The sequence below is a fragment of the Cetorhinus maximus genome, unplaced genomic scaffold, assembly GCF_964194155.1.
Source record: "Cetorhinus maximus unplaced genomic scaffold, sCetMax3.hap1.1 HAP1_SCAFFOLD_2043, whole genome shotgun sequence".
Classification (NCBI taxonomy): domain Eukaryota; kingdom Metazoa; phylum Chordata; class Chondrichthyes; order Lamniformes; family Cetorhinidae; genus Cetorhinus; species Cetorhinus maximus.
The window spans coordinates 1-58,284 of record NW_027597983.1 but is presented as its reverse complement, the minus strand read 5'-3'; the positions used below and the strand labels follow the sequence as shown (position 1 = coordinate 58,284).

At 44.2% G+C, this 58,284-nt stretch overlaps 3 protein-coding genes and 2 pseudogenes across 3 annotated transcripts; 3 read left to right on the top strand and 2 right to left on the bottom strand.

The window, feature by feature from the left end:
* The first annotated feature begins 279 nt into the window (after positions 1–279).
* On the top strand, positions 280–4,380 carry LOC144676879 (uncharacterized). Its single transcript, XM_078537195.1, has 2 exons — positions 280–337; positions 3,061–4,380. Exon 2 carries the CDS (start codon positions 3,170–3,172, stop codon positions 4,040–4,042), a length of 873 nt encoding a protein of 290 aa, XP_078393321.1. The 5' UTR covers positions 280–337; positions 3,061–3,169; the 3' UTR covers positions 4,043–4,380.
* Positions 4,381–7,768: 3,388 nt separating this feature from the next.
* Positions 7,769–9,004, bottom strand: LOC144676880 (uncharacterized; annotated as a pseudogene).
* A 12,149-nt stretch (positions 9,005–21,153) lies between these two features.
* LOC144676877 (uncharacterized) lies at positions 21,154–47,762 on the bottom strand. The gene is made up of 5 exons (XM_078537193.1): positions 46,846–47,762; positions 35,108–35,113; positions 31,124–31,801; positions 23,398–23,401; positions 21,154–21,839 (listed from the first exon to the last, which is right to left on the bottom strand). Exons 1-5 carry the CDS (start codon positions 47,670–47,672, stop codon positions 21,336–21,338), a joined length of 2,019 nt encoding a protein of 672 aa, XP_078393319.1. The 5' UTR covers positions 47,673–47,762; the 3' UTR covers positions 21,154–21,335.
* Positions 25,228–36,031, top strand: LOC144676878 (uncharacterized). Its single transcript, XM_078537194.1, has 2 exons — positions 25,228–26,083; positions 35,342–36,031. Exons 1-2 carry the CDS (start codon positions 25,330–25,332, stop codon positions 35,959–35,961), a joined length of 1,374 nt encoding a protein of 457 aa, XP_078393320.1. The 5' UTR covers positions 25,228–25,329; the 3' UTR covers positions 35,962–36,031.
* Positions 47,763–51,046: 3,284 nt separating the features above from the next.
* On the top strand, positions 51,047–58,179 carry LOC144676881 (uncharacterized; annotated as a pseudogene).
* The last annotated feature ends 105 nt before the right edge of the window (positions 58,180–58,284 follow it).

The following is a 58,284-nucleotide window of genomic DNA, read 5'->3' as shown; positions in this document are numbered from 1 at the left end:
AATCTGTCCCTGCTTAACTAATCCTGGACCAGGCAGCAGGAGGAGAGAATGTTGTGAACTTGTGTCCTGGACTGACAGGGATGGATTTTGGAAACTCCTTTTACAGGGGGTTAGAAGGACAGGATTTACACACAGCAAACTCAAACCAACAGAAAAGCTGTCTCCACTGAAATTCAAACCTTGACTGAATATTATGACATTTATAATCTCCTGTGCAGCAAGTTAGAAAATGTGAAGATTACCAGATTTTTCTCTGACTCCAGTGTTTCTGATATCTTTCCAGCTGCAGACTCCAGCAGGAGATTTTAAATTTGGAAACAGTGAAATTGTTTCAGAGGTGAGTATTATTGAGCATTCATCTACCATTTAGATCTCTTAGTGCTGTGTTCTGATTCCATAGCTTTGGGGCTGGTGTGGATCCTTTACTGTGGATCTGAATTGCTGTTTCACCCCTGCCCTCGCCAATCACCTCTCTGTCACTCTGCCATTGTCTAACTTCCCCTGCCTCTAATAATGGGTATATTTTAACCATATTTGGTATTTTACTGTTATTTCTGCCAACCGTGTCTACATGAGGTTTTCACTGCTGCCCAACTCTTGTCTATACACCGCTGATCTACCAGCTTTATCTTCCCTTGGTCAGGAATTGTCTTTCCTGCATTTCTCTCCCACTTCTGAGCTTATATTAACTGTCAAATTCTGCTTCATTTGTATTCACTGTAATTCATTCTTTACACCCTGAAACATTGACTGCTTTCCCCTCTCCACAGTTACTGCCTGATCTGCTGAATATTTTGAGCATTTGTTCTTGATATTTCATATTTCTAGTAGCTGCAGTATTTTGTTATTATGTTATTTCAGACATCGCTCACAGAACTGAGTCTAGAAATGCAGACGGACCGATTAAGAGCTGGTTTCTATCTCTCAGGGTGTGTGTTGGTTGCAGCAGTTGGTCTCTAGCCTCAGTGTTGGTCCTTTTTCATCAAGTCATAGAATCATTGAATGATGACAATACAGATGGAGGCTATTTAACCTGTCATGCCCATGCAAGAGCAAATCAACTAGTCGCAGTCTGCTGCATTTTCCTCATAGCTGAGGAATTTTTTTTCTCTTCATGGCCTTATCCAATTGAAAGCCTTTGTTGCATCAGTTTGAGCTGGAGTGGAGATGGAGGAGAAGCTGCTGGGTTTAACCCCAAGGACTTTGGAACCCAGTCGGACCCAGCAATTTCCATTGTGAAATTGTCGAGAGAGGTAGATTCCAGGAGAGATCAGGTTGCTAAACAGACACTGTCCATACAATGTAAAGGGATATTGTTTTAGGAGAAAATATTTATGTAGATGCTTTTAATCTATTTTACAAAAACATATTTAAAAATTTATTCTTGGGATTTGGGTGTCATTAACAAGACCTGTAGTATATATTGCCAAACCCCAGTTACCTGTGGGGAAGATGATGTTTGAGCTTCTTGAACCGCTGCAGTCTGTGTGGTGAAGATGCTCCCACAATGATGCTAGGTAAGAAGTTACAGATTATTCACCCAGCAATGGTGAAGGAATGGTGATATATGTCCAAATCAGCAACAATAATTTGTATTTATATAGCACCTTTAATGTATTAAATGTTCCAAGGCATTTCACAGAAATGTTATGAAGCAACATTTGACACCAAGCCTCACAAGGAGATATGAGGGCAGGTGAACAAAAGCTTGGTCAGAGAGGTAGGTTTTAAGGATTATCCTAAAATAGGAAAGCGAAGTAGTGAGCAGGAGAGATTTAATGAGGAATATCCAGAAGGAACTGCAAGAACAGCCACTGATGGTAGAATGATCCATATTGACCGGAATTAGAAGAGAGCAGATATCTTGGAGGGTTGTGTGTTTGGAGGAGATTACAGAGATAGGGAGGGGCACGACCAGGGAGGATAACAAGGATGAGAATTTTCAAATTTAGCTGCTTCTTAAACGGGAGCCTTTGTAGATCAGTGAGCACAGGGAGGATGGGCGTCTTGGTGTGATTAGGCACACGGGCAGCAGAGTCTGGAACAACCTCAATATCACTGGGAAGTTGAATGTGAGAGGCCGGCAACAGTGCAGTAAGTCCAGAAATAACAGAAATAGGGATGATCACAGCCACAGAAGGATTTGAAAACAAGGACGACAGTTTTAAAATTTCAGTGCTTCTTAAGCAGGAGCCTTTATAGGTCAGTGAGCACAGGGTGGTGGGTGAAAAAAACTTACTGCAAGTAAACACACGGGCAGCAGAGTGTTGTATCACCTCAAGATTACAAAGAGGGTGAATGTGGGGGGCCAGCCTGGGGTGTGTTAGGATTGTTAAGTCTTGAGGAAATAAAACAATGGATGAGTGTTTCAGAAGCAAATGATCTGAGACGAGGGTGGAGTCGGGCAATGTTACTGAGGTGGAAATTGGTGGTCTTGATGATGATGTGGATATGTGGTCAGAAGCTCATCTCAGGGTCAAATACTGCACCAAAGTTGTGAACAGTCTGGTTCTGTCTCAGACAGTTGCTGGGGAGAGGGATGGAGTTGGTGGTTAGGGAGTGGAGTTTGTAGCAGGGACTGAGGACAATGGCTTTGGTCTTCCCGATATTTAAATGGGAGAAAATTTCTGCTCATTCGATCAGGGTGATGTGTGACTTGGAGGGGATCTTGAAGTTGATGGTGTTCACATACACCTGCCACCCTGGTCTTTCTGGTTGATGCAGGTTTAGGTTTTTGGAATTTTTGTCAAAGTTCTGGCCAAGTTGTAGACATATAAAATCCCTCTCCTTCACCCCCTGCATCTCTTGCCCCTCTCACGTTCTGTCCTCCTGTGGACACTAGAGTCTTGTGAGAGCCAGACCGGGTGGCAGGTTCACTTTCCTGAAGGACATTAGTGAATCAGTTGCTTTTACAACATTCCAGCAGTTTTCATGGCCACTTTTCCCTGGTGTCAGCCGCACAAATTACCGGATTCATTCAGCTCAATTTCACCATCTGCCTTTGTGTTTTACTGGTTTCACTCTCACTCCCTTTTTATCTGTTTTAAATCAATTTCACAGGATATTAGAAGTGGAGGATTTGCAGTTGGGAAACTCAAACCAAACATCACATCAGGATCTGACGGAGTCGTCCAATTTATTGTAACCTGAATATCATCGGATTTTAAACATGGAAGGAAAAAGTACCATCCACAATAGAGAGAAACCATGGAAATGTGAGGACTGTGGGAAGGGATTCAGTTACCAGTCTAAGCTGGAAACTCATCGACGCACTCACACTGGGGAGCGGCCGTTCACCTGCTCTGAATGTGGGAAGGGATTCACTCAGTCGTCCACGCTGCTGACACACCAGCGAGTTCACACTGGGGAAAGGCCGTTCACCTGCTCCAAGTGTGGGAAGGGATTCATTAATTTAACCAACTTGCTGACACACCAGCGAGTTCACACTGGGGAGAGGTTGTTCAGCTGCTCTGAATGTAAGAAGCGATTCACTCGGTCAGCTGACCTGCTGACACACCAGCAAGTTCACACTGGGGAGAGGCCATTCACCTGTTCTGAATGTGGGAAGAGATTCACTCTGTCATCTGACCTGCTGACACACCAACGAATTCACACTGGGGAGAGGCCATTCACCTGCTGCATGTGTGGGAAGGGATTCACAAGATCATCCCACCTACTGAGACACCAGCAAGTTCACACTGATGAGAGACCTTTTAAATGCTCGGACTGTGACAAGTGCTATAAAAGTTCTGGGGACCTGATGTCCCATCGACGTGCTCACACTGATGAAAGACCATTCAGGTGTTCTCACTGTGGGACTGGGTTCAGGCGATCATCTGACCTCATTGCACACCAGCGCATTCATACTGGGGAGAGGCCTTTCATCTGCTCAAAGTGTGGGAAGGGATTCACTCAGTCATCCAACCTGCTGAGACACCAGCAAGTTCACAATGGGAAGAGACCATTCACCTTGTCCCTGTATGGAAAGGGATTCACTCAGACAGCCACCTTTCTAACACCCCATCGAGTTCTCACTGAGTGACAGAAGGGATTCACTCAGCCATCCTATTCGCTGAAACAACAGCAAGTTCACAGTGTGGAGGGACATTTAAATGCCCATATCATGGGAAATCCTACAAAGGTTCCTGGGAAGTGATATCCAATCAAAATGTTCACATCGCCAGGAACTGTTCAGGTGCTCTCACTTTAGAACTGGGTTTAGGATTTCATCTCAACTCATTGTACAGCATAAACTAGTGAGTTCATAGTGGGGAAAGGCCGTTCACCTGCTGTGGGAAGGGATTTTCTCACTTATCCCACCTGCTAGTCACTAGTGACTTCACAAGTAACCACACTAATTGAATTTTGCTGTTAATCACATCCAGGACTGAACCATGTTCATTGAGATCTGATGTTCATCAACACCAGCCCTGTTATGGGTGTTAATATTGAGGATAAATGTCAAATAAATCAGCACTGCATTACATAGAGTATCAATTCTTTTTAATATCTCTAACTCACGTTAGTTCCTTTTGAAGGTTTGTCCCTCTCCCCTGTCTCCTCCATCCTCAGCACCAACAAGTATGAGGAGCTCATTGAGCTTCTTTGTCACTAAGATTGAGACAGACTGATCAATTGTCTCTGCTGCTTCTCTCCCTCCCACTATCCTACTGGGCCATACTGCCTCTAAAGTTCTCCCTTTTCCGATCCCTGAACCTTCATCTTTCTCTAGTTTCCCTCCCATTTCCTCTCATGCCCCCCAGGGATCATCTTGTCCATGAGACCTACTCCTGCTCCATCAACCCTATTCCCTCAAAACTCCTGACCACCCAACTTCCCCTTGTATACTGACTTTGTTAATGGTTCTCTCTTTAAATACTGCCCCTCTTTCCTTCATATCTGCCATCATCACCCCCTCCTCAATAAAAACAATCCTTCACCTCAGTCATTGCAAACTACTGCCCCTTCGCACCACCCTTTCCTCTTCAAGGTCTTTCTTACTTCCCAAATCCATGCCCCTCTTTCCTAGAACTCAATCTTTGAATCCCTCCAATAAGATTTCTGTCTCTGCCATAGTATCCAAACAACCCTAATTAAAGTCACAAATTACATCTTATTTGAGTGTGACAAAGGTAAACTACCCATCATTGTCCTTCCTGCAGTCTCTAACATCATTGATCAAACCATCCTCCTGCAATGTCTCTGCACTGTTATTCAGCTGGAAGGGACTGTACACTCCTGATTCCTGTCTTATCTATCTAATTGTCATCAGAGGATAACCTGTAGAAACTGTGATTGAGTCATATTTTTACACACTCGCTCACTTAGTAAGTGATCAGGTGTCACTGAACTTTGACAAAATGTTCTGTTATCACACTTACAGTGACCGCATCTTGCAGACCAAGTCTCTCTAATTACACAAGCCCTTCTGGATAAAATCCAAAGAGAAGAGTAAAAATTTACAGTCCACTGCGCAAGCTCTTAGTGGGAAAAAAAAATCTGATACTTGCCATTAAAATGCAAAGCATTACTGACCAGCTGTGGATTGCTCTGTTTCAAATTTCTTGAAACAGACGCATTGCCAAGATTGGCTAACAGATCCATTGTTGGAAGATGCGGATTGGGAGATGGATTTTGGCCTTTCTTATTTTGCAATCCTTGTGTGATCAGAATCTCCTCCTCACTTCCCCAGATGCAGACAAAGAAAAGCTAAGACTGGGTCTCCAATGGAGGCCTGGTCACCCACAATCCTGTGCGTCTCAGAAACCGCTCTATCTGCCGCGGGTTGGCCGGGTGGACCGCGCATGCTCGGAGGGTCCTGGTCTCTTTGTTTGAGGTTGTTCCCGGAGAGAAACCGGAAGCGGCGGATAGTGAGAGTGGAGAATGTTCATTGTTTAATATTCGGCTCTGGGGCCGCACTTGGGATTTGGAAACCCCGCCCGGGGTTTATTAACCCGCTCCCGACAGTGACCTCTCACCTGGCATCTCACAATGCCCGGCTGATTGAAGGCAGCTCCGGCCCAATAGGAGAGGAGGCAGGAGCGGAAGACCAAACAAAGGAGCGGCTGATCCTCTAACCAATCGGAGTGAATGAGGGGGCGGGGCTGAGCCTGGACCTCCCTGATTGGCTGAAATTCTGCATCATTTTGAAAACTGATTTGTCTAAAATTCCAGTGCCCCGTGTAAAACATTAAAGATGATTTGTTGTTGTGAGCTGCATTATTTGGTGGAATTAGATTGAAGGAGTGGGATTGATCCACAGCCTGAGTCACCAGTTTGAGGACAAGAGGAGAGAGAATCTGGAGAGGAGAAAAGAATAAGTTGGAGACTGGACACTGAATCTGGAACAATGAGCAGAGAGGGAGAGGAGTGTGTGGGACAGAGATTTATAGAATTGTGGGAATGAAAGGGGAGGGGGAGAAATGTTCCATAGAAACTAGAATTGTCTGTTCTGAATTTCTATACTGTATTTACAGTGATAACTTCTGTAAACTCCATTTACATGGGGTAGAAGGGGAGGATTTGCAGGCAGGAAACTCAAACCAAAAATCTCAACAAGATCTTATGCAATCACTTCATTCATATACGGTCAGCTTCCAATTAGGGAAGGAAAAATAATTAGATAAAAGCAAAATACTGCAGTTGCTGGAAATCTGAAACAAAAACAAAAATAGCTGGAAAAACTCAGCAGGTCTGACAGAATCTGTGGAGAGGAATACAGTTAATGTTTTGAGTCCGTTTGACTTTTCTGATGAAGAGTCATACGGACTCGAAATGTTAACTGTATTCCTCTCCGCAGATGGTGTCAGACCTGCTGAGTTTTCCAGATGTTTTTGTTTTTGAAGGAGAAATAATTGTTTGTTTTGCCTGTGCATTTAAATTATCATTGAAATTGGAAAAGTACCGAGACACGCGAATCAAAGTGAGAGTCTTTCAGTGAACTGTGTGGAAAGAGCTTTAACCAGTTTCACAGCCTGAAAAAACCACAACAATCAAAGTGTGGAGAAACCACACATAAGTTGTGTGTGGACAAGGCTCCGATCATCCAACCTGGAGAGACACAAAGAAACTTGCACCATGGAGAAATCAGGTATGATAGAACAGAAAGAAACAAGAGAAAGTTGCAAGTCAGGGCTAGGACAATGGAAATCTTCAGAGACAGCTGGGCCAGGTGGGCTAGTGGAAGGGAGGGAATCAGCAGAGGCAACTGATCGGATTATCTCAATCTTAGTGACAAAGAAGCTCCATGAGCTCCTCACATTTGTTGTTGGAGGGGAGGATGGGGGAGACAGGGGAGAGTGAAAACCCTTCAAAAGGATCTAACTTGTGTTAGAGATATTAAAAAGAGACTCAATACACTGTGTACTTAACACAACATGATTTATTTGACTTATATCAGCAATTTAACTGCCATAATGAAAACTGGAAATGCTGGAAATGGTCAGCAGGTCTGACAGCGTCTGTGTAGAGAGAAACAGACTTAATGTTTCAAGTCCACATGACTTCTTTAGAGCTAAAGAGAAGTTGAAATGTGATGGAATTTATACTGTTTAAGGGGGCTGGATCAAGTAAAGCAAGATAGGTCAGCGACAGGTGGAGACTAAGGAGAGATAGACAAATATGTCATGGACAAAAGACAAAGGGAGTGTTAATTGCAGTGGTAAAGACTAAAGAACGTGTTGATAGTGGCACAAAGGTAAGAAAGCAGAATGTGTGAAGAGCAGGACAAGAGTCAGCATTCTGTGAAAGAACAACATGGAAACAAGTAATAGATGGCCCTGTTGGGGGAGGGGGAGGTGCCATAACTGGGCTGGAGTTTATTAACATCAGCAGAAACAGACCCCAATGAACAGAGTTTATTGTCACATAGTCTTGTATGTGGTTAACATCAAAATTCAATCACTGTTGTTACTCATGAACTCGCTGGTGTTTTATCAGGCCAGGTGACCGAGTGAATCCCTTCCCACACTTGGAGCAGATGAAAGGTCTCCCTCCACTGTGCACTCGCTGGTGTGACAGCAGGCTGGATGACTGAGTGAATCCCTTCCCACAGTCAGAGTAGGTGAACGGCCTCTCTGCAGTGTGAAGTTGCTGGTGTATCAGCAGGACGGATGAGCGAGTGAATCCCTTCCCACAACCCATGCAGGTAAACGGTCTCTCCCCAGTGTGAGTGCGCTGGTGTACAGTGAGTTCATCTGATCGCCTGAATCTAGTGCCGCAGTGAGAGCAGCTGAACGGTCTCTCCCCAGTGTGAATTCGCCGGTGCGTCAGCAGGCTAGATGACTGAGTAAATCCCTTCCCACACTCAAAGCAGGTGAATGGCCTCTCCCCAGTGTGAGTACGTCGGTGTGTCAGCAGGTGAGATTTAACAGAGAAACCCTTCCCACACTCAGAGCAGGTAAATGGCCTCTCCCCAGTGTGAACCCGCTGGTGTGTCAGCAGGTTGGATGACTGAGTAAATCCCTTCCCACACTCGGAGCAGGTGAACGGCCTCTGCCCAGTGTGAATGCGTCAATGAATTTCCAGCAAAGACGGGGTTATGAATCCCTTTCCACAGTCCCCACATTTCCACTGTCTCTCCCCACTGTGAACGGTGTTTTTTCCTACCATTTCAAAGTCTGATAATATTCAGGTTACGATAAATTGGGTGACTCTGTCAGATCCTGATATGATGTTTGATTTGAGTTCCCTGACTGAAAATCCTTCCCTTCTAATACCCTGTGAAATGGATTTAAAATAGAAAAAAGTGTGAGAGAGAACCCACAAAAACAGGTTGTGAAATTGAGCTGAATGAATCTGGCAATTTGTGGCACTAGCAAAAAGTGGCCATAAAAGCTGCTGGATTGTAATAAAAACCCAACCAGATCAGTAATGCCCTTCAGGAGGGAACCTGCCATGCCTGGTCTGGGCCCACACAAGACTCTGGTCTCCATAAGAGGAGACTGATAGAGAGAGAGAAAGTCAGAGAGAGAGAGAATCACAGAATTGTTACAGTGCAGAAGGATTCCATTTGGCCCATCATGTCTGCACTGGCTCTCCGAATGAGCATTTCATCTAGTGCCTTTCTCCAATTTCTCCCGTAACCCTGCAGATAGTTTATTTTCAAATAATCATCTAATTCCTTCTTGGATACTTTTATGGATACTCCAACACAATCTCAGGCAGTGCATTCCAGACCCTAACCACTTGCTGTGTGAAAAAGTTTTTTCTCATATAGTTTTTGCTTCTTTTACCAATCAGCTTAAATCTGTGTCCTCTGGTTCTCGATCCTTCTGCCAATGGGAACAGTTGCTTTCTATCTATTCATGCTTTTCAATACGTCTATCAAATTTCCTCTTAGCCTTCTTTCCTCCAAGGAGAACCATCCCAACTTCTCCAATCTATCTTCATAACCGAAATCTCTCATCCCTGGATCCATTCTTGTAAACCTCCTCTGCACTCCCTCCAGTGCCTTCACATCCTTCCTGAAATGCAGTGCCCAGAATACTCCAGCTGATGTCTAACTAGTGTAGTACACAAGCTCAGCGTAACCTCCTTGCTCAAGTATTCTGAGCCCCTATTAATAAAGTCCAGGATACCATCTGTGCTATTAACTAATCTCTTAAACCGTCCTGCCACCTCTAATGATTTATGCACATAGACACCCAGGTCCCTTATGCTCCTGCACCCCCTTTGGTGTTGTACCCTTTATTTTATATTGTCTCTCCAAGATTTTCCAAATGAAATGCATCACCTCAGACTTCGCTGCATTAAATTTCATCTGCCATTGTTCCGCCCTTTCCATCAACTTGTCTATGTCGTTTTGAAGTTCTACGCTATCCTCCTCACAGTTTACAATGCTTCCAAGTTTTGTATCGTATGCAAATTCATAATATTGCTGACTATACACCAAGGTTTAAATCATTTATCTGTCAGGAAAAGCAAGGGTTCCAATACCGACCCCTCGGAAACTCCACTACAAATCTTCCTCCAGCCCGGAAAACATCCATTAACCATTACTCTTTATTTCCTGTCATTCCGCCAATTCTGTATCCATGTTGTTGCTGTCCGTTTTATTCCATGAGTTATATCTTTTCTCACATGTCTGTTGTGTGACACTGTCTCAAATGCCTGGAGAGAGGTGGAGAAGCAGCAGGCGAAGTTGTTTCTAAGAGGCGGGACTGGAGGACTGATGAAGTCATCTAGTTCTCCCACCAATCAGAGTGCCTGTTAAGGGCGGGGTTTGCAGAACTAAGTGGGCGGGGCTGAGCGGTGAACCCCCTCTGGCTGCCTGGCCCAGTATTGCCCCTTATAAATATGGCGGCTGCACATTGCCCCCTATGAAGATGGCGACCGTGAACCCGGGGCCACCAACCGGAAATGCCGCCCCGAAGTGTGGCCAACGCGGGACAAGTAGGTTCCTTTTCTGGTACTTGAGGCCTCCACTGGGTGTTTATCAAGCCTTTCCATCCATTCCGCCGCCTCCATTATCCTCCTACAATCGACTGTTACTCACCTGTTGCAGAGGCGAGATGACTCCCTCCCGGCGCCTTCAGCACCCACAATACGCATGCTCTAGCCACAACCCGGTAATGAGCCTGCGCAATGGCCTCCTGCAGTGAGTATAGGGCATATTCTCTTTCGACGCGAATGCTGGGTAAGAACCCCGCCATTTAAACGTGATATTGTTGAAATGAAAATTCCGTTTAGTGATCCAATTACGACTGGGGCCATAGGGCCAAGATATAAAATTATTAAAATAATTAGTATAGAATACTAAACTTAAAAGAAGTGGCTGCAGAGAGTCGATCCATCATTTATAATCCTCCAAAATTCCTCAAATTCTGGAAAGGTCCTAATGGTTTGGAAACTAGCTAATGTAATATCGTTATTCAAGAAAATATGGAGACAGAAGCAGGAATTTTCAGGGCCATTAGCCTAACATGCGTCATAGGGAAATTGCTAGAATCCATCATTAAGGAGTTTATAGCACGATACTTAGAAAATCATAACGTGATCAGGCAGAGTCAATATGGCTTTGTGACGGGAAATCATACTTAACTAATTTATTAGAGTTTTTTGAGTGAGTAACAAGCAACGTGGAAAAAAGGGGAGCCTGTAGATGCGGTGTACTTGGATTTCCAAAAGCCATTCAATAAGGTGCCACATCAAAGCTTCCTACACAAGATTAGAGAACATGGTGTAGAAGATAAAATATTAGCATTGGCGAAGGCTGGTTAGCTAACAGGAAGCAGAGAGTAGGGATAAATGGCTCTCTTTCAGGATGGCAAGATGTGACTACTGGAGTGCCACAGGGTTCAGTGCTGGGGCCTCAACTTTTATAATCTGCATCAATGATTTGGATAAAGGGACTGAATTTATGGTTTCTATATTTGCCAATGACACCAAGATAGGTAGATCTTAAAAGAAGTGGCAGCACAGATTGCAGATACATTGGTTATAGTCTTCCAAATTTCCTTAGATTCTGGAAAGGTTCCCACGGATTGGAAAATAGCAAAAGCAACATTGTTATTCAAGAAAGGAAGGAGGCAGAAAGCAGGAAACGAAAGGCCAGTTAGCATAACATCTATCATAGGGAAAATGATAGAATCCATTATTGAGGAGGTTAAAGCAGGATACTTAGATAATCAAGATTTGATCAGGTAGAACCAACATGGCTTTGTGAAAGGGAAATTGTGTTTAACTAATCTGTTAGAGTTTTTGATGAAGTAACATTCAAGGTGGATACAGGGAAACCAACAGATATGGTGTACTTGGATTTGCAGAAGGCATTTGATAAGGTGCCACATAAAAGATTGTTGCACAGTATAAAGGCACATGGTGTAGGAGGTAACATATTAGCATAGATAAATGATTGGTTGGCTAACAGTAAGCAGGGATAAATATGTCTTTTTTGGATTGGCAAGCTGTAACTAGCGGAGTGCCACAGGGATCATTGCTGGGTCCTCAACAATTTACAATCTACATCAATGATTTGGATGAAGGGTCCGAATGTATGGTAGCTAAATTTGCTGATGACATGAATAGAGATAGGAAAAGAAGTTGTCAAGAGGAAGTCGAGAGTCTGCAAAGTGATATGGACAGGTTAAGTGCGTGGGCAAAAATTTGACAGATGGAGGATAACGTGGGAAAATGTGAACTTGTCCACTCTGGCAGGAAGAATAGAAAAACAGTCTTCAATACAAGTGGAGAGCAGAACTCAGTAGTACAGAGGGCTCTGGTCCTCGAACCCATTCTGCCATTTAATAAGATCATGGCTGATCTGATTTTGGCCTCAACTTCACGTTCCAGCTACCCCCGATAACCTTTGGCTCCCTTGTTAGTCAAGATTAGCCAAGTTCCTCAGGGTAGTGTCCTAGGCCCAATCATCTTCAGCTGCTTCATCAATGACAGACCTTCCATCATAAGGTCAGAAGTGTGGATGTTCGCTGATGATTGTACACTGTTCAGAACCATTTGTGACTCCTCAAATACTGAAATATCCATGTCCAAATGCAGCAAGACCTGCACAATATCCAGGCATGGGCTGACAAGAGGCAAGTAACACACCATACATCTGCCAGGCAATGACCATCTCCAACAAGAAAGAATCTAACCTCTACATTCAAGGGCATTACCATCAGTGAATCCCCCACTGTCAACATCCTGGGGATTACCATTGACCACATCATTGAAGATATAAATACTGTGGTCACAAGAGCAGGTCAGAGGCTTGGAATCGTGTGGCAAGTAACTCAACTCCTGACTTCCCAAAGTCTGCCCACCACCGACAAGACACAAGTCTGGAGTGTAATGAAATACTCCCCACTTGCCTGGATGAGTGCACCTCCAACAACACTCAAGAAGCTCGAAACCATCCAGGACAAAGCAGCCCACTTGATTGGCACCCCATCCACATACATTGACTCCCTCCATCACCTAAGTACAGTGGCAGCAGTGTGTACCATCTACAAGATTCACTGCAGAAACTTACCAAGGGCTCCTTAGGCAGCACCTTCCATACCCTATAAGTGATCTAGAAGGACAAGGGCAGCAGATAGATGGGAACACCACCACCTGGAAGTTCCCCTCCAAACCACTCACCATCCTGACTTAGAAATATATCGCCTTTATTTCACTGTCGCTGGGTCAAAATCCTGGAACTCCCTCCCTAACAGCACTGTGGGTATACCTATGCCACATGGACTGCAGTGGTTCAAGAAGGCAACTCACCACCACCTTCTCAAGGGCAATTAGGGATGGGCAACAAATGCTGGTCCAGCCAGTAGCACTCACATCTCATGAATGAATAAGAAAAAATCTACTTCTGCCTTTAAAATATTCATTGACTCTGCCTCCACTGTTCTCTGGGGAAGAGAGTTCCAAAGATTCACAACTGGCTGAGAGAAAAAAATTCTTCTCATCTCCATCTTAATTGGGAGATTATTTATTTTAAAATGTGCCCCCTCGCTCTAGTTTCTCCCACGAGGGGAAAGATCCTTTCAGCATCTATCCTGTCAAGTCCTATCAGGATCTTATATGTTTCAGGAAGATCACCTCTCCATTTTCTAAATGCGAATGGATACAGGCCCAGTCTGTCCAACCTTTCTTCATAAGATAACCCCCTTCATCCCAGGAATCAACCAAGTTTACCTTCTCTGAACCGCTTCTAATGCATTTATATCCTTTCTTAAATAAGGAGACCAATACTGTACACAGTACTCCATATGTGGTCTCACCAATGGCCTGTAGAACTGTAGTGAAACATCCCTACTTTTATATTCCATTCCCCTTGTAATAGACAACAACATTCCATTTGCCTTCCTAATTGCTTGCTCTACCTGCAGACTAACCTTTTCTGATTCATTTACCAGGGCAGCCAGATCTCTCTCTCTCTCTCTGCCTCAAAGCTATGCGGTCTCTCTCCATTTAAATAATATTCTACTTTTCTATTCTTCCTGCCAAAGTGGCAAGTTCACTTTTCCTACATTATACTCCGTTTGCTTGTCCACTCTCTCTAAATAGAAGAGGTTCTATACAAATAGTATATTTTTATCCTGATATATAAATATACTTACATATAAATAGTTGAATTATATAAATATGTGAGGCTCCAGAACTGATGCCTGAGGCACTCCACTCATCACAGCTTGCCAGCCTGAAAAAGACCCACTTATTGCTACTCTCTGCTTCCAGTTAGCTAACCAATCTGCTATCCATGCTAATATGTTACCCCCGACACCATGAGTTCTTATTTTGTGTCGTAACCTTATTGGCATGTCACCAAATAATGCTCTGGGTATTGGTGAATGGAGCTGTAGAGAGCAATTGAAGCAGGAAGTGAGGAGAGGAAACCATATAAAAGTTCACTCATGACCTTTAGGGAAGGAAATCTGCCATCCTTACCTGGCCTGGCCTACACGAGACTCCAGACCACAGCAATGTGGTTGACTCTTAACTACCCTCAAATGGCAATTAGGGATGGGAAACAAATGTTGGCACTGCCTGCAATACCCATCCCAGGAAATAAATTTAAAAAAGGAGTGACAAATGGATATTCTTCAGACTATCCAGTTCTCTCCCAGGGTTGGTGTTTTGACCATTGCTCTTCTCAATATAAAGGAATGATTGGGTTTCGCTTTATGGGTTTAAAATCAAAATCTCCAGATGATTTTACAATAGGAAATGGGCAGAACAGTGAAGAGGAATATAAGTGACTCACTGTGAATACATAAGTTAGTAACTGGTGCAGGTAACATGTCAGATTAAATTTAACACAGAAAATATGAGGTGATAAATTTCCTGAATTAAAAAGCTAAAATATTCACTAAATGCCTATGGTTTAGAAGGACTGGAGAAATAGAACAGTAAAGACAGGGAAGATTCTAGTTTACATTTTCTTATTAATAAACACACTGATGAGGTTTCATGTCAGCAACTTTAATACCTTCTTAAGAAATACAGAAATAAAGAAATGAGCAGATTCACGTCCTCTGCTTTATCTTATATTGTTCCGTCAATTTGAGTAAACATCCAAGTCCCAAGTGTCATAGAGTCATAGAGGTCTACAGCACAGAAGAAGACCCTTCGGCCTATCACATCTGCGCCAGTCAAGCAAGTATTGAACTATTCTAATCCCATTTTCCAGCACTAGGCCCATAGCCTTGTATGTCATGGCATCGCAAGTGCACGTCTAAATACTTTTATTTTCATGCCATCCGTGAACTTACTGATCAACCCTCCTACATTCAAGTCTAAATAGTTTATATATACCACAAACAGCAAGGGACCCAACACAAATCCCTGTGGAACCCCACTGGACATGGGCATCCAGTCACAAAAACACCCCTCGACCATCACCCTCTGGTTCCTGCCACTCCGCCAATTCTGGATCCAATTTGCCAAATTGCCTGGGATCCCATGGGCTCTTATCTTCGTTATCAGTCTCCCATGCGGGACCTTATCAAAAGCCTTGCTGAGGTCCAGGTGGACTACGTTAAATGCACTGCCCTCATCTACACACCTGGTCACCTCTTTGAAAAATTCAATCACATCGGTCAGACATGACCTCCCCTTAAAAAAACCATGCTGGCTGTCCTTGATTAATCTCTGCCTCTCCAAGTGTAGATTAATTCTGTCCCTCAGAATTGCTTCCAATAGTTTCCTCACCACTGAGGTTAGACTGACTGGCCTGTAGTTCCCTGATTTATTCCTTCCTCCCTTCTTGAATAATGGTACCACACTGGCTGTCTTCTGGCACTTCTCCTGTGGCCAGAGAGGTATTGAAAATTATTGCCAGCACCTCCACTATCTCCTCCCTTGCCTCACTCAACAGCCTGGGATACATTTCATCCTGGCCTGGAGATATATCTCATTTTAAGCCTGCCAGACCATTTAGAACCTCCTCCCTTTCAATGCTAATTTCTTTAATTATATCACAGTCCTTCTGCCTGATTTCCATACCCACGTCGTCCCTCTCACTTGTGAACACCGACACAAAGCATTCATTTAGAACTCTACCTGCATCTTCCGGCTCCACACACAAGTTACCACTGTGGTCCTTAATGGGCCTGACTCTTTCCCTAGTTATCCTCTTACTCTTAAGGTACTTGTAAAATAACTTTGGATTTTCCTTTATTTTACCTGCCAATGTTTCTTCATGCCGCCTTTTTGCTCTCCTAATCTCCTTTTTAAGTTCCCCCCTACACATTCTATATTCCTCTCGGGCTTCCGCTGTTTTGAGCCCAGCGAATCTGCCATAAGCCTCCCTTTTTCTCTTTATCCAATCCACAGTCACTTACATGGTCAGCCAGCTGGATGGAACCTCGGGCACCCTGAGCTTGATCTCCGGTATCTTCAGTCCTGATTGCCCCCTTACATCAGAGCCCTTCATTTTTATACTCTGTAGTGATCCAGCTCTGGCCCCTGACTCTTTGTCTCCTCTGTTGGGTTTTAGCAGGAAGTGAGGAAAAGACAGCTGGAATTTCTCTAATCCGTGACTTACAGGGACACCTTCCCTCGTTCCCAGCAGTTACTTTTCTTCAGTAATTTTCTCATTCTCCCTAAACTCCCCTGCCTACTCTTAATTCTGTTATTTATTTTAGTTTTACATTACAGATATAAACATCACAGATGATAATCTAATCTATTCCATTCCTCACTTTGTTTACATTTCTATTGTGGTTAATAACAGACAAACTCTGTCCTTTCCCCTGATCTGATTAGAGTTTCCAATGAGTCGATTCTGTGGAATGGAATGTCTTATCAGTGTTGCCATGGTGACCTGTCTGCAGTGAAGAGTCTGTTTGAGTTTCTAACTCTGACTAAACTTCTCTATCCCATAATACACGTTAGATCAGACATTGGATGTCAATGTATTTTAGTCATGTTGTGTTAATATCTCTAAAACGTACAAGGTATTCAGAGACACAAACCTTTAATGGTGGGAGGACAAGTTGGTAAAATCCAGGGTTTTATAATTCGGGGTGTAGAGTTCAAAAGGACAGAGGTCATGTAAACCTGTGCAAATCATTGTTTAGGCTGCGGTTAGAATATTGAGTCAAGTTTTGGGGATCTTACACCAGGAAGGATGTCAAGGCCATGGAGAGGGTGCAGAAGAGATTCACTGAGATGATCCCAGGGAAGAGAGGCTTTAGTTATCAGCAGAGATTAGAGAAACTGGGGCTCTTTTCATTAGAACAAAGGCTGATTGGAGATCTGAGGGAGAGGTTCAACATTTCATCAGGTAAATGAGAAAAAACTGTTTCCACCAGTCGGTGAGTCAGTAACTAGAGGACATCAAATTCAAATCATCACCAAAAGACTCAGAGCCAGGAATGGGATATGGAGCAGACCGTACAATAATGTCCAGGACACTCACTGTCCCTCCGGCTCTCTGTCCACACTTTCCCATTAAACACTCTGAGGGCAGGTACACGGGTGTGTTACTGATACCTCCCCAGGGTATCCGGGCGAGGAGAGGCACTCTAGAAGATAAGGGGAGCTGGAACCTGTCCATGAGATTGGCCAAGGTTCTGAGAACTGGAAAAATCCAAAGTAATGATGAGGTGTTAGCCATGGCTCAGAGGTTGCATTCTCATGTCTGAGTCAGGAGGTTGTGGGTTCAAATCCACCTCTAGAATTTGAACATAAAATCTAGGCTGACATTCCACTGCAGTACTGAGAGAGCCCTGCAATGTATGAGGTCCTGTCTTTCAGATGAGACTGAACGGGCAGGTGTAAGAGATCCATTGGGGCTATTTCAAAGAGCAGGAGATTTCTCCCCATATTCTTGGTCAATATTTGTCCCTCAATCAACATCACTAAAGCAGACTATCTGGGTATTATCAACTTCTTGTCTGTGGGATCTTGCTGTGTACAAATGAGCTGCTGTATTTCCTACATTCCAACATCGACTGCACTTCAAAGGAATTTCATTGCCTGTAAAATACTTTGGGACATCCTGGTGTCATGAAAGGCTCTGCAGAAATACAAATCCTATTTTAACAGAGGAGAAAAGGCCAAAAAATGGAACTGTCAAGAACAAGATTTCAATTAATCTTCTCTTGTCCTGGAGAAAACAAATATTCCACACACTGTGTTTGACACCAAGCTGGTTTATTTAACGTTTATCCAGAATATTAATCTCCAGCCAGTTATTGGGGTCATTAACATCAGCAGAAACAAACACCAAGTTTCAAAATGAACATGGTTCAGTTCTGGATGTGACTAACAGAAGCAATAATATCAGGATCGAAACCCTGCATTTACTTTTGAACTCGCTAGTGTCTCTGTAGGTGGAATTAATTAATGAATCTCTTCCCACATATGGAGCAGTTGAATGGCCTCTCCCCAGTGTGAACTTGTTGGTGTGTCAGAAGGCTGGATAACTGAGTGAATCCTTTTCCACGCACAGAGCAGGTGAACGGTCTCTCCCCAGTGTGAATACATTGGTGTGTCAGCAAATCTGGTTTTCTTTTCAAGCTCTTCTCACAGTCAGAACATGTAAACGGTTTATCAGAATGAACAAGTTTGTGTGTCTGAAGGCAGGACAACCGAGTGAATCCCTTCCCACACATGGGGCAGGTGAACGGCCTCTCCCCAGTGTGAGTGCATCGATGAGCTTCCAGGTGGGATGGGGAACTGAATCTCTTCTCACAGTCCCCACATTTCCACGGTTTCTCCATGGTGTTGATGCCCTTGTGCCTCTCCAGGTTGGATGATCAGTTCACGCTTCGACCAGACACAGAACACGTGTACAGTCTCTCCCCACTGTGAATGGTGTGATGTTTCCTCAGGCTCTGTGACTGGTTAAAGCTCTTGCCACAGTCAGTGCACTGGAACACTCTCACTCGAGTGTGTGCGTGTGTGTGTGTCTCGGTGATTTTCCAATTACACTGATGTTTGAAATCTTTTCCTGCAGCCAGAACAGACAAACATTTCTCCTTCCAGATTCAAAGGCCGTGATATTCAGGTCCTTATGAATCGAGTGACTCTGTCAGATCTTGATATGATGCTTGGTTTGAGTTTCCTGTCTGTAAATCCCCCTGTTTAAGGTTTTTACAAAAACAATCACCAAGGACAGAACAAACATTTCTCTTGCTTTGAGTTTTCTGTGTGTAAATCCTCTCCTTCTAATCCCTGATTTTGAGTTTCCAAAATCAACCACTGTCAGCCCAGGATACAAACTCTGAATTATTATTTGAAGGGGAAGGGTGAACAGGGTTACAGGGAGAAGGCAGGGGAATGGCACGAGGTGAATTGCTTGTTCGGAGAGCTAGCACAGACATGATGGGCTGACTGGCCTCCTTCTGTGCTGTAACCATTCTGTGATTCTGTGAAATTCACAAATTCTCTCCTGTTTCCTGGCCCAGGATGATCGTGCGTGCGCCCTGCTCCACACTGTTCCCCTAACCCGGGCCTGTCACTGGGGAATGCCGGACCAGTGCAAACATGGATTTGGGGTTTGTGGCCTACAGAAGGTGTTTGTGAAGCATCCTCACCCTCCCGCCGGCTCCATCACTCCCTCTGTCTCCCCTCGACTGCTAACCGACTGCAGATACGAAAAACAAGTGCCATCCATGGCCATTACTCACACTGCACATGCTCCAAACCCTGTTTGAAACTGTGCCTGTGCACTGGTCTCCTGTGGTGTAGATAGGGGACATTCCCCACCGTGGGGAACGCTGGGCAAATGTCCCGTCACTGGAGGTCCCAGTTTGTGAATAGTCATTTTGTTCTGTGATGGGTGGAGGTTCGGGCTGGAGGGCCAATCAATATAATGAGGAGCAAAATTATACAGAAGCCCAAGTGCACAGACCCTCCATTATCCACCAGAAGGAATGGGGGTTAGTGAAGAATCGAGGGTCCCCCAAACAGCAGAAATAACAGCAAAATCTAACCCCGACAGTCAGATGTGAACTCACTGTTGTCTCAGCAGGTCGGATGAACGAGTGAATCTCTGCTCACACACACAACATTTAAACAGCTTCTCTCCAGTAACAATGCACTGAACCATTTGATCTTTTTAAACTGGGATGTTAACAGGTGGGAAAACTGGATGAAATCCCTTCACCTCTGTGAAGTTTCTGAACCATTTCTCAGTGTGTCTGTCCTGCCGTGTCAGTAAATGGAGTGAGCAAGTTTATCCTTTTCCTCATGCAGTTGGTGAACACCCTCTCCCTGGCAGGACTGGACCAAGTTTCCAGCTCAGATGGGCAACTGAATCCGCCCGCAGTCAATATCAACAACAGCTTGCATTTGTATAGCGCCTGCACCATCCTGTTCCGATGACAATCTGCTCAATGGTTGTAAGATGGCTACATGTTGGTAACAGTTATTCAGGTGAAACTGAATACACTGTGTTTGAGCAGCAGTTTACAAAGTACAAAGAAGAATTTGATTCTGCACTATTGTCCATTGGGATGTAGGAGGGGCCTCATTTCTCTGATTCACATTCGTGTTTAAGCCAATTTGGAGCAGTGACCTTCCTGACCTTTCCAAACTGAGAATGACTCAAACCCACTGGGATAAATCCCCAAACCTGGAATCACAGAAAAATCCATCCAATCATCGATCTCCTATAGTCCCATTCTAGCCAATCATTAGCCTAGTAGGTTCTGTCTCTGGGAAGTGTTCCTGAGCCTCCCCCTATCGGCTTTTCACCCTGGGCTTGAGCACAAACGCAAACTGGGTGTCTGTTTCCATGGTGCTGAGGTAACCCAGGACCTTCATGGTGACGAGTGTTCTAACTGTGTCAAAGCTCAATGCTGGAAATTAGCAACAAGGATTTCTAATTGATAATATTCCCCAGGTTTACAAGAGCTCGCTGTATTTCCACAATCAAAGAAGAACTTCCGCTTGTTCTTTCCTTGGGATAATAAGGGAGTTTATACAACACCAAATCCACTTCTCACACATTCAAAACCTTGAGGCAGTAGAAAGTCCAAGGCAGTGCATCTCATTGCAGAGAGAATCTATTCAGAGAAATGTTTCTGACCATTTAACGCTTGCAATCCTAATTTCTCAAAATACCCTCAACAGCCCCATATTCTTACACAGCTCTCACTGTTCATTAATGTTTAACATGATCAGTCTCTCCTCAATCTTCCTATCGAAGTGTATCACCTCACGTTTTTCTGTGTTGAATTTTGTGAGGCTTTGTGCCTGCAATCCACCAGCCTGTTGATGTCCTCTTGAAGTTTCAGCAGGTAATTTGTAATTGTAAAGCTCTTCTCAGTCAGAGCATTTGAAACGTCTTTTATCAGAGTGAAGATGTTGATGTGTCAAGAGGTGGCTGAACAAGTAGATCCCTTCCCACACACGGAGCAGATTAACAGCAGCAGTAAGAGCCTCCTCTAAATGTGCACATGCTGGTGTCTCAGCAGATGTGATGAATGAGTGAAACCCTTTCCACAGATGGAACAGGTGAATGGTGTCTCTCCATTGTGAATGCCCTGGTGTGTTAGCAGCCTGGACGAAACAGTGAATCCCTTCCCACACACCAAGCAGGTGAACGGCCTCTCCACAGTGTGAACTCGCTGATGTGCCAGAAGGAGGGATGAGGAAATGAATCCTTTCCCACACTCGGAGCAGGTGAATGGCTTCTCTCCGGTGTGAACTCGCTCGTGCGTCAGAAGACGGGATGAAACAGTGAATCGCTTCCCACAGACAGAGCAGGTGAATGGCCTCTCCCCAGTGTGAATTCGCTCGTGTGTCACAAGATGGGATGCACAACTAAACCCCTTTCCACATACAGAACAAATGAATGGTCTCTCCCCAGTGTGAACTCGCTGATGTGTCAGCAGGATAGATGACTGAGTGAATCCCTTCCCACACACAGAGCAGGTGAATGGCTTCTCCTCAGTGTGAGTGCGTCGATGAGTTTCCAGCTTGGATGGGTAATTGAATCCCTTCCCACAGTCCCCACATTTCCATGGTTTCTCCATGGCGTGGATGTCCTTGAGTTTCTCCAGGTTGCATGACCAGCTGAAGCCTTGTCCACACACACAACACGTACACGATTTCTCCCCGCTGTGAATAGTGAGATATTTTTTCAGGCTGTGTAACTGGTTAAAGCTCTTTCCACAGTTAGTTCACTGCAACACTCCCACTCAGATATTTGTGTCTTGGTGCTTTTCCAATCACATTGATGCTTGAAATCTTTTCCCTCAGACAGAACGGACAAACATTTCCCTTTCCATATGCAAAGGCCAATGATTTTCAGGTCCTGATGAATCCAGTGACTATGTCAGATCCTGATGTGATGCTTGGTTTGAATTTTCCATTTGTGCATCCTCCCCTTCTAATGCCCTGTAAAAAGAGTTTGGCAAAGTCAACAATAAGTACAGGGTGAAAATTCAGAACAGACAATTCAAGTCACTATCGAACATTTTCCCCTCTCTTGTTCCTCCAAAATTGTAAATCCCCATCCTACACACTCTCCCTCCTCCCTGGGCTGATATTCAAAACCATCTCACCATCTCTGCCATTTCCCAGTTATCTCCCTCCCTCCCTCTACTCTGGCTAGGTTCAGTTCTCTGGTGCCTGTGTGGAAAGTTGGAATAAAATCAATGAATCAATGATTTTCTCTCCTGGTCACTGGGATCCTGAAGCTCTGCCCACTTTATTCTAGCCCCCAAATTACCAGATTCATTCAGCTCAGTATCACAACCTGCCTTTCTGTTTTTGTGATTCCCTCACACTCCCTTGTCCTGTTTTAAATTCATTTTTCAACGTGTTGGAAGAGGTGGATTTACAGACGGGAAACACAAACCGAACATCACATCAAGATCTGACAGAATCATGAGGACCTGAATATCATCGGCCTTTGAACATGGAAGCAAAGGGACCCGTTTCCAGCCTAGATAAACCGTATGCGTGTTTTGTGTGTGTGGCCGAGGCTTCAGCTCTTCTGCCCGAAGACAAAACCAGCGCAGTCACACTGGAGAGAAACTGGAAATGTGGGGACTGTGGAAAGGTTTTCAGTTACCCATCAGAGCTGGAAACTCATCGGTGCAGTCACACCAGGGTCACACTTACCACAAACAGAGCAGGCAGCCCTGTTTGTCCTTCCACAATCAGATGCAGATGATACCCAGGTCCTGGTGAATTGAGGGACTTACGTCCTTGGCTTGCTGCATTGTTCCAGTGAAGCTCAACACAAACTGTAGGAACAGCACCTCATCTTCCGACTAGGTACTTTACAGCCTTCCGGACTGAATATTGAGTTCAACAATTTTAGATCTTGAACTCCCTCCTCCATCCCCACCCCCTTTCCGTTTCTTCCCCCTCCTTTTTGTTTTTTCCAATAATTTATATAGATTTTTCTTTTCTCACCTATTTCCATTACTTTTAAATGTATTTCCACCCATTGTTTATCTATACCTTTTATGCCCTTTTAGTCTTATTTCACCCCACCCCACTAGAGCTATCTGTACCTTGCTTGTCCTACTCTCCACTCTTAATGAGCATATTCTTTTAGATAATATCACCACCTTCAACACCTCTTTGTTCTTTTGTCTGTGACATCTTTTGGTTATCTCCTCCTATCACTGCTTGCTTGTCCCAACAACCCCCCCTTCTCCCCACCACCCTTAAACCAGCTTATATTTCACCCCTTTCCTATTTTTACTTAGTTCTGTTGAAGGGTCATGAGGACTCGAAACGTCAACTGTGCTCTTCTCCGTCGATGCTGCCAGACCTGCTGAGTTTTGCCAGGTATTTCTGTTTCTGACTTGCTCAGATCCTGATGGGATCTTTGGTTTGAATTTCCTGGTTCCAAATCCCATCATCCCTGTCGCCGCGCATGCGCCCGGCTGCACGCCCTCCCTTCTCAAGATGGCGGTGCGGCCGTTACCCTCGGGCCTGTCATCAGAAACCCCTCAACTGCTGTTCCGCTTGTTGAAAACACGGGATATGGGAGCCTATATGAGGTGTTTCTGAAGCCTCCAAATCCACCCGCCACCTCTATTCCTCTCCTGCCTCAAGTCATCTCTCCCCCACGGATTCAACAGGACATCGTCCAGCACCCACACTGCGCATGCCCCAATCTCTGCCCCACAAAACGCATGCGCCGGGTCGTGCGGTTAGGGCCCCGCCCCTCATTCACTCCGATTGGTTGGAGGACCAGCAGCACGAACTCGGTCCTCCAGCTCCAACTCGGTCCTCCAGCCCCGCCCCCTCTCTTCCTGTTGATCCGGAATCACCATCCGCCGCTTCCGGCTTCTCTGCGGCACCAAACTGAACCAGAGGCCCAAATGGGAAAAGGTGGTTATTTCCGTTCATTTAACATCACTGCTAAAGTCAATGAAGGTAATTTGTTGTTTTGAGGCAAAGTATTTGGTAGAATTAGAGTGAAGGAGTGGGATTGATCCACAGCCTGAGTCACCAGTTTAAGGACAGGAGGAGAGAGAATCTGGAGAGGAGAAAAGAATAAGTTGGAGACTGGTCACTGAGTCTGGAACAATGAGCAGAGAGGGAGAGGAGTGTGTGGGACAGAGATTTATAGATTTGGGAGGAATGAGAGGGAAAAATGTTCCATAGAAACTAGAATTCTCTGTTCTGAATTTATATATTTAATACCACATGGACTGCAGCAGCTGAAGAAGGCAGCTCACCACCACCATCTCAAGAGCAACTAGGAATGGGCAATAAATGCTGGCCCAGCCAGCGAAGCCCACATCCCATGAATGAATAAAAGAAAATATCCTGTATTTACAGTGATAACTTCTGTAAACTCATTTTACAGGCGGCTAGAAGGGGAGGATCTCACTGTCACTTGATTCAGCAGAACCTGAACATCACTGGCCTTTGTATGAGGAAGGGTAAACGTTTGTCTATTCTGTCTGTGGAAAAAGAGTTCAAACATCACTGTGACTGACAAAGCACCAAGACATTCACACACCCGAATGAGAGTGTTCCAGTGCACTGACTGTGGAAAGAGTTTTAATCAGTTACACAGACTGAATAAAAATCACACCATTCACAGCAGGGAGAAATCATTCATGTGTTCTGCTTGTGAACAAGGCTTCAACTGATTGTCCAGCCTGGGGAGACACAAGGACATCAGGTCCTCTGAGAAACCGTGGAAATGTGGGGACTGTGGGAAGGGATTGATTTCCCCATCAAAGCTAGAAACTCACCGACGCTCTGTCTCTTTCTGACATTTTTAAACATCAATGTGAATGGAAAAACACAGAGACACGCACCCCTGAGTGCGAGTGTTTCAGTGGATTGACTGGAGGGAGCTCTAACCAGTTACACAGCCTGAAAAAATATTGCACCATTCACAGCGGAGAGAGGCCGTACACATATTCTGTGTACAGATGAGGCTTCAGCTGATTGGCGAACATGCAGAGACACAAGGACACCTGCACCATAGAGAAACCGTGGAAATGTGAGGACTGTGGGAAGAGATTCCGTTCCCCATCTGCACTCGAAATTCATCGACGCATTCACACGGGGGAGAGGCCATTCACCTGCTCTCAGTTTGGCAAGGGATTCAATCACTCATCACATCTGGTTACACACAAGCGAGTTCACACCGGGGAGAGGCCGTTCACCTGCTCCGTGTGTGGCAAGGGATTCACTCAGTCATCACACCTGTGGTTGCACCAACGCGTTCACACTGGGCAGAGGCCGTTCATCTGCTCCGTCTTTGGGAAGGGATTCAATGAATCATCCACCCTGCAGAAGCACAGTGTTGTTCACACTGGGGAGAGGCCATTCACTTGCCCCGTGTGTGAGAAGGGATTCACTTGGTTAACCAACCTTCTGCGGCACCAGATAGCGCACACCGGAGAGAGACCATTCACTTGCTCCGTGTGTGGGAAGGGATTCATTCGGACAACCAGCCTGCGGGCACACCGACGTGTTCATACTGGAGAGAGGCCATTCTCCTGCTCTGAATGTGGGAAGGGATTCCCAAATTCATCCAGCCTATGGAAGCACCGGCGAGTTCACACCGGGGAGAGGCCGTTCTCCTGCTCTCTGTGTGAGAAAGGATTCACTGAATCATCCAACCTGCTGAGACACCAGCGTGTTCACACTGGGGAGAGGCCTTTCACCTGTTCTGAGTGCGAGAAGGAATTTGCTGCTACATCCAGCCTGCGGAAGCACCGCCGAATTCACACAGAGGAGAGAGACCGTTCACCTGCTCTGAGTGTGCGAAAGGATTCACGGAGTCATCCAACCTGCTGAGACACCATTGCAGTCACACTGATTAGAGACCCTTTCGATGCTCTGACTGTGGGTGTTAATTGTATCAGTGTGGTTACATATACATAGGTGAAAGGAATTGATTGGATGGTTACTTGAGCACAGATAAAAAGAAACTGGCATGGAGTGGAGTCAGGAGTTATATAACTAAAGTTTCACTCTGTGAATAAGTCTGTACCAAGTAAAGATTGGCTGCAGTTTCTTTCTTCACCATAAGGCTGTCATGGTAACAGATTGCTTGCCTAATGGCGAAGAATGGAAACTAAACGGAGATAAAATTTTGGACAAAAGCTTACAGTCCTAGTAATTTTTGTGAGAAATGGCTGAAAGCAATTGTCAGGGTCTGATACCCAGCCTCTATTCTTGGAGTCTGAGCCATACGACCAGTGGAAGAATGAAGTGGATATGTGGACACGGGTTATGTCCCAACCAAGGAGGGAACAAGGTTTGGCCTTGGCACTGTCACTTCCTAACAAAAGTAAAATCAGAACAGAAGTATTTTGTGAGCTGGATGCCTGTCAGTTGAATATCGATGAAGGTTTGGATCTTCTATTCGGGTTCATTGATGAGATTTACAAGAAAGCCTGTGAGCATAATCGGAGTTTGACAGGTTTTGAATGAGGGTGAAAGCACCTTTAGCAGATCTGGGTTGGAACAGCACTAATAGTTGAATGGGAACAATTAACAAGTGTTTCAGGACTAACTCAAAATTTGATTATGAGCCAAAGTGTAAAATCAGGGTCTTCAAAGTGACTCATGGCACAGAGAATTCTGAGGCTGAAGATCATGACAATTATCACTCTGAAGGAATTGTACTCGTCACAAAGAGTTTTGGTCCATTGATGAGTATATTGTTCACAGACCCTTTCAACTGTGCTGTGTTAGATAGTGGCTGCACCTCGACAGTATGTGGATCAGATTGGTGAAGATGTTACCCAGATTCACCTAATGGTGAAGATGGACACAAGGTTAAGGAGGGTTCAACTTGTTTAGGTTTGGGTGATGTCACACATTGAAGCCACTAAAAAGAGTGGTGATTCCATGCAAAATATCTGGATTCTGCCACTTTATCAGGACTGGTGTAGTCTTTCGTGAGATCCCCTCACTGTTGAGTAAACCTTAGATAAAAGGCACAATTGCAACTGGACATGAATCAAGATAAGACAACTGTTTTTGGAAAGTCAGTGAGACTGCAGTTTACTCAATCAGGACATTATTGTATCCCTTTAACAATATCTGCTGTTTCGAATCAGAGTGTTTGAGAAGGATTAATGGAATCAAGTGACAAGAATCAGCGAGAAGAAAAGCAAATTGTCTTAAAGCTACAAAGACAGTTTGCTCACCCTTCTTGTCAAGGATTGAAACTCCTGCAGGTTGGTGAAGAGTATACGAGGCTCATAGAAGAGATTAATGCAAGGTGTGAAATGTGTAAAAAAAGTATCGGAGGACACCGTCACATCCTATTGTAAACCTTCCCTTGGCACGTGACTTTAACGAGGTAGTTGCCATGGATCTAAAGGTATGGGACAAAGACAGAAATATTTTCATTCTACACTTTATAGACAGGGTAACCACTTTAGTCTTTCCCCAATAATACATGGCAAGGACAAAAGGGTGATTGTAGACCAAGTCATGGAGAAATGGATAGGGGCTGGACTTGGGGCACCAGCTAAGTTTCTGATTGATAATGGAGGGGAATTTGCAAATGAGTTTAGAGACGTGTGTGAAAACATGAACATTGTGGTCATGAACATCACAGCTGAAACTCCTTTCAGCAATGGGTTCTGTGAAAGGAATCATGCCGTGATCGATGAAATGCTGCATAAAATCTTAGCTGATCAGCCAAACTGCAAGCTGACAACTGCACTGACGTGGATGGTTCATGGAAAGAATTCACTTCAGATGGTTGGAGGGTACAGTCCCTATCAATTGGTCTATGGGAGAAATTCCAAATTAGGCTCAGTGCTGGGCAATAACCCTCCTGCTTTAGAAGGGACTACAGTTAGTTCCAAGTTTAGTCATCAATTATCAGATTGTTTCACGAAAATAAGTGCTTGAACTCAGAAATTATTAGGAACCCTGGTTGAGGTGTGTCTCATAATGTAATGCTTTGTACAAATGAAGAAAAATCATATGTTTTCTTTTTCCTTTTTTGAAATATTGTTTGTGGCTATTGTTAGGATCCCAATTGTGACCATTAACTTTTAAAGTGAAATTCAAACACCCAGTGATTAACTGAAAGAATTACGCCAGAAGATTCCATGTTTTTAAACAAATACAAATTTTACTGTGTATATAAGAGAAAAGAAAATTAAAAACCAGCACAATGAACTTAACACTATAGTTTATAAAGACTTATACTATTAACCCAATTCTAGTTTTTAACTTCCAAGAGTTCTCTTATACTTAACGATGTTTTGAAAGTTCATTCACTTCTGTTGCTGGGACCATCCCAAAGGTTTGTCAAAACTCCCCAGAATTCACTTTTAATTCTCCTCAGTATTCCAACTGTTCTCCAAGTTCCAAGGTTTTATGGTGGTCCTTCCATTAGCTTTTGGCTAAACAACCCTCCAACTTTCCTTTAATACTTAAAAACTGTGGACTCCTCAGTCCAAGCGTGGGCTTCACTGACTTCTTGCTGAGGGATTTAAACATTAGGATCACCCCTAGTTCCTAATGGCCCTTCAGGCTTCTCGTCCCACAGCTGGTTCACAGCTCTGGGCCCACAGCTGACTGCTTCCAAGCGAACTGCAGACTGCCTGCTTTCTGTGAGAAACACCCAGAATTCCAACCAAGGCTCCACCCTGAATCACTTATCCCTATGTTAACAGAGACCAGTTGGGATGTCCAATTGATATTTAAATTTATTAACTTTTAGCTTCAAAACCAAACCTTTTTTCCCTGAGGTCTGCATGAAGAATTCACCCACAATAATTGTCAGACCCAATGTCTCCAAGTCTCCAGCTAAAAAAGCCCACCTGCTGTTTTACAGTTCTTACCCTTCGAGAGCTTTGGCTTCTTAAATCAACATGGGCCACACCTTGCGATTGCGAATTCCCTTAGGGTGTTTTTGTCAGATTCTCAGCCCAGGTTTTCCATTCATCGTACATTAAAAAAAATCCAATTCCCAAACTGAAAGTTATATTTCTAAAATGTGAATTATGAAACAAGATATTCACTACACCTTCCTCAGGAAGAAATGAAAATGTCTCACCCTCGTAATATCCTATTTAGAATATTACAACTTACAACCTGCTGTACATCTTAACAACAGCCATGATCTTATCGAATGGCGGAGCAGGCTCGAGGGGCCAAGTGGCTGACTCCTGTTATAAAAGCAAAAAACTGCGGATGCTGGAAATCCAAAACAAAAATAAAAATACCTGTTCCTGAGTCCTATGCTTATGTTTAACTATCTTATAACATGCAATACACATAATAATCCCTCCAACGTCCACTTCAAATTCACAAGTCTATCTTGATAACAGCACACTGCTAAATTCCATGTCCTGGAATCACATTCCACTGAAGATGTGAAACATTACAGCTTGCAGTGTTTTCTGAAAGTTTTCTTACAATAATTATAGTCCAAAGTTCCTTCTGCAAGAGGAGAGCCCTCATTGCTGTTCATATGTGTATTTTCAATTTCAGTTTGAAAATCCGTCTGTTCAGAGTTCACCTTTTGAGCTTTATTTTCTTCCATGTCTGTAGTTTCTCCATTGTTTAAATCCAAAAGGAATATCCCAGTCAATTCCACATTTAAAGTGTCTTCTTCTTGATCAGTTGGAGTTGGAACTTCATTTTTCAGTTCATTTCCCAGACTCAAACATTTTGGATTTTCATTTTGAGACAAGAAGTTCAGGAAGTCTTGTTTTTGTGGCAACAGCTCGTTCCTTTGTTGGTCAAAATCTTCTTTAGCCATTTCAAGATTGTTGTTCAAATGCTTTTAATGTTCAAGTAAAAAGGTTTGATATTCCTGTTTTGAGTATATGGGATCTTAGGCTTCAGAAACAGAGGTATTGAGAACAAAAGGAGGGAAGTTGTGCCAATAGTTTATAAAGCTCTGGTGAGGCCACTATGAGAGTCCTGAGTCCGGTTCTGGTCACTACACTTAAGAAGATGTGAGGGTCCTTGAGAGGGTGTAGAGGAGATTTACCAGAATAGTTCCCGGGATGAAGGATTTTTACAAGTTTAAGTTAGAGAAGCTGGTATTGTTCTTCTTGGAGTAAAGGAGGCTGAGGGGAGTTTTGATAGAGGTGAACAATATTATTGCAGGTTTAGATAAGGGTGGGTGGAGGCTCGAGTGGAGCATAAATGGGGAGGTGGTGGCATAGTGGTATTGTCATTGGATTGGTATTCCAGACACCGAGGGTAATGCTTTGGGGACCTGGGTTTGAATCCCAACACAGCAGATGGTGAAAATTGAATTAAACAAAAATCTAGAATTAAAAGTCTGATGATGACAACATCTGGTTCACTAATGTCCCTTAGGAAGGAAATCTGCTGTCCTTACCTGGCCTATGTGTGACTCCAGACCCACAGCAATGTGGTTGACTCTTAAATGTCCTCTGAACAAGGGCAATTAGGGATGGGCAATAACTGCTGGCCAAGCCCTGTGCTGTAGACCCAATGAAACAGAGACAAATGTATTTATTTGAGACCTATCTGTAGTGGTAGAAAAAACACTATTTACTATCCAGGATAAAATAAACGTTCTTCATCAGCTTTTGTGGATCATTCCGGTGGAAACATGCACTCCCAGGCTAAAAGAGCATCAGCCAACTGGAAGCAAAATCATGAGACCGGCCAGTCCAGCAGGAAAAAACCCTCCGGCCCTCCCACTTCAACAATCGTCAGAATGAACAAGGTTCAGTCCGGGATATGATTGACGGCAACAATAAAAGCAGAATCAAACCCCTGTTATCACTTGTGAACTCGCTGGTGCTTCCGAAGGTAGGTTGACCGACTGAATCTCTTCCCACACTCAGAGCAGGTGAACGGCCTCTCCCCAGTGTGAAGATGCTGGTGTCTCAGCAGGCTGGAAGAATCAATGAATGCTTTCCCACACTCAGAGCAGGTGGGTGGCCACTCCCCGGTGTGAATCCGCTGGTGTGCCTTCAGGAAGGACGACCGACTGAATCCCTTCCCACACTCAGAGCAGGTGAATGGCCTCTCCCTGGTGTGAACTCGTAGGTGTATCCGCAGGCTTGATGAATCAATGAATACCTTACCACACTCGGAGCAGCTGAACGGCTTCTCCCCAGTGTGAACTCGCTGGTGTATCCGCAGGTTGGAGGAGTGAGAGAATCCCTTTCCACAATCAGAGCAGGTGAACGGCTTCTCCCCAGTGTGAACGCGCTGGTGTGCCTGTAAGTGAGATAACCGACTAAATCCCTTCCCACAATCAGAACAGGTGAATGGCCTCTCCCCGGTATGAATTCGCTGATGTGTCAGCAGGTCGGATGAAGTAGTGAATGCCTTTCCACACTCAGAGCAGGTGAACGGCCTCTCCCTGGTGTGAATTCGCTGGTGTCTGAGTAGATGAGATGAATGAGTGAACCCCTTCCCACACTCACAGCAGGTGAATGGTCTCTCTCCAGTGTGGCTGCGTTGATGAATTTCCAGCTGAGATGGGGATCTGAATCCATTCCCACAGTGCCCACACTTCCATGGTTTTTCCATGGTGTGGGCCTCCTAGTCTCTCTTCAGGTTCGTTGATCAGCTGAGGCGTCCACATATAGTACATGTACGGTCTCTCCCAGCTGTAAATAGTGATGTTCTTACAGGCTTTTTAACTAGTTAAAGCTCTTGCCACAGTCAGTGCACTGGAACACTCTCACTCGGGTGTGTGTCTTCGTCCTTTCTCAGTCACACTGATTTTAAAATCTTCTGAAGCGCACAGAACAGACAAAGTTTTCTCCTTCAAGATTCAAAGGCCGATGATGTTCAGGTCGCGCAATAATTGAGTGACTGCCAATTCTTCAATTGATGTTTGGTTCGATTTTCGTCTCTGTAAATCCTCCTCTTCTAATATCCTCTCAAAGGAGTTTATAAAAGTCAGCGCTCTCAGTCCAGGATAGAAACTAGAATTACCTGTTCTTAATTTCTCTGGAACATTATTTCCTTTCTTACTCCCCAAGCGCTGTAAGTAGCTGCCCCCACACACACTCCCTCCATTAGCTGGAGTGTTTAGTACAGTTTTGGTCTCCTTACCTAAGGGAGAATATACTTGTCACAGGGGGAGTTTAGCAAAGGTTCACCAGATTAATGCCTGCGGGGTGGGATTTTCCTATGAGGAAACTCGGCCTCTATTTTTAGAGTGTGTGAAGCTAAAACAAATGTTGTGCTGTTTAAAATCAAACTACAGGACTTGGAAGAAAATGAGGGGGAAGACATATTGTAAACTCCCCTCCCCCACTCCCTCAGCTGGCAGCGCAAGCGCAGAAAGCGCTGCTGTCCGGAGCAGGCGCAGTGCAGTTGCCGCCAGCGGTCGCTCGATCTCTTTTTGAACCAGCCAACCGCCGTAGACAGAGGGGGGGGGATGGGGAGTTAGCCGAGCGACTTCTCCCTCTGGCCGGAGCCGTCAGCCGGTTACCTGGAAACCTTGTCTCGAGGAGGGGGAGGGGGAAAAACGGGTGGGGGCGGGGCTCCAATGTCCGCGCGCCTGGCCTGCAGACTGGAACCCGAGACGTCACCGCGGAACAGAGTGATTCCTATTGGCTGATTCGGTGAACGTTCCATTGTGGACGTCACAACGCGAAAGGTGGACAATCAGCTTCAAACTAAAACTTCCTCCTCTGGGCAACATCTGTGAGGAAATCAATGTTTTTACTTCTATTTGTTTTTTAATTCTGGGGTTTAATTATGGACTTGCAGGAACTGAAGGGAGAGGAAGTGAATCCAGGGAGGGTGCAGACTCTGGAAAGGTTGGCCCAGGTCTCTTTCTCTTAAAATCATTGCCATTCTTTGTTCCCTCAACTTGACACATTAATTTGTCTGGTTGAAAGGTTGGTCTCTTTCCTAATGTTAACAATTAAAGGGGTGATTTCCCCAGGAGATGGCTGACATTTAAGATGACAAGCTAGTAAGGTAGGACATTAAAGAGTGAGGTGATGCATTTTGGGAGGACTAACAAGGCAAGGGAATACACGAGAGCGGTAGGACCCTTGGAAGTACAGAGGGTCAGAGGGACCTTGGTGTGTATGTCCATCAATCTTTGATGGCAGCAGGACAGGTAGATAACGTGGTTAAGAAGGCATATGGGATACTTACCTTTATTCGACAAGGCACTGAATACAAGAGCAGAGAGGTTATGATGGAGTTGTAAAAAGTGTTAGGCCACATCTGGAGTACTGTGTGAAATTCTGGTCACCACACTGTAGGAAGGATGTGATTGCACTGGAGAGGGTGCAGAGGAAATTTTCCAGGGTGTTGCCTGGGCTGGATCATTTCAGCTATGAAGAGAGACTAGATAGGCTGGAACAAAAACAAAAAGTGCTGGAAAAACTCAGCAGATCTGACAGCATCTGTGGAGAAAAAGACAGAGTTAACGTTTCGAGTCCATATGACTCTTCTTCAGAGCTAAAGGGAAGTAGAAATGTTGTGAAATATATACTGTTTAAAGGAGGTGTAACAGGTGGAGGCAAAGGAGAGATTGCGAAAGATGTCATAAACAAAAGGTCAAAGGGCTGTTAATAGTGGTGGTACTGGCTAAAGGAGGTGCTAATGGAGACATGAAGAGTGGAAAGCAGAATGTGATATTGGCAGGACCAGGGTAAGCACTCTTGAAAGTGACAGATGGCCCTAGTGGGGGTGGGGGTGAGGTGGGGTGGGATGGGGGGAGGGGACGGTGGTGGGAAAAAAGATCGAAAAGGCTAAAAGCTGGGGATAAAACAATGAATAAAAATTGAAATAAATTTTAAAAATAATAATAATGAAAATATGTGGGAAAAAGATAAATAAAAATTAAGAAATAAAAATGATAGTAAAAAAATGGGATCAAAAAGGGGTAGGTAGGCTGGGGTTGTTTTCCTTAGAGCAGAGAAGGCTGAGGGGGGACCTGATTGAGGTGTGCAAGATTTTGAGGGGCACAGATAGTGTAGATAGGAAGTAACCTTTCCCCTTAGTGGAGGGGTCAGTAACCAGGGGGCATAGATTTAAGGTAAGGAGCAGGAGGTTTGGAAGGGATTTGGGGAAAGATTTTTTCACCCAGAGGGTGGGGGGTTTTTGGAACTCACTGCCTGAAAGGGTGGTAGAGGCAGGAACCATCACAACATGTAAGAAGTATTTAGATGAACGCTTGAAATGCCATAGCACACAAGGCTATGGGCCAAGTGCTGGAAAATAGGATTAGAGTAGATAGAGGCTTGATGACTGGCACAGACACGATGGGCTGAAGGGCCTCTTTCCGTGCTGTAAAACTCTATGACTCGATTTTTGAATATAGATTGTGTTTGTCTAGTGTTAAGACAGTAAATGCTAGATTTTTATGGTTCTTTAATAAAGTACATTTATTATTTCTAGTTTTCCTATATAGTACTGTATTTATTTCCAGTCAATAAGGCACAGAAGTTGTCCATTCAGCAACATGAGTCCATGCTGACTCTCTGTAGAGCCCCATTCCACCTGTATATCAAGAGAGGAAAGAATAAGCCAAAGCAACTAGAATTGGCTGTTCTGAATTTTTGTCCTATACTGACAATGGTGACTTTTGTAAATTCTTTTTACACTATTTTAGGAGAGGATTTGCAGACAGAAATCCCAAAACATCACATCGTAACCTCACAAAGTCACTTGATTAATTGGGACGTGTAAAACACTGGCCTTTGAATCTGGAAGGAGAAATGTTTGTCTGTTCTGTCTGCTTCAAAAGGTTTTAAACATCAGTGTGACTGGAAAAGCACCGAGACACACACGCCTGACTGAATGTGTTCCAGTGTACTAACTGTGGAAAGAGACTTAACCAGTTATACAATCTGAACAAACATCGCACCATTCACAGCAGTGAGAGACTGTTGTCTGTCACATTATCTGTGTGGGGACGAGACTTCAACTCATCGTTGAATCTGGAGAGACACACGGCGACGCACCATGGAGAAACCATGGAAATGTGGAGACTGTGGGAAGGGATGCAAAGCTCCATCAGAGCTGGAGATTCATCTACGCAGTCACACTGGGGAGAGGCCATTCACCTGCTCTGAATGTGGGAAGGGATTCACTCAGTCATCCACCCTGCAGAAGCACCAGCGAGTTCACACTGGGGAGAGGCCGTTCACCTGCTCTGAGTGTGGGAAGCGATTCACTCAGTCATCCAGCCTGATGGCACACCACATCACTCACACCGATGAGAGACCCTTTAAATGCTCTGACTGTTTGAGTAGCTTCAAAAGTGCGGCAGATCTGAGGGTCCACCAACGCATTCACACTGAGGAGAGACCGTTCAGCTGCTCTCACTGCACAAAGAGGTTTACAACGTCATCCAACCTTTGGACTCACCAACGCGTTCACACCGGGGAGAGGCCGTTCATCTGCTCTGAGTGTGGGAAGGGATTCACTCAGTCTTCCAACTTGCGGGCACACCAGCGAGTTCACACCAGGGAGAAACCATTTGCCTGCCCTGAGTGTGGGAAGGAATTTATTCAGTCCTCCAACCTGCGGGCACACCAGCGAATTCACACTGGGGAAAGGCCGTTCACTTGCTCCGTGTGTGGGAAGGGATTCACTCATTCATCACACTTACCGAGACACCAGCGAGTTCACAAGTGAATGCAGGGGTTGGATTCTGCTGTTATTGCTGCTGTTAATCCAGGACTGATCCATGTTCATTCTGACAATTGGTGAAGTGGGAGGGTTGGAGGGTTTCTTTCTACTGGACTGGCCGGTCTCACAACTTTGCTTCCAGTGAGCTGATGCTCTTTGAGCCTGGGAGTGCACATTTCCACTGAAATGATCCACAAAAGCTGTTGAAGTATATTTATTTTATCCTGAATAGTAAATAGTGTATTTCCTGCCACTACAGGTAGATTTAAAATAAATACATTTGTCTCTATTCCATTAGTCTACAGCACAGGGGCCAGGCCAGTCGGATCAGTTGGTCTTTGTCAGTATTTATGCTTCACGTGAGCCTCCACTCACCCTCTTCATCTCCCCTCATCAGCATATCCTTCTATTCCTTTCTCCCTAATGTATGTATCAAGCTTCACCTTAAAAGAATTCATACTATTCACCTCAACCACTCACTGTGGTAGTGAGTCCCACATTCTCACCACTCGTTGGATGAAGATGCTTCTCATGAAATCCCTATTGAATTATTGAACCCCTTTATAATCTTAAAGACTTCCACCAGGTCACCCTTCAGTCTTCTCTTTTCTAGAGAATAGCGCCCCAGCCTTTCCTGAGGGTTAAATACTCTCAGTTCAGGTGTTATTCTTGTGAATCTTTGTTTCCCCTCCTCCAGTGCCTTATTTCCTTTCTCTAAATGGAGATCACAAATGTTGACCATCCTCCCAGTGTAGTCTAACCATGGTTCTGAACTAGTTGAACATAAACTCCGTGTTTTTCATTCTATCCCTCTAGAATGCCCTACACATGGGCCCCACATTCAAGGAAATTTGCGAAGTTCTAGGGAGTCTGGAGCGAGGATTTACGATATTGCCACCAGGGATGAGGGACTTCAGTTAGTTGGAAAGACTGGAGCAGCTGAAATCTCTCTCATTAGATCATTGAGTCATTAGTGTAGGGAATGGGGCCATTCGACCCTTTGAGTCCATGCTGACTGTCTGTAGAGAAAACCTGTCAGTCCCATTGCCCAGTCCTATCCCTGTAGTGCTCCATTTCCCTGAAGTGCCCATCCAATTTCCTTCAGAAATCATGCCATCATCTCTGCTTCTAGCACACTCATAGGAAGTGGGTTCTCGGTCATTGCCACTCACTTTAAATGCACACAAGGCTCACAGAGCACAGAAGGAGGCCATTTGGCCCATCGTGTTCATGTCAGATATTTGAGAAACTACCCAGTTAATCCCAGAATCCTGCAATTTTATTTTCCGTTCAAGAATCTGCCCAATTCTGTTTTGACAGATAGAGTCCAATCTGCTCTCTGCACCATTTTCAGGCAGTGCGTTCCACATCACAAAACTCGCTGTGTTTCAACACAAATAATTCAGGATGCAGCATGTTTGGATTTTCACAAGAGTGTTTGAAATGTTGTCAAAGACAAGGTTATTGCACAAAATTAAGACTCAATCCATGTTATTTTGATGTGCAGACAAAACGTAATATATCCAAATTTGTGGACAATTGGAAAAAATTGCATTTCTTTGCACCTTGCACCACCACATGACCTCCTACAGCTTTTTACAGCCAATGAAGTACTTCTGAAGTCTAGTCACTGTTGTAATGCATGAAACTGTAGGTAGGCCTGGGTAGCTAAATTTAGTTCTAAAAATCAATCACTTTCACACTGTATTCACTGTTATAGGCAACAAGGTTAAGGAAGCCATTTTAAACTCTAACGTGGCTGGATCTTTATTTTTTTATCATAAAAACTGCATCAACATAAATGTTTCCAGAACCTGCAGGCCCAATGCAAATTGTTTAAACAAAGAAACTATTTTCTAATTTTGATAAGTTATAGGACATCATATTCTACCAAAGTTCAGTTCAAGAAGGCTCATTGTTCAATCCAATCAAGATTAATAAGAAACTATTGTCTTCTGCAAACTGTCTTTTTGAACCACTCATTCTTGTGTCAACCAAATCTATGAATTAAATATTACTGTATTAATTAGCTACCAGTCAGTAACAGCTGATTGAATAAGTAGTGAGCCTTAATTGAATTATAATTAATAAATCAATTCTGAATCAGTAGTTATAGTAAAAGACTGAGTTTTATTTGCTGTAAAAATATAATACTTTAATTGCTGTGTATGTAAAGAATGTGCAATGAAGATAAATGTACTGGCAAGAGAGACCTTCAAATTCTGATTAGCCTCAACATTTGGAACTGTATAAGGGATCACATAGAATCAGATAAAGGGATCATATGAAACAGTTCTATTGTATTCCTGTCTAAGATAATGAGAGAAGGTGGTGTAAGTAATTTGGGATCCAATTAAATTAACCAATTGTCATGTTACAACAAGCCCCACTCTGACACGGGGTAATTGTCACATTGGACATAAAAGTAGAGGTTCTGAAGGTCTTCCTTGTTAGCCAAGTATGAAGATTCCCCAGGCTGAGTTCCAAGAAAATTACTGTCAAAGAAGGAGCCAGACTCCCGAGGCTGAATTCTATAAGAATTGCTGTCAAAGAAGGAGCCAGAGAGGGTTATACTTTTATGGACTGATCACCACATGAGGTTGTAAAGTCATTATTTTAAAGTTGTGAAGTAAACCTTTCTCTTTTAATAAACCTTTTTTTAAACTTACAATCCAGAGAATTCTGCCTTTGCCTTAATTGTCGAAATTCTTGTCTGAACCAAAGTGAATTCATTAATTGGCAAGTTGGGGGTGGCTGAAATCGATTAAGTTACAGATCATAAGATGAGGTAATACAAAACTTGAATTTAAAAACTTGCATTTGTAAGGGCCGTTCACAACCACAATACATCCCAAAGTGCTTTACAGCCAATGAAGTACTTTTTGAAGTGTAGTCACTGTTGTAATTTAGGAAACACAGCAGTCCCTGCTCTTCTCTGAAATTGTAGCCAGGGGAACGTCCAAGTCCACCCAAAGGGGCAGACGGGGCCCTTGGGTTGGCTTCTCATCCAGAAGAGAGCAGTTCCAACGGTCCAGCACTCCCTCAAGCTTCAACTTGCACAAGTTTTCAATTCCCATTTGACCTTTCTTTCTGTCTCTATTGCTCATGTCAATGACAGCCAGGCGACGGAGCTGAGGGCTGAATTTAGCCGAGAATAACGGGGCCTACGTCCCAGTTAAGAAATTGCAATGGGTGTCGACTAATAGACGGGAAGATGCTGATTGGCTGACTGGGAAATGGGCTTCTAGCCAATTGGGGAAGAAGTGGGGGGTGACCGGGGCTGCTGGTGATGGGACCCCTCAGGGTTCAGTGGCCCTGTGTCCAAAGCGGGGAGTCACAGGAACAGCGTACAGAGGAGCTAAAGAGAAACCATTTGGGTTCAGAACATTGTGCAAATCCTTTTACCTCTGGTTGTCTTTGATCCTCAAGTAATTTACGTTTTAAAAAAAAGTTCTGTTTCATTAATGAACTTTTATCAATAAAAATATTTGATTTTTCTGGACCTTTCATGATTAGCTTCATGCACTTTAGGGAAAGTGGGTGAGAGGGGTTGGCAGGCTCTTTAACAGCAAGTGAGTCCCTCCAAGGTAATTGGCAAAGGAGCCAGAGAGGGGGAATGTGATTTTATTTTTGACACAGCGATGTTAGAAAATGGGGTTCAGGGAGTTAATTAACTCTTTGTCCCCCTTTCCCAAACTCTTAAATGATTCACAGTGATAACATTGATTGGCGACAATGATTAGATTTTAGTCAGTATAAATGAGACCTGACAATTGCTCATGTCTGAGCAGTAGTATCAAAGTGCAGCAGCATTACTATTACACTCTGGGTAGAAGCACCATCTCCACGTAAATGCTCCCTGGTCTGTCCCAGATGCCATGGCACCAGTCAATGTAATATGTAAAACTTCTAAAAAATCTCTAAGATAAAAGCAAGATACTGCGGATGCTGGATATCTGAAACAAAAATTGCTGGAAAAATTCAGCAGGTCTGACAGCATCTGTGGCGAGGAAGGCAGAGTTAATGTTTCGAGTCCGTATGACTCCTCATCAGAACTAAAGAGAAATAAAAATGTGGTGAAATATAAGCAGTTTAAGGGTGAGGGGGGTTGGGACGGGTGGTGTTGGGACAGGTAGAGCTGGATAGAGGGCCAGTGATAGGTGGAGGCAAAGGAGAGATTGCCAAAGATGTCATAAACAAAAGATCAAAGGGGTGTTGACGGTGGTGATATTAGGTAAAGGATGTGCTAATGGTGACATTAAGGTGACAATGGTGACAACATTGTTTTAGCCCCACCTTTTAGCCTATTTCGATTCCCTCCTAAGGGCTCCTTCACCTTAAGCTCCCTTATCAAATCTGCCTCATTACACATCACTAAATCTAGAATTGCCTGTTCCCTAGTGGTAAGATTTTAGAGTCCATTATTAAGGATGTGATTTCAGAATACTTGGAAGTGCATGGTAAATTAGGGCAAAGTGAGCATGGTTTCATCAAGGGGAGGTCATGCCTGACAAATCAGTTAGAATTCTTTGAGGAGGTAACGAGTAGGTTAGACAAACGAGAGCCAATGGATGTTATCTACTTGGACTTCCAGAAGGCCTTTGACAAAGTGCCGCACAGGAGGCTGCTCAGTAAGATAAGAGCCCATGGTGTTAGAGGCAAGGTACTAGCATGGATAGAAGATTGGCTGTCTGGCAGGAGGCAGAGAGTGGGGATAAGGGGGTCCTTCTCAGGATGGCAGCCGGTGACTAGTGGAGTTCCGCAGGGGGCAGTGTTGGGACCACAACTTTTCACTTTATACGTTAATGATCTAGATGAAGGAACTGAGGGCATCCTGACTAAGTTTGCAGATGATACAAAGATAGGTGGAGGGACAGGTAGTATTGAGGAGGCAGGGAGGCTGCAGAAGGATTTGGACAGGTTAGGAGAATGGGAAAAGAAGTGGCAGATGGAATACAACGTGGGGAAGTGTGAGGTCATGCACTTTGGTAGGAAGAATAGAGGCATAGACTATTTTCTAAATGGGGAGAGAATTCAGAAATCTGGAGTGCAAAGGGACTTGGGAGTCCTAGTCCAGGATTCTCTTAAGGTTAACTTGCAGGTTGACGCGGTGGTTAGGAAGGCAAATGCAACGTTGGCATTTATTTCGAGAGGACTAGAATATAAAAGCAGGGATGTGCTGCTGAGGCTTTATAAGGCTCTTGTCAGACCACATTTAGAATATTGTGAGCAATTTTGGGCCCTGTATCTCAGGAAGGATGTGCTAGCCTTGGAGAGGGTCCAGAGGAGGTTCAAGAGAATGATCCCAGGAATGAAAGGCTTAACATATGAGGAACGTTTGAGGACTCTGGGTCTATACTCGATGGTGTTTAGAAGGATGAGGGGGGAGATCTGATTGAAACTTACAGAATACTGATAGAGTGGACGTGCAGAAGATGTTCCCATTAGTAGGAGAGACTAGGACCCGAGGGCACAGCCTCAGAGTAAAGGGAAGACCTTTTAGAACAGAGATGAGGAGAAACTTCTTTAGCCAGAGAGTGGTGAATCTATGGAATTCATTGCCACAGAAGGCTGTGGAGGCCAAGTCATTGAGTGTATTTAAGAGCGAGATAGATAGGTTCTTGATTGGTAAGGGGATCAAAGGTTACGTGGAGAAGGCGGGAGAATGGGGTTGAGAAACTTATCAGCCATGATTGAATGGCGGAGCAGACTCGATGGGCCGAATGGCCTAATTTCTGCTCCTATGTCTTATGATCTTATGGTATCCCCCCACCGCACCCCCACTAGGGCTATCTGTACCTTGCTCATCCTGCTTTCTACCCTTAATGTCACCATTAGCACATCCTTTAGCTAATGTCAACACTGTCAACACCCCTTTGACCTTTTGTTTATGACATCTTTGGCAATCTCTCCTTTGCCTCCACCTATCACTGGCCCTCTATCCAGCTCCACCTGTCCAACCCCCCTTAAACAGCTTATATTTCACCACATTTCTATTTCTCTTTAGTTCTGATGAAGAGTATTACAGACTCATAATGTTAACTCTGTCTTCCTTGCCACAGATAGTGTCAAACCTGCTGAGTTTTTCCAGCAATTTTTGTTCTTGTCTCTAAAAATCTCTGTTCTTGTAGAATTCCTTCTTATACTTTGTTACATCGCAAAGTCTATGCAGATTGACTTAACCCAATCATTGCCGAGCCATCATTTGAATGGACCGATTACAAAACCCGTCATTGAATCATCTACACCCGTCCAGCCATGTCAAACTCTCAAACAATTGGCTTCCCTACGGTCCATCCCCAGGACAGGGAGTCAGCGTTCCCAGGCCAACCAGTGAAAACATGGTGGCCTTAACACTCAGTCCTCTGGGAGCTGTTTATCTCCCTGCATATAGCAAGTCATCTGTTCTCAGCTATGCTATATTTACTGCTGAACTTTGGCCCCTTTTAAACCTTTTGGATCAATAAAACATTCGGTCAATGAAGACCCAAAGCACAATTTCCCATCCTGTCACTTGTCAACCATCTTTACCCAAAGCGTAATCACAACAGGAGTAGAAGCAGGAGAAATGTAACAATCAAATTAAAAATAAATGCATAACTAGTCATAGAATTTAATTTAACGTTTGCTAATTAGCAAGAAATGCCAAATTAGGGGTACCCCAGCATTCTTACAGTCCACACCTTGAGGGGAAGAGAACTCTCTCTCCGACTCCTCACTCAATTTCACTCTGTTATTTTCCAGTTCTGTTCTGGCCCCCGCTGGGGTAACATCGACCTGATCTTTACTCCTCCTGAAGGAGCATCATGAGTTCTAAGTTACAAGTACATAAGGACATATGCTTTGAGCAACAAGTCAAGCATAGATGTACAAGTTTCTCCAGCTCTCTCTTTATCCCTATCCAACTTGTGGCTAGTTCTTACTGAGTATTATTTCTGCTAAGCCTCTAATTGTTCAGTCCAAGTTCTTATCCCTTTTTAATTTAATGTTACTCACTTATTGACCATGACCAGTGTATTTAATTCTGTCCTGGTTGTTTTAAAGTCAGTTTCACTATGGAGTATGTGTCAAATCCTTGATGATGTCAAAATGTTGTCTCATTCCCCTGGTCACAATCACCATTTAATGTCATTCTGGGTGTCAGGTAGCTGTGCATGGTTGGGACCAGTTCTTCAGCGCACGTTCACCATGCATTTCCCGCTGTTAGTTGTCTCACACGTAACAAATCACAGCTGTACACTCACACTGCTATCCCAAAATCATGACATATTATTGACTTTCAGGTGACCTCATGAAAAGATCAAAGTGGGTAACAGTCTCGAGATCTTCTATTATCTCCCCCAGTATGGTCCTGATATTTCAGGTAGTGGCCAGGCTTTCAAATGCGGTTTTCTATTTTTAAAAATGTTCACAGGCAAAGGATACAAATATCTCACTTATTTTGTCTCTACACTTCCCTGAATTCATGGCAATGTATATGGGCACCAGATTGATATATTCCATTGAACTGCACCCTTGATGAGTTATTCCAGTTCCTTCACTGTCCAGTACAATATTTTCATAATACTTTTGAAACAGAAAACAAACAGTCCCATTTGATTTCAGCTATTAACATATTTTGTTTGTCCTTTTTTTTAGATGTCAGGCCTGGGTTGTTCTTCTTGGAGCAAGGGAGTTTGAGGGAAGATTTGATAGAGGTGTACAGGAATATGACAGGTTTAGATAAGGTGGAGAAAGAAAAGCTGTTCCCATTAGCTGATGTACAGGGATGAAGGGACACACATTTAAGGTTTTGGGCAGGAGATGTGAGGAAGAACATTTTTACACAGCAAGTGGTATTGATCTGGAACTCACTGCCTACGAGGGTGTTGGAAGTGGAAATGATGAATGATTTCAAAAGGAAATTGGATGAACATTCGAGGGAAATAAACCTGCAGGGCTACGGGGTAGAACAGCGCAATGGGACTGGCTGGTTTGCTCAACAGAGAGCTGGCATGGACTCGACGGGCTGAACGGCCTCCTTCTATGCCTAAATGACTCTATGATCTGAAGAGAACAATTTCAGCTGCTCCAGTCTCTCCAGCTAATTGAAGTCCCTCATCCTTGGTGCCGTTCTCGAAAATCTCCTCGACACCCTCTCCGAGAACATCACATCTTTCCTAAAGTGTGGGGCCCATATATAGGGTTCCTTTTTAGAGGGATACAGTTAGACTTAGCATCATTATGGAAAAGGACAAAGATGGAACAGGAGTAAAAGTACTAAATTGGGGGAAGACAAATTTTACAAAGCTCAGAGGTGAGCTGGCGAGAGTGGACAGGATACAGCTAGCAGAAGGAAGAACTGTGTCAAATCAGTGGGAGGCATTCAAAGGTGAGATTCTACGGGCACAGTGTAGACATGTCCCCACAAAGAAAAAGGGTGGTACTGCCAAATATAGAGCCCCCTGATTATCCAGAAGCATACAGGCCAAGATAAAGCAGAAAAAGAAAGCTTCTGACAGTCACAAAAGAGTTAATACTGTAGAAAGCCTAGAGGAGTATAAAAAATACAGGAGTGAAGTAAAAATGGAAATTAGGATAGCAGAGAGGGGATAAGAAAAAATGTCGACAGGTAAAATCAAAGAAAATCCCAAGATGTTTTACCAGTACATTAAGAGCAAGAGAATAACTAAGGAAAAGGTAGGGCCTATCAGAGATGTACATGGTAACTTGTGAGTTGATGTAGAAGATGTGGGCAGGGTTCTCAATGAGTATTTTGTCTCTGTCTTCACTAAGGAGAGGGATGATGCAGACATTGTAGTTAAAGGGGAAGAGTGAAATATTGGATGCAATAAGCATAGTGAGAGAGGACGTAATGGAGGGACTGACATCCTTGAAGGTGGATAAATCACTAGGGCAGATGGACTGTATCCCAATCTGTTGAAAGAAGCCAGGGAAGAAATAACAGATGCTCTGAGTACCATTTTCCAATCCTCACTCGATACCGGTGAAGTCCCAGAGGATTGGAGGTCTGTGAACGTTGTACCATTAGTTGAAAAGGATGCGAGGGATAGGCCAGAAAATTATAGGCAAGTCAGTATGACTTCAGTGATGGGAAAATTATTGAAAACAATTCTGAGGAGCAGAATAAACTATCATTTGCAAAGACACGGATAGATCAGGGATAGTCAGCCTGGTTTTGTTAGGGGAAGATCCTGTGTTACTAACTTAATAGAATTTTTTGAGGAAGTAACAAGGAAGATTTATGAGGATAGTGCAGTGGATGTTGTCTACCAGGATTTCAGTAAGGGATTTGACAAGGTCCCACATAGCAGACTTGTCAGGAAAGTGACAGGTTGGGTCCAAAATTGGTTCAGCAACAGGAAACTAAAGGTAATGGTCAATGAATGTTTTTGCGAATGGAAAACGGTTTCCAGTGATGTTCCACAGGGCTCAGTATTGGGGCCCTTGCTGTAAATATTAATGATTTAGACTTAAATGTGGGAGGCATGATTGGGAAATTTGTAGATGACACAAAAATTGGCCATGTAGTTGATAGTTGAAGAGGATAGCTGTCGACTCCAGAATTATATCAATGGTTTGGTTGAATGGGTGGAAAAGTGGCAAATGGAATTCAATCCTGAAAAGCGTGAAGTAATGCATTTGGGGAGGGCAAAAAAAACAAGGGAATGTTCAATAATCGGGAAGCTATTGAGAGGGATTGAGGAAGTGAGAGACCCTGGAGTGCATGTCCACAGTGCCTTGAAGGTGGCAAGACAGGTGGACAAGATGGTCAAGAAAGCATATGGAATGCTTTCATTTATTGGGCGAAATATTGAATACAAAAGCAGGGATGTAATGATGTATAAAATTGTAGTTTGTAATTCACTGCCTAAGTTTGTGGTTGAGGCTGAAACACTCAACTCACTTAAAAGCTACCTGGACCTGCATCTGAAGTGCTGTAACCTGCAAGGCTACGGACCAGGTGCTAGAAAGTTTGGGTTAAAATGAGCGGCTAGTTTCTTATTTCTCTTTTTTGGCTGGTGCAGACACGATGGGATGAATGGCCTCTTTCTGCACCGTAACTTTTCTATGGTTCTATGGATAGAATTGAGAAGCAGGAAGGTTATCTTCCACTGGTTTGGAACCATGGTTAGACGACACTGGGAGGACAGTCAATATTTGTGATCTCCATTTAGAGAAAGGAGACAGACACACCGGAGAAGGTGGCAAAAATATTCAGAAGGATCAGACCAGAACTGAGAGCGTTTAACCCTCAGGAAAGGCTGGGCTGCCTTCCTCTAGAAAAGAGAAGACTGAAGGGTGACCTGATGGAAGTCTTTAAGATTATAAAGAGGCTCAATAATCCAATAGGCATTTCATGAGAAACCTCTCTACCCAGCAAGTGGTGAGAATGTGAAGCTTGCGACCACAGCGAGTGGTTGAGGTGAATAGCATGAATATATTTAAGAGGAAGCTAGATACACACATTAGGGAGAAAGGAATAGAAGGATATGCTGATGGGGGGAGTGGAGGCTCATCTGGAACATAAATACTGACATAGACCGATTGAGCTGACTGGCCTGGTCCCTGTGCTGTAGACTCAATGGAACAGAGACAAATGTATTTATTTTAGATATACCTGTAGTGGTGGGCAAAACACTATTTACTACCCAGGATAAAATAAATATACTTCACCAGCTTTTGTGGATCATTTCGGTGGAAACGTGCACTCACAGGCTGAAAGAGCATCAGCCCACTGGAAGCAAAGCTGTGAGGCCTGTCCAGCAGAAAGAAACCTCTGACCCTCCCACTTCACCAACCGTCAGAGTGAACATGGTTCAGTCCTGGATGTGATTAACAGCAGCAATAACAGCAGAATCCAACCCCTGTAATCACTTGTGAACTCACTGGTGTCTCAGCAGGTGAGATGAATCACTGAATCCCTTCCCACACTCAGAGCAAATGAATGGCCTCTCCCCAGTGTGAACCCGCTGGTGTCTCAGCAGGCTGGATAACTGAGTGAATCTTTTCCCACACTCAAAACAGGCGAATGGTCTCTCTTCAGTGTGAACACGCCGGTGTCTCTGCAGGTTGGATGAAGTAGTGAATTTTTTCCCACACTCAGAGCAGGTGAATGGCCTCTCCCCATTGTGAATGCGTTGATGTGTCAGCAGGCTGAATGAATGAGTGAATCTCTTCCCACATACGGAGCATGTGAATGGTCTCTCACTGGTGTGAAGGCACAGGTGTGTCTTAAGGCTGGATAACTGATTGAATCCCTTGCCACACTCAGAGCAGGTGAACGGCCTCTCCCCAGTGTGAACTCGCTGGTGTACGAGCAGGGTAGATGAATCAATATATCCCTTCCCACGCTCGGAGCAGGTGAATGGCCTCTCCCCAGTGTGAACTCGCTGGAGTAACAGCAGGGCGGATGAATCAATGAATCCTTTCCCACAATCAGAGCAGGTAAATGACCTCTCCCCAGCGTGAACTCTCTGGTGTGTCACCAGATTGGATGACTGACTGAATCCCTTCCCACAGTCAGAGCAGGTGAATGGTCTCTCCCCAGCATGAACTCTCTGGTGTGTCTGCGGATGGGATGACTGACTGAACCCCTTCCCACACTCAGAGCAGGTGAAAGGCCTCTCCCCTGTGTGAACGCGTCGATGAGTTTCCAGCCCAGATGGGAACTGGAATGCCTTCCCACAGACACCACATTTCCATGGTTTCCCCATGGTGAGGGTGTCCTTGTGACTCTCTAGATTCAATGATCAGTTGAAGCCTTGCCCACAAAAAGAACATCTGTACGGTTCTCCCCACTGTGAATGATGCAATGTTTTTTCAGGATGTGTGACTGGTTAAAGCTCTTTCCACAGTCAGTTCACTGGAACACTCTCACTCAAGTGTGTGTGTGTGTGTCTTGGTACCTTTCTAGTTGCACTGATGTTCAAAACCTTTTGAAGGAGACAGACTAGACAAATGTTTCTCCATCTAGATTTAAAGGCTGATGGTATTCACGTCCCAATCAATCGAGTGACTCTGTCAGGCCTTGACGCTTTGTTTGGTATCTGTCTCCAAATCCTCCCCTTCTAATATTCTGTAAATGGAGTTTACAAAAGTCATCACTTTCAGTACAGGGTAGAAATTCAGAAAAGAAAAATCTAGTTTCTGTGGAACATTCTTTCCTCTCTCATTCCCCAAAACCTGTAAATATCTGACCCCAACAATCTCTCTCCATTCTCACTCCTCTGTAAATAATATACATCCATCTAGTTCTCATGAAGGTGTCATTCCAGGCTGATCAGCAGATTGACGCTCACCACTTCCTGTCCTGTACACAAGAGACCTGAAAATCTTCATGCAGGCTGCTAGCCTATATATGTATTTGTGTATATTGGTCAAAAAATTTGTGTGATATAAAGTTCTGTATTACTTAGGTAAGATATGGTGGGATGTGAGGAAGAACTTTATTTAGACAGCGAGTGGTCATGACCTGGGACTCGCTGCCTATGAGGGTGATGGAAACAGTGATGATTAACGATTTCCAAATGAAACTGGATGAACACTTGAAGGAAATAAACTTGCAAGGGAACAGGATATAGAGGGGGAATGGGACAGACTGGATTGCCCTACAGAGATTCAGCATGGACTCGAGCTGCCGACTGGAATCCCGCTGTGCCATAAGGACTCTATGGCTGGAAATAAATAATGTAGCTATCGTACTATTTTACAAAACTAGAAATAATAATAAATTACAGAACTATAAACAATATATCTACTATGTATCATATAACAACACTGACATATTGCTCTCGTTACAATCCCCTTAAAATAAGCAATTTCCCAGACAACCCCAACAGAATAAACCGAAGGACAAGGCTTCACTTTTTAAAAAAATTTACCGTAATTCTCAAACTAAAAGGCAAATAGTATTTGAATAGACAGGATAAATTTGACTTAAAATAGCTCATATAATTCAAACAGGTTCAACAAAATCAAAGCATTTCACTCCTCAGCATTTATGGCACTAATTCCAGTTACAGAGTCCCACATATCTCTGTATTTCCCAGGGGGAAGAAAGAAAGTGTTTTACCCACAGATGTTGGACAGAGGAGGAAGTTTTACTGTGTTTATAGACTCATAGACGTCTACAGCACAGAAGAAGGCCATTCAGCCCATCATGTCCGCGCCGGTCAACAAAGATCTGGCTACACTAATCGCATTTTCCAGCACTTGGTCCATAGCCCTGGAGGCCATGGCAATGCAAGTGAATATCTAAATACCTCTTAAATGTTACCAGAGTTTCTGACTCAACCACCCTTTCAGGCAGTGAGTTCCAGACCCTCACTAGACTCTGGGTGAAAAAATTTCTCAACTCTGTTCTTAGCCTTCTACCTCTTGCCTTATTGACCCCTCTGCTGATGGAAAAAGTATCTTCATATCCACCCTATCTATGCCCCTCATAATCTTATGCACCTCTTTCAGGCCCCCTCTCAACCTTCGCTGCTCCAAGGAAAACAACCCCAGCCTATCCAATCTCTCCTCACAGCTCAGACCCTCCAGCCTAGGCAGCATCCTGGTAAATCTCCCTCTGCACCCTCTCCAGTGCAATCACATCCTTCCTATAATGTGGTGACCAGAACTGCACACAGTACTCTCGCTGTAGCCTAACCAGCGTTTTATACGGTTCCAGCATAACCTCCCTGCTCTTGTATTCGATGCCTCGGCTAATAAAGGCAAGTATCCCATATGCCTTCTTAACCACCTTATCTACCTGCCCTGCTACCCTCAGGGATCTGTGGATATGCGCACCAAGGTCACTCTGATCTTCAGTACTTTCCATGGTCCTGCCATTCACAGTGTCATCCTCGCCTTGTTAGTCCTCCCCAAGTGCATTAACTCACACTTTTCCGGGTTGAATTCCATTTGCCATTGCTCTGCCCACCTGACCTATCCTCGTTTGTGAAGCTAAGAACAAATCCGGTGCTGTTTAAAGTCAAACTACATGACGTGGAAGAAAATAAAGGAGCACAGATTATAAACTCCCCTCCTCCACTCCCTCAGCTGACAGTCCAGCGCGCAGGCGCAGAAAGAGGTGCTGACCTGACCTTCGCTGTCCGGAGCAGGCGCAGTGCAGTTGCCGCCATCGGTCGCGCTCGATCTCTTTTCGGACCAGCCAGCCGCCGTAGACAGTGTGGGGGAAGAGGAGTTCGCCGAGCGGCGTCTCGTTCTGGCTGGAGCCGTCAGCCGGTTACCTGGAAACCTTGGCTCGAGGAGTCGGGGAACAATGGGTGGGGGTGGGGCTCCCGTGTCCGCGCGCCTGGCCTGCAGACTGGAACCCGAGGACGTCACCGCGGAGCAGAGTGATTCCTATTGGCTGATTCAGGCAGAATTCCATTGTGGACGTCACACCCCTTCCTACTGTATCCCTCATTAAGAAATACAGTGCTATATGTCACACATTTTTAGTCCACTTATATGTACATACCAGCAGCCTCCATAAACATTTTCGGTCTCTGGTTCCAGGACATGCAGCACTGACCATGGTCTGTCGATCAGCATGAATCGCTCCTTCAGGACAATTGGGAGGTTCAAAGTTATGTGCGGCAAAGTAAGAATGGGGAGGAGGTGTCTGGGATGACTTTTGGATGAAAGAAGAATGAACGTTCCATAGAAACTAGAATTGTCTGTTCTGAATTTCTATCCTGTACTGACAGTGATGATTTTTGTAAACTCCTTTTACAGGATATTAGGAAGGAGAGGGTTTGTAGACAGAAATCTCAAACCAAATGTTTCCTCAAGATCTGACAGTCACTCGATTTATCAGGACCTGAATATCATCAGCCTTTGAACCTAGAGGGTAAAATGTTTGCCTGTTATGTCTGCTTCAAAAGGTTTTAAACATCAGTGTGACTGGAAAAGCACCGAGACACACAAATACCTGAGTGAGGGTGTTCTAATGCACAGATTTTAACCAGTTCAACCCGTTTAAACAGCCTGAAAAAAACATCACGTCATTCACAGTGGGGAGGGACTGTACATGTGTTCTGTGTGAGGGCGAGGCTTCAACTGATTGTCCAACCTGGAGAGACACAAGGACACCGGCACCATGGAGAAACCGTGGAAATGCGGGGAATGTGGGAAAGATTTCAGATGCCCATCTAAACTGGAGATTCATCGACGCAGTCACACTGAGGAGAGACCGTTCACCTGCTGTGAGTGTGGGAAGGGATTCAGTCATTCATCTGCGCTGCTGACACACCAGCGAGTTCACACTGGGGAGAGGCCATTCACCTGCGCTGAATGTGGGAAGGGATTCAGTGATTCTTCCACCCTGCAGAAACACCAGCGAGTGCACACTGGGGAGAGGCCATTCACCTATTATGAGTGTGGGAAGGGATTCAGAGATTCATCCACCCTGCTGACACATCAGCGAGTTCACACTGGGGAGAGACCGTTCATTTGCTCCCTGTGTGGGAAGGCATTCACTCGGATATCTAACCTTCTGAGACACCGACGAATTCATAAATGACTGCATGGGTTAGATTCTTCTGTCATTGCTGCTGTTAATTATATCCAGCACAGAACCATATTCATTCCATGTGGGATCATCCAGCAGGAGCCAGCACAAGCCAGCTGACTGAGGGGGTGGTGGGGGCTGGTGCAAGAACTTCTTGTGGACTGAGGCTGCTTCCCTTCAGAGGCCACTGAGTACATTGTGGGATCATCTTTCTGGTCTAAGAATCCACTCCTTTCCCCCTGTATAATGCTGGCTGAGAATAGACATCGGGGCTCAATGTACTGACAGTACCTCTGCCACTGAAGATGGGTGGAGGTAATGTTCTCATCCCTATTATTCTGTTTGTCTGTAAGCAATTTATCTCACAAACTAATGGCAGATTTTACCGGAACCTGGTACACTGACAGGGTATGAACCACAGAAGAACTGATTTATTTTTGGTGAAGATCGGGATCCTGGAATTTTTTTCAAGGATCTGCTCACATTGGCAGATCGGTAGAATTGACTTTTTCTTTTCGATTTTTGTGATTTGTTTTATTTCGAATGGTGATTGTTTTACAATGCTGTGGATTGTTTCTGCTGCTGGGGTGGAATTTGTCACAGCTGTCAAAATGTCAACAGTTTTCAGAGCAGGTTGCCGGATGTGGATTTGCCTGAAGCCTCTTCAATGAGATGGACACTCTTAATAAGAACATTTATTCTTTCAGCTTTGGAGTTACAGAGTTTGTTTTCAACCCTGTTTGTTTGTCTGTCTGTAACAATATGTCTAAAAAACTAATGGATGGATTTGAACAAAATGTGCTACACAAATAAGATATGGCCGAAGGAAGAAATGATTAGATTTGGTGAACATGTGGACTGGAACCAGATCCTGGATTTTTTAAAAACAAAAAACTACTGCGGATGCTGGAAATCCAAAAGAAAAACAGAATTACCTGGAAAAATTCAACACCTCTTTGATCCTTTTGTCTGTGACATCTTTTGATTATCTGCTCCTATCACTGCTTGCTTGTCCCTACAACCACCCCACCCTCAATTTCTCTCCCCCCGCCCCCCACCTTAAACCAGCTTATATTTCACCCCTCTCCTAACTATACTTCAGTTCTGTTGAAGGGTCATGTGAACCTGAAACGTCAACTCTTTTCTTCTCCACCGATGCTGCCAGACCTGCTGAGTTTTTCCAGGTAATTCTGTTTTTGTCCTGGATTTTTTAATATTCATATGCATGGCCTGGTCCTCTGCAGGCAAAAGGAATTTGTCTAGGCATTGCACCTTTTCAATTAAACAAAAACATGGGGGACAATTGTTCCCTGATGCATTCGCCAGGGCAACATCTTGACCAATCAGATTCGACTTTCCATCCAACCAGCACCCTGTTTCTCAGTATTAATTGTTCCCTTTGAAATATGGTATTCTTGCATCTATCCTGATGAGTGCTAGGTGAAAAGCTTTGACATGTCTCTTTTTTTTCCAGGAACATTCAAATTGTTTAAATAATTTGTCAACATTGGGAGGTTGGGTGAAATAATATTTTTTTTCTCTCTCCAACAATTTATCATAAACAATGATAAATTGCCTGGAAGATGACATACATTTGCACTCTCTCTTTCCTTCACTTTGTATTTCTCCCAGTACACTAATTGGGGTTTCTCTCTGCCTCTCCCTCACACTGTGTTTCTCTCAGTTCACTGACTGAAGTCTTTCTCTCTCCCTCACACTGTTTCTCTCAGTGCACCAACTGGGCTATCTTTCTCTCCCTCTCACACTGTGTTTCTCTCAGTACACTAACTGGGTTCTCTCTCTCACTCTCTCTGTCTCTCCCTCTCACTATCTCTCTCCCTCACCCTGCGTTTCTCTCAGTACACTGACTGAGGTCTCTCCCAATCCTTGTTACTGTCAGTATAAATCCTGATTTGAAAAGGCACGGATTACTCAAGGACAGTCAGCATGGATTTGTCAAGGGAAGGCTGTGTCTGACTAAATCAATTTAATTTTTTGAGGACATAACAAGAAGGGTTGATGAGGGTACTGCATTTGCTGTGGCCGATATGGATTTTAGCAAGGCTTTTGATAAGGATCCATATGGCAAACTGATCAGTCAATTAAACATTCATGGGATCCAAGTGGAAGTAGCAAGTTTGATCCAATACTGGCTCAGTGGCAGGAAACAAAAGGTAATGTTCAATAGATGTTTTTGTGATTGGAAGACTGTTTCCAGTGGGGCTCCACAGGTAACAATACCCGTCACTTACTGTTTGTGATATATATCAATGATTTAGACTTAAACATAGGAGTTATGATTAAGAAGTTTGCAGATGATGCACAAATTGGCTGTGGGTTTGATAGTGAGGAAGAAAGCTTTAGACTACAGGAAGATATCAATGGACTGGTCAGGTGGGCAGAGAAGTGACAAATGGAATTCAAGCCCGGAGAAGAGTGAGGTAATGAATTTGGTGAAGGCTAACAAGGCAATGGATTTACCACAATATATGGTAGGATAGTGAAAAATGTAGAGGAACAGAGGGACCTTGGAGTTTATCTCCGACCATCCCTGAAGGTAGCAGCACAGGTAGATAAGGTGGTTAAGAAAGCACAGTAGATACTTTCCTTTAATAACCGAGGTCTAGAATATAAGAGCAGGGAGGTTATGCTAGAATTGTATAAAACACTAGTTGGACCACAGCTGGAGTACTGTGTACAGTTCTGGTTACCAAATTACAGGAAGAGTGTGATCGCACCAGAGAGGGTACAGAGGACATTTATGATGATGTTACCAAGAATGGAGAATTTTAACAATGAGGAAGGATTGGAGAGGCTGGGTTTTTTTCCTTTGGAACAGAAGAGGCTGAAGGAAGATTTGTATGTATTTCTGAGGGGCCCACATAGAGTGAATATTTCCCATAGCAGAGAGGCCAGTAACCAGGGAGCATTGATTTACAGTCATTGCTGGAAGGATTAGAGGGGAGTTGAGTAATTTTTTCACCCAGAAGGTGTGGAGGTTTGGAACTCACTGCCTGAAAGGTTGGTAGATGCAGAAATCCTCATCATAATTTAAAAAAAAATCTTGGATATGAACTTGAGGTGATGTAACCTACAGGGATACAGACCAGGAGCTGAAAGGTGGTGTTAGACTGGATTGTTCTTTTTTGGCTGCCACAGACATGATGGACCGAATGGCCTTCTCTGCTGTAAATATATTATGTACCTATGAGAGGGCAGATGGGACCCCAGTTTAACCTCTCATTTGAAATACAGAACCTCCGACAGTGCAGCATTCTCTCAGTACTGACATTGATTTAGAGGGGTGGAAAGGTTTAAAGAGGGAAACCCCGAGTTCAATCCCAGAGAATTTTGAGGTAATTAATTTGAGGAAGGCTAACAAAGCAAGGGAATACAGAACAAATGGTAGAATAGTGAGAAATGTAGAGGAACAGAAGGACCCTGGAGTGTATGCCTACAGACTCCTGAAGGTAACAGCACAGGTAGATAAGGTGGTTAAAAAAGCACTTGGAATATTTTTCTTTAATAGCCGAGGCCTGCGTATCTCCAGCACTTTCCGCTTGTATTTAAATCTATATCCTTACGCTTGAAGTTAACAAACTGATTGGCTAAGGGGGCGTCACAATAAAATACAGTAACTACCCACATACTTTCTGTCAGTGCGCCCTCCCACCCCCACATTTCATCCAGGTCTGACGAGCTTCGAAATTGGGATCCGGATGAGTAATGGCGGCCATAGCTCCCACAATCCTCCGCGCTGGTGAAACCGCTCCATCCGCCACGCGGCAGGCGACCCGGGACTGCGCATGACCAAGGGAGAGAGAAGCTGCGCATGTGTGGAGGAGAGCCCATATCTCCCCCCCAATTTTTATTATGTTGAGATGTTGACCAATGGGAAGACTTGGAGGACCGGAAGTACTCTGGTGCTCCAGTCAATCAGAGCGCAGGCTTTGTGTCTCCAGCGCTTGAGCTTCACAGAGACGAAAACTTCCTCCTGTGTCCAACATCTGTGAGTAAAACACTTTCTTTTCTCCCCCTTTCCATTTCTTTTCTAATTCTGAGTTTAAATTGTTGATTTGCAGGAACTGAAGGGAACTGAAGTGAATCCAGGGAGGGTGCAGACTCTGGAAAGGTTAGCCCATCTCTCACTCTTAAAGACATTGAGATCCTTTGCTCCCTCAGCTCGACACATTTATTTGTCTGGCTAAAAGGATAGTCTCTTTCTTAATGTTCATAATTAAGGGGATGGTTTCCCCAGGAGATGGCTGACATTTAAGGGACAGTAAATTAATATTGGAAGAGTTATGTCGAGTGTTGTTATATGATACATATTAGAGATATTATTTATGGTTCTTTAATCATGTACATTTATTATTATTTCTATTCTTGTAATATATGTGGTGGTAGCATTTTACATTTCCAACCATAGAGTCATTTTGGCATTCAGTGACTTGAGTCCATGCCAACTCTCCAAGATTAGCCTGGAGTCTCCAGGAATTGAAGACCATTCTCCAGTTCACTGCTGTGTGCAACCCTGGAGAAAATTCATCAGGAAATTAATAAAGATTGTATTTTTTTGTAATTTTCTTAGAACATTTCACTTTGCCAGATATAAAAATATTGAAAATGTGTGTGGGGATGGAGGTGGGGTGGTGGGCAGCTGGGGAGGGCGTGGAAGGCTGCTTGGCTGACAGTTGAGCATTATCCAAGTGGGTAATGAGTCTTTTTGCTTTCCAGTTGGTATAGGAAGGCAGTGTGCCACAAGGTTGGCTGTGTTGGTTGATTAACAGCTGGAACATGGAGGTAAATCATGCGGTGAAACCTCCAGGAATACATTTCATCACAGTTGGCAAGCTTAGTCCTCACTCACTCTCCATAAAGCAATCCAGGCAGTTCCATTCACCCTGTAGATTCTCATAGTCTTGCAAGTTTATTTCCTTCAAATGCCTACTCATTTCATCCTCAAATCATTGTTAATATCTGCTTCTACCAGCATCGTAGGCAGCAAGTTCCAAGTAAATCTAAGAGTACTGTATCTGTAACTCAGCATCAGAGTACTGTATCTGTAACTCAGCATCAGAGTACTGTATCTGTAACTCAGCTTTAGGGTACTGTATCTCTAACTCAACATCAGAGTACTGTATCTGTAACTCAGCATCAGAGTACTGTATCTGTAACTCAGCATCAGAGTACTGTATCTGTAACTCAGCATCAGAGTACTGTGTCTGTAACTCAGCATCAGAGTACTGTGTCTGTAACTCAGCAGAGTACTGTCTCTCTAACTCAGCTTTAGGGTACTGTATCTCTAACTTAACATCAGAGTATAGTATCTCTAGCTCAGTAATAGAGTACTGTATCTCTAACTCAGTAGTAGAGCACTGTATCACTCAGCAATAGAGTACTGTACCTCCAGCTCCACAATAGAGTGCAGTATCTCTATATCAGTATTGGAGTACTGAATATTACACACATTTTTAGTCCTGTGATAGATTTTCATGCCTCCCTGTCCAGAACAGGAAGCGGTGAGTGTGGAACTGTCAATTAGCATGATTTGCCACATTCAGGAGAATTGGGAGGGTGAACATTAGGTAATGCAGAGTTAGAAAGGAGGGAGAGTGTGTGGGATGGAGATTTACACATTTTGGAGCGTAGGAGGGAAGAATGTTCCTTAGAAATTAGAATTGTCTGTTCTGAATTTTTATTCTAGACTGATGACATGTGTGAACTCCTTTTACAGGATATTAGAAGGGGAGGATTTGCAAACAGAAATCGGCATACAAAAATCACGTCAAGATCTGACAGTCATTCAATTCATGGGAGCTGAATATCATCAGCCTTTGAATCTAGAAGGAGAAATGTTTGTCTGTTCTGATTGCTTCAAAACGTTTTAAACATCAGTGTGACTGGAAAAGCATTGAGACACACACACCCAAGTGAGAATTTTCCAGTGTACTGACTGTGGAATAACCTGAAGAAACACAGGGACACCTGAACCATGGAGAAACCGTGGAAATGTGGGGATTGTGGGAAAGGATTCCGTTCCCCGTCTGTGCTGGAAATTCATCGACACAATCACACTGGGGAGAGGCCGTTCGCCTGCTCCGAGTGTGGGAAGGGATTCACACGATCATCCACACTGCTGACACACCAGCGAGTTCACACCGGGGAGAGGCCATTCACCTGATCTGAGTGTGGGAAGGGATTCACTCAGTCATCCCACCTACTGATACACCAGCGAGTTCACACTGCGGAGAGGCCATTCACTTGCTCTGTGTGTGGGAAGAGGTTCCCTCATCATCCAACCTGCTGAGACACCAGCAGGTTCACAGTGGGGAGGGGGCCTTCACCTGTTCTCAGTGTGGGAAGGGATTCAGTGATTCATCCAACCTATTTTCACACCAGCGGGTTCACACTGGGGAGAGGCCGTTCATGTGCTTTGTGTGTGGGAAGGGATTTACTCAGTCATCCAGCCTGCAGACACACCAGCGAATTCACACTGGGGAGAGGCCGTTCCCCTGCTCTCAGTGCGGGAAGGGATTCACTCAGTTATCCAACTGGTGACACACCAGCGAGTTCACAGTGGGGAGAAGCTATTCATCTGCTCCGAGTGTGGGAAGGAATTCACACAGTCACAACACCTGCTGAGACATCAGCGAGCTCACCAGTGCTTCCAGAGATTGGATCCTGCTGCTATTGCTGCTGTTAATCACATCCAGAACTGAACCATGTTCATTCTGAAAGTTGGTAGGGCCAGAGGGTTTCTTTCTGATGGACTGGTCAGTCTCATGACTTTGCTTCCAGTGGGCTGATGCTCTTTGAATGTGGGA

What these genes read in the sequence shown, in the direction of transcription:
- LOC144676879 (XM_078537195.1), top strand. Translation starts at nt 3,170, where the DNA reads ATGGAAGGAAAAAGTACCATCCACAATAGAGAGAAACCATGGAAATGT.
- LOC144676877 (XM_078537193.1), bottom strand. Translation starts at nt 47,672, where the DNA reads ATGGGGAAACCATGGAAATGTGGTGTCTGTGGGAAGGCATTCCAGTTC.
- LOC144676878 (XM_078537194.1), top strand. Translation starts at nt 25,330, where the DNA reads ATGCAGAGACACAAGGACACCTGCACCATAGAGAAACCGTGGAAATGT. An exon ending in GGAATTTGCTGCTACATCCA is followed by an intron (nt 26,084 to 35,341) that starts GCCTGCGGAAGC and finishes AAGCTCCATCAG; the next exon opens with AGCTGGAGATTCATCTACGC.